Below are 72,089 nucleotides of genomic sequence, written 5' to 3' on the forward strand. Positions count from 1 at the left end.
CACCTGAATTATTTTTTATTCCACATAGAACGATTTGTAATTTAAGCCCCACATTGACTAATTTTGCAATTATCATTTTATATTATTTATAAAAATAGTTTAGTTTAGTTTATTTTTATTTTTATTAAATTTTTATTTTAGGTTTTAAGAGAATAAGGTTATTATTATAAAAATATAATAAAAAAAAATAACATTTTTGGCTCACTTTAGTATTTTAACGTATCACTTTATCACACTTGTCACTTTATGTGACTATTTAAAAAACAACCGTTAATCCAAGAAGCTTTTTTATATTTTTCCCCGAAAGTTTTCTAGTCTTAATCTGAATGACTTGCGTAAAAATGGTGAAAATGGATGATTTTCTAAAGAATAGAAATCATGGGTCAGTTGGCAGACACTAGTTCGAGTCAAAATCTGTGAATGGATGTGCAGAAAAATAGCAACTGGGAGAATTATTTTGTCGAATATAACTTCCTAGTTTTGTAATTTTACCTCATAATAATCAAAAATAAACAAATAAAATAACTACCATCTCAATCAACATCATAAGATGATGCCCAACATCATAATCAAGAAAATAACAATTACAATAATGGAAGGTAGGAAAGGGGTTACATATTTTACAGGGCCAAAAAGATGACTTCAAACAGAAATCTGAACTTTACTCCTCTTTGTGATAAGTAATTAGATATCTGAACTTAAACTCCTTTTGTGAAAAATTCAGTCTTAAGTAAAAATCTTGACAATCACTACAGCTACATGGGAAGAATTCACTTTACTTGGAAATTGATATCAGATACAAGGAGAATCTTCAGGCCCCACAAGGAATGGATCTCATCCACACAACTGGGATGATCATATCATCCATCTAATGGCCAGTCACATACAGCAGCATAATGAAATTAGAACTGCTTGATTTAGAGTATAATATAAAGATCGTCCCAAAGTCTCAAGTTCCATTAAGCCCATTCCACCATCTTGGGGAGCCTGCAACACAACCAATGTTTGAGAACTAGAGCCACAAAATCTAGTTGGTAATCAATGTAATTGAGATTAAAGGCACTGGCTCAGCATTAATTAATCAATGTAATGGAGACATAAGCTACAGTGATTTAAGGCGTTTCATAGCTTAATTACTATTAACGCAACTCACGCACAAGACTCACAGTCGAAACATGAGTCTTGTGCACTGCAATCTGTCTGGGAGTCCAACGATAAGAATACATCTCCTATCCGAAGTTCTAGTGCTGATAAGATAAGATAGTGTTCTTCAAGCGTTCAACTTCTATGTTCATAGTTAGATAAGGGATAAAGCTAGATAGAGTTCCAGTCGATTGTAAAGAGGGAGAAGTAGTGTTTATCTTGAGTCCTAGTAATCAGTCAATATATATCAATGAAAGCTCATGTTAACAAGCACGGTTTTGAAAACCCAATTATTCTATGTTCTATTAATTAGAAATAAATTTTCCATATCACAGGAAAAAATTAAAAAAATAAAAAGGAATATTTTGAAAACACAACTCTTTTCTCTCTCAATTTCATTCTAGTATGTATTAGAGATACTGTCAATAACATAAGCTACTGGTGATACTAGAGACAAGCCAAGACCCTGATTAAAGGATAATATAATATTATGTGTTTCATCCCATTGAATGGCACACACAACAACTCCTCCACCTTCTAGGGATGATCCACTCCTTTTTTTTTTATTCTTTTTTTTTTTTCTTCTTTTTGTTTTTTCTTTTCAGACAAGGCTCTTCCAACCGTCAAAACCGTGTATTAAGTAATCCATAATAACTCCTAGGACACGTTTGCGCTAGAGATAGTGCCCTAAACTCCAATTATTTTACAAGACATTTTTATTTAAATTGAATAAAATTGTTTATTCACTGATTTATTTAAATGAGCATTGGGCATATGATCTATTTACATGCGTTTCTTTTATGATTACTTTTTTTTTTTTTCTTTTCTCTTTTCATATATATAAGTAAGAAACCAATTTCATTAAAAAATTATATGGCCCCCCTTAGTACACTGGGAGTATACAATAAAACACCTAACTAAAGAGAGAAAAATGAGTGAGAAAGTCAGCAAAAGTAAAAGACAAAGGGTGGATATTAGCCGTAGTCCAAAAGTACAAAGGTAGAACAAGGATAGAATCTCTTCTAAGGTACTTTCCAAATTCTCAAAGCTTCTATTGTTTCTTTCCCTCCATAAGCACCAAAAGTGGCAAATAGACGCCATTTTCCAAACTGTAGCGCTCCTTGACCTTCCAAAAGACCACCAACAAGCAAGCAAGTCGATAACCTGTCTGGGCATAACCTAAGACATCCCAAAACGACTGAAGAGATAACTCCACAAAGCAGAAGCCACATCGCAGTGAAGAAGAAGATCCACAAACTCCCTAGTCTTCTTACACATAGCATATGTTTATCACGATAACATGCCGCTTCCTAATGTTGTCCAGGGTAAGGATCTTACCAAGAGCCACAAACCACACAAAAAATGCAGCCCTTGAGGGAGCTTGAGTGCACCAAACGCTTCTCCAGGGAAAGCGACTACTCCAAGAGCAAGCTAAGGAGTAAAAGGACTTGACCTTGAACAAACCTTTTTTAGAGGAGACCCACCACAACTTATCTTTACTGCCTCTGCTCACTTTGACTGAGTGCAACACCTAAAAGAAAGAAACAAAATCATCCACCTTCCAATCGTGAGCCTCCCTAGTAAAGCTCGCGTTCCACTGGTTGGAATCGCCCAAAAACTCCAAAATAATCCGCAACAAAGGCATCCTTTACATGGGCAATACCAAATAAAGCTGGAAAAGCTACTTTAAGAGTCGTGTCCCCACATCACAAATCATGCCAAAAACAGATCTCGAAACCATCCCCCACACTGTTTCTTTTATGATTACTATTTATCATGTGCACGTAAATGGTCCATAAATTGCATTGAATATAGTTTATGGTACGAGTAATAAGATTATGACATAGAAGATCTTGAACATAAACCTTGCAATTTATAATTTAATGTTTGCAATGAGTAATGAAATTAGACATTTCATTTGTGAAGACTGTAACATATCAAGCATGATGATCTATCTTGATCATGTGAAATAGTGACTTTAGATTGATGTATTGGTGCGGATACAATGCACTGAACGAACCAGAGTTGTCATTATTTTAAAACACAGTCAAAAGGATGATGTGAAACTCTATGACTTCTTGTGACATTGATTCTAAATCTTGAGGGTCGTAAAATCAAATGTGAAGTGGAGGTCACTTTGGTTCATTTAAAAGTGAAACTTTTACCACAGTCAAAATTCTCGGTGCGTTAGGTGATCACGTGTACCATTGTGTGAACCCCATTCTCAGGAAGGAATCCAAGTCTTTTATTTAAGAAGAGATAAGAAATACCCCCTGAAATAGATTTAATTGAATAATTATTCTCAATCTCTGTCCAATGCATTTTGGCAAGAGCTACTAAAATACTTATGTACATGATGAAATGAGATTTCACAAGTACGAGAATAATTATGTGATTAAATTGGGTACTCATGGATAAGATGTAATGAATTTAAAAGTGGCAATTCATGATGACTTTAATTCAACTATGGAATATTTCACGAAGGAATCAAATGTCCAAAATAAGAATTGTCTAAGGGATTAATTGATTAAATAAAAAATATAAACTATAGTGTAAATTACAATTGTCTAATTGACTTAGTTATAACAAATAGTAACTTATGATACGTCATGAGAACCCTAGCCCAATGCGTGTAGGCATGAGGCAAGGGTTTTAACCTTGGCACTCAGTTATTCACTCTCTTGAAAGCCCACTCTTGGTCATCTTCAATCATTGAAGAGAAGATATGAAGGCCTCACAAATCCCCAAGGCAACCATGTATTTGGAGGAGCAAGAAGGAAAAGATTTTGCACAATAACCAAGGAGTGGCCAAATTGCATGAAGGTGCCTCTCTCTTTCCATATTCTCTTAAAGTTGATCAATGAGATTATTCTGCTGTGCACATGATGTACAGGATCCCAACAGTTTGGTATAAGGAATAGGCTCATGGAATGAAATGACTATTCTTATATTTCTTTGTTTGGTTGAACACTATGCCTAGGAATAGCCTGAATAGAGGAATACCTATTCCACTAAAAAATGAGATGAATAATTATTATTAAGGAATAAAATGGGTTTTCCAAAGAAAAAAAAATGGTAAATACCTTATTGGTACCTGAGTTTTCAGCTTTTTTAAATTTAGCACCTAAATTTTCATTTGTTTCATAGGTGTTACCTGAGTTTAGGGGTAAAAACCACTTTGGTACTTCTGTTACATTTTCCGTCTAAATATTAACGGTCTACCACGTGTCAACCGCTAACACGTGGCCAAATATTTGGCCACCCCAATGGTGGCTCTTTTTTCTTTTTCTTTTCTTCTTTCTTTTTTTTTTTTTTTTTTTTTTTTTTTTTTTTTTTTTTTTATATAGTGTCCAGGTTGACACGTAACAGACCGTTAATATTTGGACAGAAAATGTAACAAAAGTACCAAAGTGGTTTTTACTCCTAAACTCAAGTACCACCTATGAAACAAATGAAAACTCAGGTATTAAATTTAAAAACACTAAAAACTCAGGTACCAATAAGGTATTTAACCAAAAAAAAAAAAAAAATGTCCAAAACATTGGTGGCCACCCACCACATTGCTCAGGTATCGGCTACAAGAATGACGAGGAACAACAGCATATTCTGTCTGCAAAACAGAACTTGCCCAATCCTTTGTGCCCATGACAATCAAACAAAATCAAAGCCTTTCGTTGAACCTGCGCAAGCATGAAGTACAAATTATATATCCAGAATTTACCGCAAGCTGAACTTATTAAGCCTGTCTGATTCTTCTGGCTATTTAAAATTGCACATAGCGAGCAAATCTAACGCTACCACGTCAGAATATACGTCCGCAGGTCCAATGATTCCGAACCAGATCAAATGTCAACAAAACAAATCAACAGATCAAGCGATATCACAATGCCTGGGTTACGCACCAAAGGAAAGTAACAGCAATTTCCCATGTCATGGCATGCTAAGAGCGGAAGTCCAGGATGACGATTTAAAACTTCTAGCCATAGAATGAACGATTTTGGTGTCCTAAACAAGATTTTTGAATAGCTTGGTACCCAACCCATTGCTCAGGGGTGGTCACAGCACCCCCAAAGCTCCTCAGGGGTCTACCACGAGAGGCTCCGGGTGGTGCGACCACCCCCGATGTTCTGTGGTCAACAACCAAAGAATGTTTTTAGGTTTTTTTTAAATATTATTTTTTTATAAATCTTTGATGTTTTAGGAATTTTGATTCAATTCTAGTGAGAGAATGTGTTGATACCAAACCAAAGAATAAGAATGCTCATTTCATTTCAACTCCTTGTATTCCCAATAATAGTCCCTCATATTCCTAAAGGAATGACAATACTGTGTACCAAACATGCCCCTAGTGCGGAATCAAACCCAGGAAGTCCGAATCTACGGCTCATCCCAAGCCCGCCCTTTGACCACTAGGTTGGACCCAAACGGGTAGGCATGATCCACCAAAAAGACGAAAGATCAAATCCCACAATTCTCTAGCCACTTCACAATGGAGAAGAATATGATCTATGGCCTCCCCACTCTTGCACATGCAGCACCAATCCACCACTATGACGTGCAGCTTCCTCAAGATGTCCAAAGTTAAAATCTTCTCTAGCGGCGCCGTCCATACAAGGAACACCTCTCGAAGAAGCCTTATTTCTCCAAATACTCTTATGAGGAAAAGGAGAGCCAACAGGAGTGCAAAGCGCATAATAAAAGGATTTGACCTCGAATATCCGCCTTTCCGAACGGATCCAATAGATTTTATCCCCACCACCTTGTCTCAACCTGAGAGAGTACAAGAGATCAAAGAATGAAATGACTAAGTCCATCTCCCAATCATGCACTGATCTAGTAAAAGAAATATTCCACTAAAGATTGTCACTAGAAAATTGCATATGATTCGCCACCAACGCCTCCTTCCAGCAAGCAATACCAAACAAATCTGAAAAAGTTGTCTTCAATGAATGATCCCCACACCACAAGTCATACCAAAACCTGATCTTAGACCCATCTCCCACCTCAAATCCAAAAAAAAAAAAACCACCCCCGCCCCACTAGAAAGGACCCTACAACCTTATTGGAACACCATCCTCCCCTCATGCTATCATATTTGGTTTCCACAACCTCCCTCTACATGGTCATAACGCCATAAACATTTCTCCAAAAAGAACTCAGTTAAATTCCTAACCCCCAAACCACGAGCAAATTGGAGAACAAATCTTAGACCAACTAACTAAATGAAATTTGGACTCATCACCAATTCCACCCCCACAAAAAATCCCTATGAAGTTTCTCAATCCGGTTAGCAACACCTACAAGGATGGGGAAGAGGGACGGATAATAAGTTGGTAGATTGGAAAGAGTGCTTTTAATCAAGTTAGCCTACCATCCTTAGAAAAATAAAGCCTCTTCCAACCAGGCAAATGATGTTCCATTTTCAACAATGTCATCCCCAAAGGAATACCCAAATACTTCAAAGGCAAAGTGGACACCCTACAACCAAGGATAGGAGCCAAGCACGGATATCTAAATTTGCCTCACAAAAGATCAAATATCATCCAGAAACAAGAGATGAGACACTAGTAGCTCGTCATTATTCCTCGACCCCACCGAAAAACCTAATAATAACCCATTGTCCATTGTGGCAAACAACATTCTACTCAGCTTCCATGACAACCACAAACAGCAGAGGTGATAAAGGATCCCATGTTGCAAGCCACGAGAGCTATTAAAGAAGACGGAAGGAGATACGCTAGTCATATATGCACTTATTCTAAGAGAACTATCAAAGTTACAATTGAAGAATCTTAAAATCACTTATAAAAAACAATCTCACCTAGTAAGGAACCAATGTAAGACTTGACATTCATGTAGTGCATTTTTTTTTATGAAGAATAATAATTTTAATTTAAAAAAAAAAAAAAAAGCAATTCCTCGTACGTGAAGAGTATACTAGAGAATCAAGAGAACCAAAGTTCTATCTGCTACTATAATCTAGAAAACAAATCAAATATACCAAATTCCCTAATGGAAAGTTAGGAACATGAAAAATAGCCAAATCCATAAGAAATCTCAGGAATGAGGATTTAAGAAGAAACACATTGGTCTCATTATCCTCAAAGAGCCGACGATTCCTTTCTCTCCAAAGGCTCTACAAGAAGAGAGCGAGAATAACTTTCCAGATAGCTTCTCTAGGATGTCATCGTCCAAGAAATTTTCAATGGAGAAATCGAAGAAGGTTACCAAGCATAGCCCAAGAGACCCCAAAGCTATTAAGAACTAAGTGCCCGATGTCAACGGTATACTCGCAATGAAGGAGAAGATGATTACGTCCATGTAATTCCTTTGCAATCAATCCACCTAATGTGGGGCTTTCTATGGTTTCACAATCTCCCCACTTAAATCCGCGTATCCTCATTAGGGCTCACGCCATACTACAATACTTCAACACCACATTGTGTTACTAGGTCGTGACTTAGAGAAAGCGCTAGCTAACCACATCTATACTATTACTTCAAGAGAATTAGTCAGAGTTACAATTGAAGTTTCCTGAAATCACTTATAAAAAACAATCTTAGTAAGGAACCAATATAGGACTGAACACTCATATAACACTTACAATCCACTCACACAATATGGAACTTTCTTGGGTGTCATAACCTCCCCTACTCAAATCCCTAACGTCAGAGCTCATGTCATGCCGCAATACTTCAGCACCATATGGTATAACTAGGTTGCTTTGATACCATTTATCGTGTCGTGACCCAAGAAAAGCGTTAACCACATCTATACTCTTACTCGAAGAAAACTGGTCAAAGTTACAATTGGAGCTTTTTGAAATCACTTATAAATCTTAGTTTTACCTAGTAAGGAATCAACTTACAACTTAGTACCCATGTAAGACCTTCTCCACCCACTCAATGTGAGACTAACTTTTTGAGATGTCCCACAATTCCTATATTGAGTTCATAATTGCTTTTTTTTTTTTTTTATAGGTAATATTGATTTCTCAAGTGCTGAAGTAGCAAAATTAGAACAACAGCAAAAATCACTATAAAATAGTCTTGGAATTAAATTTTCTTTCTTTTATTGGTTGGGGGGGGGGGGGGGCGGGTGTGATCGAATTGGATCCTTCAGTGGGACATTAATATACCCCTAATCATGATTCCAAACAACCTTTATAAAGGACAATCAAGGAATACATAATAATTTTTTGCATCTAGGAGAAATGTTAGAAACAAATAATGAGCTAAAGTATCCAATCTAATAAAAATATGATATTGGCAAAAAAAAAAAAAAACATACCTAGTCATTCTGAATGCAAAACAGTACCATTCTGAAAATCAACTTCCAATTTCCAGCCTCTAAAGAGAAGAAATAAAATAATAATAAGCCCCAGAACTAGTCAAACACAAATTAGAGAGTAGACAACCCCAAGAAAATGCCTATTACCTCTCTGTTGCTTCTTTCTTCAGTTCTTCTATTTGATTTTCAATTTTACTACATGCAGCTTGAATTTCCATATTTTTTTCACAAAGCTCCTTCCATTGTATGGACAAAGCACTAAGCTCATACGCAGTATTTTGCTGATAATTCAAAGAATGAAGCATATTTATCTCATCAAAATGCAGCATGGTACTGAAATACAACACATGATGGACACAAGAATTTTAAATCACCTGATGATATTTCCTATCACGGTTCACTGCTTCGATCTTTTCAGATTGTTCGTGAGCTAATTTTTGCATTCTGAAATATAATAATATAAGTGAAAAATAAGAACACGCAAAACATGAACAAGCATCAAGTGTTATCATATTCATCTCTCATAAAGCTAACAGTGCCTGGACTTTAACAGTACAGTTTAACTTGTTGATTGAAAGAAGGCAATATTGCCTTAAGCATATTCACATGCATTAAGAAAAAAAAAATGAATCAGTGGATCCCAAGTACAACTTTATGTATGTCAAAAACGATGGAATTAAAAAGCGTATCAACTTTTTTTTTTTGATAGGTAATAAACAAAATAGCAATAAAAAGTGTAAAAGGTGCCCCTAAGCATACAGGAAGTATACAAAAAGGACACCACCAGAAAAAAAAAAAAAAAAAAAAAAAAAAAAAAAAAAAAAAACACCCGAAAAACCCAAAAGAAGAAATTCTACATCAAACCCCCAACTTCTTGCCCCTAACCCAGCTAGAACCCACACTCCTAGCATCGAAAATAATAGTACATTCTAGATTCTTGACCTCTCTTTTCCCCTTTTTCCTTTTTATCTCCTTAACCTTCTTAGGAGGGGAATCAGAGTCATAGCGCTCATCCTCAATCAAAGTCAAAAAATCCAGAAATCCCTTCTGATCAAATCCCACAAACGAAACCCCCATTGTGCGAAAACACGACCTACCATCTTTCACTACCCTGGGGTAAACAACAACACTTTCCTTCGGATCAATCCCCTTTGAAGATTCCCCCACTTCAAAGACCCCAGATGACAAACCAGGTAACTGGGGGCACCCAAACACAGAGGAGAACGGCCTTGGCCACTGAGGAAACAAGACCCACTGAAAAGGGGGAATGGAAGCCGAAACCCCGGGAGGACCTCCAAACTTCCCAAAAAGAGGAACCCCACCAAAACTCCTGCCGAAGGAGAGATCCTGAAGGAGCACCAGAAGCAACGCTGATGGAAGCATGCCAAACACCACTTGACGAGGCACCAGGCTCACGAAACTGAAATTCCTCAACGCCCGACCTCACCAAGACAAAGCCAGCTGACGGAAGAACCACTGCCTGCCGATGGATGAGCCCTAAACCGGAAAAACTTGAAACCATAGAAGACCGCACCCCAGAAGGAAGATCACTCAAAAGCACCGGTGGACGCAACACCGGCGCCGGAAGGGGGCGAAGAACGGTAGCCTGATTGACGAACTCGACCACTGGAACGAGCTGCCGATCCCTAGAACCAGCCCCGGAATGTGACAGACCCAGATCCACCCCAGGATCTGCCGCCGAAGTCATGTCCGGCCGAAGAGCGCTCCCATGGACTTCCGCCGAACGCTGAAGACACCCCGGACCCGATCCCCGCCCCGAAATCGCACCAGAAACCGAAGATAGCTTATGGCCCGAAACAGTGTCTAACTTGGCATTGGGCTTAATCACTTTAGCCCCAGCCCGAAACCCTTTAAAAACAGACTTAACCCTCTTAAGCACCCGGCCCGCCACAAAACCCACCCTACGTTTAAACCCAAACAAAGACTTAGAGCCCAACTTTTTCAAAAAGCCACAGGCCCAAACCAACGCCTTGGAGAAGCGGCCCAGAATTTCAAAAACCTTCTCGAACACTCCAAACACGCCATCCCCTTGCAAAGAAACGTCACCCATAACAGCTGAATCCCTGGACACGCCAGCCGGTCTACAGACACAACCTCGAGACATGAAATGATCATCTACACTATGGTCCATACCCGAGGGGCCAACCGCTTGCTCCTCCAGAAAGGAGCAATCTCTCATCTGACGGACCGCCCCCATCTCCATTCCCCGTAGCTGCGTCTTCTCCACGTCGCATCTGACCAGCAAAGGCCAATCTCCATCAATCTTTGCCGCAACCCTATTTCCTGAGACGATTGCTGCTGAACTCACCACCTCCGCAAACGACGGACGCCCTGTTCCTTTCCCCAGCTTAACGCCCGACGGAAAACCACCAGAGGAAGGTAGACCGCTAGAAGTCGAAGACCCAACCGTGGTTCCCAGAAACTCCAGAATTTTGCTCAGCTCCTTGGAAACACGGCTCCACCCTCTCCCATCCCGACCTTCAGGAAAGAGAATACGTCCTCTCCGGCCTCCGTCGAAAACAACTACCTCCAAGAACCGCCCAGACCTGTTTTCACCTCTCCGAGTGATGGTTGCCTTAGACCCCTCCCTAAAGGATTTAACGAAATCCTCGATCCCAGGATTACCCAAAACTTCTTCCACCCTCGACAGCATCCACGCAGTGCAGCTCAACCTGAAAACAGCAGAGCCTGAAAACCCTTTCCTCTTTTCCTCCACCCGAAGCTCGGCAGACCCTGTTTCCACCAAGAATCGGAAGGACTTCGCCTCCACAAAGACTCGACTCTCCATCAGGCCAAAACCGACACCCCTACAGGCAAAGCATCCCTTCCAACAAAACGAAAAAAAATTAAACCCACCACCCAGGAAACTCCAAGAAAAGGCAAGAGAGTACGACGGAGAGACAGATAGCTAAGAGAGATAGAGCCCCAGGCGAGACGCGCCTGTACGCGCCACCGCTACGATGAAAAGAAGATTAAGTAGCCTGAGAGAGAGAGAGAGAGAGAGAGAGGATCCACTTTCAAAAGCAGAAAAAAAAAAAAAAAAAAAAAAAAAAAAAAAAAAGAAAAAAGAAAAGAAAAAGAAAGGCCGTATCAACTTAAGAGGCATCGCCACAAATGAGGCACCCTATTAGCTAAAGGTACAGAACCCAAGATGAAGTGGGGCACTATCATAAGCCATAAGCTTCAGTTCCCCAAAATGCATAGGTTAGATATCAAGCACAGTAGAGAACATTAGAAAATGCACCAAGGTGCTCATGATATGATCCAAAGGCACATGTATGGCCGTGTCAAAGTTCAGCTGAAGCATGCAGTTAACTAGAGGATCAATCTGTTAGATGAAGTTCGACACTACTACAAGCCTAACCTAACCAAAATGCCAAGGCGGGTGTGAAACACATTTAAAAACACTTCGCTCGCTCAATTATAGAATTTTAGTATCCTGGCTTAGAATAACAGGCGTATGAGCTACTATGATATTTCAAAATGTGAGTGAATCAGTAAACATAATTGATGAAACATAAATCACTGAAGCAGAGAATCAGTTTTATAATGAGCAAATAATTATAACACTGCATGTCGAATCTTACGAACAAACCTTGATAGGAATGCTTCAAATCGTTGGATGAACTGCTTCCAGAGATCTGGACCATATTTTACCATCAGGTCCAAATTTTCCAGACTGCAAAGCAACCATGGATTCATAATAAGTACAAAAACGTCAATTCTGCAAGCATGCATGTTAAAACAAGTATCAAATGCATACGACTGTTTGATGGTTGGGATCTTGCTGCTTGCTGTGATCTTAGTAAAGAAATCAATGATACATAGACTCAGGTGGGCCAGGAAGAAGACAAAAAACAACCTAAACTCCATAAGTTCCTTGACTTCAGAATATCATAGCTAGAAAATACAAGGAACCAAGTAATATTAATTATTTAGAAAATCCTACAACAAACCAGAGTTTAAACCCTATTTCAACTCTTTGAGCTTGGGCACACATGCAACTTCGCTGACAATGACCACTATAATTTTTTTTTTTTTTTTTTATATAAATAATCGAGATATCATTAAAAGCGTAAAGCGCCCCCAGTGTACAAGGAGTATACAAAAGAAACCAACTAGCTAGTAAGAGCAAAAAGAACAAAGAAATTATGATAACTAATTATCAAATGAGAAACAAAAGCAGTTGTCCAGAGATACAGTGGCTAACAACCAAGAGACATTGACATTGCCCAAGCCTAAGGAGTGGACACTACCCCTGCTCCTCTCAAAAATCCTACAAACTAAAGACTTACCCTCCACAACCAACTCAAACATTTGGACGCAATGCAACACCCCCTTAACAGCCCCATACAAGAAAAGAAGCTGCCAGCACGTGCCAACACACGCCAACAAGAGAGAGAGAGAGAGAGAAAATCTATTGTTGAATTGTACTAACGTCAAAGCATATTAGTTATCTTCAAGGGGTCATTTTACAGCTTATGTTTTTAAAAGTTCTTTATTTCATGCTATGTGCTTGCACCTTTCCTTGTCCACATGACAACATCACATCACACAATAACAATAAAATTGCAACTACTTCTGCACTCAACAGAAAATATATTCCATTAGCTGAATCTTAAAATTTTCAAGAATCATCATAGTTCATAACTACTACTACTACGTAACTACATCACCTGATCATTTGATACTGTAGTAAGCATTGAGCTCTCTGAAGTGTCTGCTTCCAAGCTGTTTCATCGTTCCTTTTATTCATTGGTGGTGGTTCTAAATTATATCGTGACCTGTCAAGAGCCACTGGAGGCTTCCCAGCTCTCACACGCTCATACTCTCTAGCAATCATTGGATGATTCTGAAATTCAGAACTTGAAAATCAGACATGCTACATCACATTCCTCACATCAAATTTTGCTTTAAAGGGGCCATGTGGACTCATCAACAAGAAAACAAAACTGGAAACAAATAACAAAAGCAAAACACTGACAAGATACCAAAATGTATTGAGCCCACGGCTTGCATAAAAAGTAATGAGAAATCAACACTACTGCCTCTTTTTGTACATCCTCACCAAATCCTCACATGTGGGCTAGTGCTATTTAGACTCTGATCAAATGAGGTTTGATAATGGCTCCAAACATAATACTACAATTTCTAGGAAACGTCAACACTTTTGGACACATGCTTTTCTATATTCAAAATTCACAAACCACATCCAAAAGCACCACTTAATGATTGGATTAGAAATCGAAGAATGAAAACCCAAAATGTTCCATCACGTTTTGATTACATACAGCCTCAATAAACAAAGATCTCTACTGAAGAAACCCTTATACAACAGAATAATCAAATTGTTAGCCTTTCTATATAGAATATAAACAGGCATTTTGGTCATCTGGTTTCCTCCACTCTCCTCTCTTTGCCTCAATTTTCTTATAAACCAAACAGTATATAACCTACTGAAAACCCCAAAGAACTTCTAAAAATCCAAATTTTATCATTACACTCGAAATATCTCTTCTTTCCTCTTTTTCCTCAGCACCCAAACAGTACGTACGAAAACAAAATGTCTCTCTCAATCACCCAGAACCAAAAAAAAAAAAAAAAAAAAGGAAAATTTATATTTTCAATAAATAGAAATATAAAATTAGCTTAGTTAAAATCACTCCTTCTCGTATATCACTCAACAATTTTCTCTCTGTTCATTCCTTTCTCTTCCTAAACTTTCTCAGCCCCACCCCCCCCCCCCCCCCCCCCCCCCCCAAAAAAAAAAAAAAAAAGAAAAAAAACACTCTCAAAACAAAGAAACAAAACACAAACCCTAGAATCAGAGAAGCCTAGGGTTACCTCGAAGTTGAACTTGGGCAGAGGAGGCAGGTCTTTAAGAAAGTCGGCGGGCTTCTTGGAGCTCCGGCGCATCTCGTCCTCGACCAAGCGGTCCACCTCTTCCTTGACTCTGGAATCGCTATAGTCGTCGTCGATGTACGGCAAGGCGTCGATGACTTCTGCGCTCGACAATCCGGGCCACGTCGGGCCCGAGGGCTGCGGCGGAGCCTCGAGCATTAGCAGTTCCCCGTTGGTGCTGTGGCTCGCCATTGTTGCTCACCCAAAGCTCTCCAACTACCAAATTACCAATTGATAAAAGGCTCGGAACATTCTTCAAAGATAGATAAAAGGCTTGGAATAAGAACGAACATGTGATAGTTTTGAGGGTATAGTGGTAATTCTGACCATTTCTGTTATTTTTTAGCTCTAATTTTTAACCCCACCCCCCATCCACCCTTTTTTTTAATTTATTTTATTGTAATATAAATATGAGTTTAATCTATATCGTACTTTTACTCCACTTTGTAGATTTGGCATTATCAATTAGCCTTTAATCATTTTCTAATGAGTAATATTATACTCTTGAAAAACATAATAATAATAATGAGTAATATTATACATGAAACCACTATCTCTTTCTCATTGAGTAGTGATAGGCAGGGGCCATCCTGCCGGCCCCTGCCCGGCCCTTTCCTACGTGGAAAGGGCCATTTTATTTTAGTTTTACACTTTTTTTTTTGAAATTAAAAAAATAATAATAATAAAATAAAATAAAATTCAAATTTCAAAAACAGCAAAATCAGTTCGGGTGCCCCATTTTTTTCATTTTTGTCTTCCCCCCAAATTTTCCCTCCCTCCCTCTCTCCATCTACCCCCAAAACCAGTGTCGTTCTTCCGGTTCCGGCAACCATTTTCGCACGAGCCAGCCACCGTTTCGAGCTCCGTCATTTTTCCGGTTCCGATGAGGTGTTTCGCACGAGCCCGCCACCGTTCCGAGCTCCGTCGTTCTTCCGGATCCGGCAACCAGTTTCGCACGAGCCCGCCACCGCTCCGAGCTCCGTCATTCTTCCGGTTCCAACGAGGTCCCCCACCGTCTACTTCCATCTCCATCTCTATCTCCGGCCACTAGGTACTGTCAGGCGCCATCACCGTCGTTCTCCATCTTCAGCCAAAGCCCACCCATCGGCCGTCTTCCAGTGGCTGCCCTCTTCCATCTCCGGCCGTATTTCAGTTCCGGCTTCCCCCCAAATCCGGGAACTGCTGGTCCCGCCATATCCGGTGATTCATGGGTGCTGCCGAGACCACGATTGGGCTTCCATTAAACAGCATCATCATCACCAAATTAGGGGTAGGTTAATTCTGGAATTTTCAAGGTTTCTCATTGGTTAATTGTAGATAGTAGTGGTTGAATCCGTTTCACGTGGGTTGTAATTCTTTGGGGTTTCTCTCTTTCGCTATAGCCTTATGTGTTTATATTTGCTGATTTTTAGTGTGGATTTCGAATTTGGTTGAAGTCTGTTATTGGGTTTTTTTTTTATAGGTTAGGGGTTCCTGTATCGACAAATTACATTATTTGTCATAATATAAAGCAATGCAGAATAAGTAATTTGTCGACCAAAGAACGGTGATGCAAATGCTGAAAGACCTGTGCCAGTTTTGTGCCAGACCAGTTACCAACAATTTATCGAACCCTTGGCGAGAATTATTTTGAAAGCTGTTGTTGCTCAGTATAACGCCAGCCAGCTTATCACTCAGAGAGAGGTAAACAACAAGGCTTATTCTTCTTGACAGTTCTAATCACAAATTGATCTAATGATTTGGGTTAGGGTGCACAATTTAGCTTTTGGTTTCACATCCTTCTTTTATAGTTAAGCTCATTGGGTTATGAGAACTGTTTGTCGGGATTTTCTGCTTTGCAGATTTTCATAATCTCCCATTTAACTAAATTTATTGTGGAAAAAGCTGAGCAAGACAAGAAAAGTGCTATTATCAGAGCACAGGTGAGGTGGAAGAGATTCCTCAGGTTTATAACTCTTAATCATCTGTTATAGGGAGAATTTCAGTCGGTAATCTACTAGATTGATCTCTTGCCTCCTTTATGTCATGCTAGTGAGAACTGATTTAGAAATTCAGCTGCATTAAATTTTGGAGAAAAATGGATTCTTGATCAAATGCTAGTCCCACTTAATGTTTATTGGCTCCTGTGGATTTAGTGGTTAGATATTGGTGATATCATTTTGCTTAAGAACATCTGGAAAGCTTTGTTCTTTTTATTTTCAGAGGGATTCAATCGTTATTCTAATAGGTGCTTGGTAGCCAGAAGTTGGTAGGAAGTTCTTAAAACCCCCCATGGAGAATCCTTGCTAAAATAACCTTAATTTTGTTTAAACTTAAGTGGTAATTGCATATATGGATCTGGGTTTTCTCTGCTCCTTGTAATTTTTTGAACTTAAGCAGATTTTCATCCCATTTGAAGGTCTATCTTATTTAATTTTGTTTCCCACCGGTCATGGGGTGAGGCCAAGAGTGCACAGCTTATTGGTTAAGCTATTGCCAACAATCCGGCATTTATCACTCTCAGAAAAATTGAAGCTTCAAGAGAAATTGCGCATACCCTCTCGAATGCATCCAACAAAGTTTTCCTGAATTCAAGTGATTTGTTGCTGAACCTTCAGGAGATGAATTTGGATCCTACTGGGAAGAAATGGGCACAACAGGTTGAAATTACCAAACTAGAAACTGTCTCAAACTTGAAACTGTTTCAATCAGTTTTGTTTTTTAACTGTTTAATTATGATGATATTATGTTACTGTATCAGTGGACAAATCACTTCATTTTTAACACTCACTATTTTCTGTTCTTATTTTTTAATCTTTGTTTTGAATTTGTGTGTGAATCATTAACTAGTTTGGATTAACTGATTTGCGTGCTATATCAGAAGAAGATTCTGAGAAGTTCTTGTATAGCACGCAAATCAGTAATATGTTTCTGAGAAGTTCTTGTTCTAGGCATCTCTGGCTAAAATGGTGACCCACATATTGCTAAATATGCTTAAAAGGTAAAACGGAACAAACTAGGAACATTGAGCATAGCATAGGCATGCATTTCTTACATAATTTTTGTTAATTAAATGTTTCTGAAAAGTTTCACCTATTCTCAAACTATCAAAGAAGAGAATAACAACAACAATTTCTTATGCTTGTGGTTTATTATTTATTTATTTTTTTTCTTTTAAAATTTTGTGTTTTGAAGTGAGTGGAAGTTGGGGTGTGTCAAAAAAATTATGCAAATGGAAGTCACTCCACTAGAATGTAGCCACTTGCCAGGAAAACAATTGAGTTAGAATATTTGGTGGGATTAATTTATAATTTGATATTTATTTAAAATTTTCGTTTGTTTATTGTTGGTCGTTCTTGTCTGCGTTAGGTGTGAAGCTGTCATCTTTTGAAACGACCAAGACAATCAACTGAAAAAGAAGAAAAACAAGGTCTTTGGGGAGGAGGGTTTCAAAATCAATATTTAAACAAATCATATTCAGGAGGAAGATTATGCTAAGTAATAAATAATTAAAACCATAAATCTACCTCTAGAAGCATGAAACCAAACTCTAAAACAAAATTATAACAGCTTCCCAAATACTAACTACCTCTATGTGGCTCTCAGTAAGCTACAATAAACACTTCACCACCTAAGTCCTAACGCATGGGCGAAGAACCGATTCAACTTTACAAGTCAAGCACAAAGGCAACCTTTTTTGAACCCATGGGATGCATAGTTTATGCATCACCAGAGGGATTTGCAACTGCCACTATTATCTATGACTAGAGGTGTTGCTCTCCATGGAGATTAAAGATGATCAAAAACCAAAAGACCGAAGACAACAATTCAGTTTAACATACATTTAGGAAATTTGTACAAACAGAAAAAAAGTCTCATACAGCTGAATTGTTCCATAATTTCATTTTAACATCAAGTTAGTATGTCTAGGTTCACTATAACTACAAAAATAAAGGACTAAAAGCAAAATGACAACTAACAATAAAACAGGAAACACAAAACATCTTCTCATTATGTTGCGCTAATTGCTCCTTACATTTTTTTTTCAATAAATTCTTCAACTTTCTCCTCCATTTCTTTCAAATGTTGCGCTAATTGTTTCTTGCATTTTTTTTCAATTAATTTCTCAACTTTGTCATTGTCAGCCTGTCTTCTCTCCTCCATCTCTTTCAGATGTTGCACTAATCTCTTCTCGTATGCAAACATCTCCTTATCAGCCCATTCAAAAAAATCACAATCACCGGCTTTCTGCATGAAAAAAAAGGGTCAACAAAAATGTCATAAACTACTAACGACTAAATATAACACAAAGCTAATTTCAGAATATAACAAAAATTACCTTGTAGTTATTACATCCATACCACTTTCTAGAGAGATTGGATGTGGTCCAAGAGTTCCTTAGACGTGCAGGAATTCCACATTTACATAACGGATGACCGCTTGACAAATCACTTGTTATAGACATTTACTTGTGCCTAAATTCAGAAGCACATGACATGAGAATCTTCTATATATTGAATTGGGGGGCTAAATATATGTTACTCAAACAAGAAAGATACAATCATAACCTTCAGATAAGTGCATCACCATGCACTATACATTGTAGTGAACCAAACAAGCTCAAATTTTACCAAAATTCATCTAACATAATAAAAAGAAAAAAAAATCCTCAAATTCTACCAAACAAAAGAAGTAGGTTTGCCAATAATTTTTGGGCAAAAAAAAGGAGCAATGTTAAAGCACCCAACTAAAACACCATAACAGTTTCAGCCGAGCAGCACCATATCAAAGAACCCATATTCAAGATCAAAGTATTTTCTCTCTTTTTGTCCTCTCTTTCCTTAGTGTTTCTCATCAATTAAGCAGAGCAAAAGTGTACACATTTTAAGCAATTCAAAACTTTTACATAAATTACGAAAACCTTTACTTTGAAGCTAAGTTCTTCAAGATTTTAGAATACATATTCAAGAATGATAATCTAACAACTTGCTAAAAGAACACAAAACTTCATTGTTTTTTCATATATTTATAAAAGAAATTATAACTTAAAAGGAAGATGTTTTTGTTTGTGGCACAGACCTGTTGGCCCCATACATTTAATCTGTTGTATGACACAAAGACTGTAAATGGGTTTAGTGCCTTGACAATGAGAAAATCAGCATGAAAAAAAAAAAAAAAAATTAATCACGAGAACAAAAAATCTGCACCCTTGGTTCAAGGATCAAGAAGCTCAAGCTTTTGGGTATTGGCTTTTCAAGAGTTTGGAACAAGGGAATAATGACCAAGAATCAGACATTACCCCCAAATAATCAAAAAACCACAAACAATTGCAAAAATCAATATCAACGGGATATTTCTCCAAATATTTTTTTTTTTTTGATTTCTAAGATTTGAACCTGAGCATCCAGCATACTAGATGGAAAATTTTTTTAAAAAAAAAAAAAAAAAAAAAAAAAAAAAAAAAAAAACAACAACAACAACAACAACAACAACAACAAGAAGAGAGCTCTATTCAAGAAATATATATATATAAAGACAAAAAAGAGTGCTTCTATTACCACATGTGTCTGGGGATCTTTGTCCTGCTTGTTGGGTATGTGATCTGAGAGTAGCATAAGTAATATATAGTGACAATGTTAACTTTAAATAAGTATTCTTGAACACAAATTGTTAGACAGATACATTATTTTGCTCTAGAGTAAAAGCAAGGAAAAGTTGGACCCTTTGACTGCTCACTTATATACATGTCTTATCAGATTTGAACATTGGATAACTCTTACAGTTAGACACATAACTGTAATCAACATGCATACTTGTCCCATGTAATAGTCCAAAAACCAGCATATTCAAAGTAGGGAGAAAAATACCATAAACAAGTAAATGAAGGATGTTGCAAGGACTTGGGTACCGTTGTTGGGCATGGATACATGTCCAAGTTTCAGATTGGTCTATTTTTCCAAAACTTTTCCACTATTCTGAAGCAATGCCCTTTTACACAAGTCATGTAGTATCAACACGGGTGGGATAACTCAAGGGTGTCAGTAAGACACATATTAAACAAAGCTTTATCCACTTGGTTGATAATATTCTTGTAACTGACTTTGCACAAGCTAATTATAATACTGTGGGTAAACCTAGGTTTTGTTGGTTTTGAAGGCTAGCTTTACACCCTAAAAATTCAATATGAGAGCAAATCGAAAACTTGTGGAGGGCTTAAAAAGAGAATGTATACTAAAATCATGTGGCGTAAATATGCATAGCTATAACAATTGGGCAGACATCAACAGCGCATCCATCACAAATACAAGAAAAAGAAAAAATAAAATAGTACGACAAATCAACAAAGCATAGAAGAACAACACAAATCACAGCAATGAACTAAAAAAAGCAAATCTGAAAACAACTGAAAAAACGCAAAAATGGGGGAGATCGGTACCAGAGCCAGAAATTGGGGAAATCTGGGCCAGAAATGGGTCGCCGGAATTGGGGGACCTCGTCGGCGGTCGTTCTGTCGGAGATGGAAGACGACCGGAATTGGAAGACGGCCAGAGATGGAAGACAGCCGGAACTGGAAGAACGACGGAGTTGGCCGAAGATGGAGCTCGAAACGATGGCGGGCTCGTGTGAAACACCTCGTCGGAACCGGAAGAATGACGGAGCTCGAAACGGTGGCTGGCTCGTGCGAAAGTGGTTGCCGGAACCGGAAGAACGACACTGGTTTTGGGGGTAGATGGAGAGAGGGAGGGAGGGAAAATTTGGGGGGAAGACAAAAATGAGAAAAATGGGGCACCCGAACTGGTTTTGCTGTTTTTGAAATTTGAATTTTATTTTATTTTATTATTATTTTTTTTAATTTCAAAAAAAAAAAAGTGTAAAACTAAAATGGCCCTTTCCACGTAGGAAAGGGCCGGGCAGGGGCCGGCAGGATGGCCCCTGCCTATCACTACTCCTTTCTCATTATGTTGACGTATTATTGTCGATCAATCTTTATATCAGTCTAAGTTAAAAGAAAAGAAAAGAAAAAAAAAAAATCTAATGGTGAATTAGTAATGCCTTGACATCATAGTGAGATAGTTGTGTAATATATAACATTACTCTTTTTCAATATCTAATTGGCAATGTCACATTAGCAAAGTGTGATAAAAGTGTTGGAGTAGTGTTATTTAGTAAGCTGTTATACAACTGCTGTTACAGTTCTACAACCCCGTGAAAAGATAGCCCAATTATAATTTGAATTTTGCTCATAAATCATAACTAGTTAGATAAGGTAAGAAACGTATTGTCCCATGTAGGAAAATAATAGATTTATTATTCCTATTAGGAAAATAAGGAGACTTGCTCATAAAGCAGTATCGAAAAATAAGAGATTTGTTTTCCTTTAGAATTAGATTTGTTAATTACGTTATTTCTATTCTGATTATGTAATCTTCTATTTAAACATAAGAATCGATCAATAAAAATATGAGAAGTTTATGATTCCTCTAGTAATTGTTTTAGGAGGTTTAGGGTTCTTCGAATTGCCCTAAAATTTGGAAGCCCAGGATTCCTCGAATTATCCTACCAAAATTTATCATTCTCGTTTATTTTTCATCCCTTGTTACGAAGGCCCGTAACAACTGCTGTACAGTGAAAATTATCATTTTTTTTTTTACAATTGCTAATCTAAGGACTGATTCTTATTGTCACATCATTAAATTATATATCAGTCCTATAATAATAAACTAAATAGTATTCCTCAAAGTGCGATATATAGGAGGATGAGGAGAAGAGAAAAGATTCTCAGCTTTATTTATAAGAATAACATGACAAAAAATTTGATAATTAAATTCATGGTTTGGCTCAGATTATATTATGAGCAATTTGGTATCCTTTTTGAGGTGTTGGGCATGGTGGTGGCGGTTCACTCTCAGATTAAGGACAGATTATTGATTTGGAATGGGTATGATGGAGATACAATTTCAGTGGTATTTACTTTAAGCTAATGGAATGGCGGCTGTTAACTTTTGTTGGCTCAATAACCTTTCCCTTCTATGGAGGACTGTTTATCTGATTTGCTTCTGGTCTTGTTTACACCCCAATCTCATTTTACTACTTTTTATCTAAATAGTAATAAGAATTAATTGATGTGATATGAAAGTAAAAAAAATTAAATTAAATTAAATTTTGTGACAAAAATATGAAGAAAAAAAAAATGTTTAACAATAATTATAATATGAAAAAATAAGTTTGACCTTTTTTCTTTTTTTTAAAGAAAAATATGAATTTATTAATGTGATATAAAAGTGAAACTAGTTTTGAATTTTTTGTGAGAAAAAATGTGAAAGAAAATTGTTTAGTAATGTGAAGAAAGGAATTTAACCTTCTTTTTTTTTTTTTTAAGGAAATGTGTGAAAATACCAAAATATCCTTAATTTGTCAAATGCCACTTTCGCAAGTCACCAAACATAAATTTTGGAAATGTTGAGTGGAGCATAAACATCATCAAACACAAAACGTTGGCAAAATCAAAATCAAGACTGCCAACCGACCAAGAAAAACCCCAAAAAAATCTGGAAAAGTCGAACTCAGGACTCTGGTGAGAAATCAAGAGGTCAAAGAACCCTTGAAAGTTTTGCAGTTAATTATTACAGAGAAGATCCTTTATGGAACAAACTATATCATTCACCATGAAAATGAAGCTTAATGCAATCATAAATACAGGGAGTATGGAGGACATAAGAGGAAGACCTAATAGTAGCAACAATATACCAAAAAGAAAGAATAACAAACAAATGTGATCAACCTTATCTTTCTCTTTCATTCCCCTCTCAAATTGTAGAAAATATTGAATACCCAAACTCAGCCTCATTCAAATTTTTTACATTGATGTAATGAAATCTAGATGTCCATAAAGATGCAATTATGCTCAAGCACTAGTCTATGAGGTAGGCATATTTGTATAGATAAGAGTGAAAAAGAGTTCAACTTCTGGAATGCTTTGAATAATTTGGATGTAACGGTTTTTACTAGGCTCGTTTAGGAGTATGGGGCCCATCTGTGCAACTCTTGGCAGAATTTTGGCCAGTAGCATCCCTGATGTTAGACTGCCTCCAGATTGAGCCGCCAGATCCTCCACTAGTGCATCCAGCACTTCCTTCAATGATTTCTCAACAACACTCCCAAATTCAGCACTGAGGAAAAAAAAAAACATAGCAAAAAATTAGTACAATGACCACATTTTGTTTTGTCACCCTTCAGTTCAGTCCTTTACTGCAGAAATAAAAACCAAAATATAATTTTAAGTTTTTGACTGAATGTTCAGAAGATTCTTCAAGGACTAAAAACATCAAGATAAACTTAAAGAGGGTAATGAAAAGATGTCAGCCAGAGGTTATTACCAACTCTTCCAATATGGTTTTTCCCAAATACATGATTAAGAGCAATATCAGAAGAGATCATCCCATCTAATGACAAATGTATCGTTTAAAACTTGTTTATATGGTGCCTAGTCCAGAGTTTTTTCAAGCACATACTCTCAGGAACGAAGTTAAGAATTTAATCTTGCGGGGGGAAGGGGGGCGATGATCTCCCCATAGAAACGGACATGTACTATGTCAACTAGTGCACTAAAGCCATACTTGATTTGCAACTCCATGCAATGGAATCATGCAAATCATTGTCACCCTTTCAATAAGTTCCATAACAGTATGCAAACAATGTCAGACATAATAAAAATACCTTGCCAAGACTGAGCGTGTCTCCACCATAAGTTTGTCGAATTTGGTCACATCAGAAGGAATTTTGTTGTCACTGCTGGGGTAGAATATAGCATCCTCAGGCATAATGTAGTTTACCCAGTGATGAGGGCTTCTGATGCTCTTGAACCTTTCAAGTATCTGCATGGTAGTTTCATGAAGTGCTGTAGTGTTGAAGAAATCCAACGCAACCTGCTTTCTGCAAATAAAGTTTCCAAATTATTAAAGACCTCATCCATGTGATTCTATAAGGTTCCTTGACAATAAGATATTAAATGATATCCACACATTGTTTTCTACTACATTTTTTAGACTTTTTTGGGAGAATGAAGTCAACATATCACCTTTCTGATATGAGTTGCTAAGAGCTTATGAAGCTCAATTTGAAGTAACTTCTTCGGTTAGCAAGTAACATTTTCAAGGGAGCTTACTTGAAGGTCAGTCCAACATGCCTTAGCTATAGGAGGTCCAGGGGTCCAATGGTTGATAAAGTTTTAAAGACTTAAAAGGAAGCCCAGAATAAGCCTAGACTGTCTGACGCTGGCACATTGATAACCAAATGGAGTTCTGAATTCAGAAAACCAGTTGACAAGATTGAAGGTCAGCAAATACACAATGTATACAAATTATGCTTGAGCACATCCACAAAGAATAGACATGCATGTATACAGACACATTCATCCCTTTTTTCTCTCAGAAAGCCTGCCTAATTACTTTGTCTCGTCTCAGTTTATCTATTTCACTTCTTTGTTCTTCTTTACTAAAGAAGGAAAGAAGTTTATCACGTAAATTTTCCATCAACCAAATGACTGAATTGACGGATAAATTCTCGCCAATTGTCAGATTGGCATGTTCAAAACTTGATAATTTTAAGATGGTAAATGGTACCTTACCCCTTGAGAACTTCTATTGCCGCTGTTTGCATGTCAGAAATCAAGGTGGGCATACCACGATTTGAGAGAAAATCAGCACTAGCCAGAAACTTCTGCTCGTCATCCCTGTCAATGATATCATCATTCTCCTATATAAAAGGACAAAGATGAACACTTTCAGGGAAGGGAACAAAAAAATACTTCAGGTCACAGAAGTATTTACAAGAATGAAAATGTAACACATCCAAAGTTAATGTCTATAATCCTAGCGTATTATTAGTTAGCCATAATACCAATTAAATATCCATGGTGAGAGATAATTACTAGGAACGGCAATAGGGAACATGAAAAATCATAAAATAATTCCAGAGCAGTGAATGCTCAATGGAGAAACAAAGTTTAACACCATGAATGAAGAATTTTAAAAGCAAATTTGCACACTTGTTGATAGAAATGTGCTGCTTCGTCCGTTTCCACTGTATGTCTAATACCGTTTACAGGCATCTCTTCAACCTAAGTAAATTATTACTCAGCAAGGAAGGAAGTCAAATCAGCCACTAACCACATGCAGAATCATTACTGTAAAAGGGCCCTCTGCCCAGGTCCAAAGTCTTGCAACCAAGTCAACACTCTGCAAAAATGGGGTTCCTGATACTAGTACCCACGTGTATACCTGATTAGATGCCCCAAAAACTATCAATAGGCATGTCATTATTTCAACTCTAATTTTAAATGTCTCTGGTTTGTTGCTCATTTCTCAGGTTTAAATGCCCTTAGATGAGGCACATAACGATGATACATCTAGGCAATGTGTTTATCCTGTCTACAGCATTGCAGACTCCAATATTCATCAAAAAAGCACTAGAGACTCCAAGCTTCAGAAAAGCAATACCATGAGCATATGGATGCATTCAGCAGGATCCGCTGATGTCCATCCTTCACTCAGAATCACTTACCAAGAATCAGAACGAAGGTTACTGATTCTGCAAATGCTGCGTAATAGGCCTATTAAGGCAAATGTAAAAATGCCATTGATACGCAGAATCACAAGGGAACCAAGTGACTTACCCAAAAAAAAAAAAAAAAAACAAACCAAGGAACCAAGTGACAATCGGCAGCAACCGGTAACAACATGCCACTGCAGACCCACAGGTTTGTGGCCACAAAGAAAAAGCAGCTTAATCAGAACCATAAAAAGCCGAGGGAATGGCTTATAGATAGACTGCAATTTTGTGGAAGCCGTGGAACATCCCATGACCCCCTCCAAACTGCAAACAAGAACTTAATCTAGGTGATATAAAACAAAACCCAAATTTTTCACCCAAAATTATATTTAGGAATTTTGGGGGATATTTTAGATTAAGATTTTATTTTAGCATATCTTTTATGATTTTTATTTGATTTATTTTTTCAAGTTTTGCTATTTTTTTTAATGGAAATTCATGTTAAATTTTCCGCAAATGTTAAGAAAAAATTGAAGAGCCTGTTTGCTTTATTTTCCAGCCCCTTTTTCTTTTTCTCTTTCCTTTCTCCCTCTCTTCCTTAGCCTTAGTTGTTGGGCTGTTATCTTCCCTCTTCAAGCTTCCCTTTAATCTTCTCCTCTAATTTCCTTCCCTTAGAAAAATGTACCCTTGCAAGGTTCCATCACATGGATACCTCAGTGATAACAACCGTAGGGGGACTGAGCAAGTACATATATGCCATGAGGACAAATTTATTCTCCACGAAAAAGGAGTCTAAATTAGTCATGATCCCAAATTTTTTTATTTTTTTAATAAGTAATCGAAACATCATTAAAAGCGCAAGGCGGCTCCAAGTACACAGGGTGTAGACAGACATTCTAGGTAAACTCTTAAAGATTATGCTGAACACTAAAGGTTTTCCCTGTATATTTTCTTTCTTCTCCTTTTATTTTTTTCTACTTCTGTGCACATTCTTAACCAACAACAGCCCCTCTTGAACCCAATTTCAGCCCTAAAACCTGCTCCTTTGAACATAAACCTAATAACACTTTTACATACTACCCTATCTTTGAGAGATCAAAATAACAGCACATATACTCTTTCCACCTTCCACTCCATAAGTTCTTAAAATCAAACCCCTGAGCTAGTTACACTTGATTCTAATCAGCCCTAGTTTGGGGGTTGCTCTATATATTTCAATCTAGTCACCAGATGTTTCGCTTAAAAGCCTCCTATTCCTTTTCAAACATCAGAAAATCCAGAGAAGAAGTTTCCTATCAAAGACCTTGAAAAAAAAATTAAAATTAGAAGAAAAAAATAAAAACACCCCAATAGAAGGCCCATGAGAAAAGTAGGCAAGGCCAAACACAACAAAGAGAAAAGGGGCCTGCTAACACTTTTTGGTAAAAATCTGACAAATAGGAAGGTGGTCAATTAATAAACCCCCCCCCACCCCCCCCGCCCCAAAAAAAAAAAAAAGAAACCAAATACAAATCGAGGACACATGGAACATCAGGTTACATATTACTCAAACCACACCTCAATCACAGGGAAATCCTATCGCTCCCACTGCTGCCACTCCAGCCCAGTCCCTTTTTTTCCCCTTTTCAGTTTCATGGGGTCCAATTAGTCAAGGGAGACAATGACAAATTTCTTTGTAGGATTAAACTCCAAGTCTGCCTTGACATGGCTACACTTTTTCTTTTTGTCTTTTTTTTTTTTTTCCAGTTAGTAAGAAAAATAATAATAGAAAGCACTATAAAGGGCTAATAACCCATGTAAACAGGAACTATGTAAAATGGAAATGGGATACATTGGCAAAACTGCCCTCATCATGAAGGCACACCAGTACTTCACCAAAAAGTATTTCCAAAATTCTATCACTTTCTTCAAATCAAGCACAATCCCACCCAATACAAATTTTCTAAAAACTGTAAAATTCACTTAATTGCCCAACCGAAGTAAGATTTAACAATGAAAAGACTCCAATAAGGGGTGATTAGGACAAATCAAAGGTAGGCCTTTCGTTTCTTCACAGGTTTTGGAGATCAAAATGGGTGGTTTTGGATTTCTACGATTTGGATTTTTACAGAAAGATGGGGAACACACTTCTCAGGGGTTGTGCTCTTGGGTCTGCAGTGTACTGCTTGGGTTGTCGCAATGGTAAAGAGGCTTTGTGGTCTCAGGGGGTCGAGGATTTTGTCAAACCCTTTCGGGAAGATTCGAAGGCTTGAATTGTTAGGAAAGGCTGTAATAAGGCTGGTCGCTTCTTGGAGCTGGCGGTCTAAGTTGTGGGTGGCCGGAGAGGGTTCATCTTGTTCCCAAAGGGACGAGGAAGGAGGGGATGGAATAGAGTGGCTGACAAGTTGTGCAAGGTGATGGTTTTCCCGGAAACCACGTTTGGGTCTTCTCCTGATGGTCTGTTGTCTCCAGTGGAGAAGGAGGATGGGAAGAAGGATTTGGGTTTGAAGGTTTCCTCCTCAGGGTGCTCGGGTGGGGCTTGGCTCATTGTGGGTGGTGATCTACCGTCATTCGCAGAGGTGGTGAGGTTAGAGGCTAGTCGTTCTGTCAAGCTGTGGGTTCCGCTGGTTGAGATGTGTGAACTTGATCTTCTCCCCACAGTGAGACCAGGAGACTTAGAGGAGGCGAGAATAGCATTGGACTGCTTTGTGATGGAGAAGAAACCACTGGTTAAGGACGTGCTGCTGAATCCGCTAGGTAAGGAATATCCAGGATCAACAAGGAAGATATTGCCTCGTTTGAATCTGCGTACGTGGAGGAATCTTCTAGTGAGGATACTTGGTCGGTTCGTTAGGTCTTTGTTGGGTCGTTCGTTTGCTTCCGGGCTAGGTCTAAAACCCACTTTCGGTTTTATAGGTTTCTGTCTAGGTCGGGTTATGACGAAGCCCAAATCCAAGGAGCAGACTGAAGTTACAGGTCCAGGGCTCCCTTCGGATCCTAAAGCGAGTAATGAGTTCTCTTGGAGTTTTGGGTCTTCATCAAGTCTTCAACGGCAAGAGGTGTCAGCAGCGGTTGCCCAGGGTGGCGGTATGACTACTCCGACTAGTTCTGAGATGTCTAAAGGCGCCGAAGATACTCCTGCGAGGACATTATTCTTTCCTCCTGAAGGTGCCAGCTCTTCCTTAATCTCTGTCTTTGCTTATTTTTTAGGGATCTGCAGGACTGGCAATCGAAGTTGCGCCTTCTCTACTGTTGCCGGCTGGGACTTGGCCGGATTCTTCTATTTTGAAGTCTCCTATGCACGCCTCTACGTTTTCAAGTATTTTGTTGCTGGCGACCTCTAGTCCTCTTCCGGCACTTTCTAGGCCAGATTTTCATGTCTCGACGTCTTCTTTCCCTTCTGTGATAGCCTCAGCTACTTCTTCTTTCTGCTCTTCTTTCTCCATCGCCAAAAGCAATGACTGTCCCCTTCAACTGCTCGTCAGGAGCTGGTCAGAATGTGGTTGTGGCTGATAAGGTAGACTTGGATACTGAGGGGCTTTCTTCGGTGATCGATTCCTCTAAAGTTGGGTCAGATTCTTTCTTTCGGTGCCTCTTCTTTGGGGGCAGCTACGTTGGGTGAAAGGCTCCACTTTTCTCCTCCGGTAATGTCGGAGTGTGGGGCTCCCATCTACCCGTCGGAGTCCACATTGGTGTTGAAATATCATCGGAGATCGAAGGTAGGCAGAGGCGCTCAGATGGATGCTTCTCTATTTGACAAGGCTGTGACGGTGATTCGTGCTCCGACGGCACCGTCTTTGGGTGCTTTTTCTCAGGCCTTGGTCGGAACCATGGTCCAGTCCTCGCCGAAGCCAAGTGGGAGAGTGGTCGAAAAGTCTCCTCTGTCTAGCCTTCTTCAGCAAGGCTTTCTTCTCCCAAGCGTTCCTGGGGTAGCTCCTCATTTATCGCCTAAAGGTGGGCTGAAAGGGGTTCCCTCCCTTTTGGGTGGTTGCGTTACTCCAATCGCAGAAAATGGTGTGGATTTCAGGTTGGATGGTTTGATCCAATATCAGAAGTGGTCGGCAGGTATTGGCCCGTCTAGGGAGCTTGTTGTGTGGGATCAAGGCGACAAGGTTTAGGTTAGGGAGGATGGAGACTCCCCTCACCCTTTGGGTGTTTGTCCTTTCGACATGCCCTTGGATTGGGTGTTGGATGGTGATGGGGATGAGGATCCATCCTTTGCGATTTTAGATGCCATTGAAGAGGATTTTCATCAAGTAGCAAAGGCTGCGCGTCTAAAGACCAAAGGTAGGAGGGAGATCATGAATCTGAAAAACTCCATTAACTACGGCGATGCAAGCGCGTCCTCTCGGCAAAGGAAAGACAAGGCTCAGGTGTTGTAGCGTTGAGTGCTCCTTGTGGGTTTCGATTTTGTGGGCTAGTTTGGTTGTTCTTGTGTGCTTAGGGGTACCTTACATTTTTTTAATAAAAGCTTTCTTACTTATAAAATAAATAAATAATAAATGAAAAAAGAAGAAGAAGAAGAAGAAGATGGATCTAGGTATCGCACCTAGTTTTTGGGGGCTTTTGAAGTATTTGGGATTTGGGTTTCTACTGTGGGTTTTGGAGGGGTTGTTTGGGTTAGTATGTGGGCAGGTTTGGGTATTGTTTTGGGGACTTCTAATGTATTTGGGTTTTGGGTGTTGTTGGGGGTTGAGATCCTTGTGGGTCTTTTGGGTTCTATTTTGTGGGCTGACTGGGTTGTTCCTTTGTATACTCTTTGTCTACTTAGGAACGCCTTACGCTTTTTAATAAAAATTCTCTTACTTATCAAGAAAAAGGTATCGCACCTAGTTTTCCCTAACCATCTCAACTAAGATTTTCTCTTGGAGAAGGACATTACACAACTTTAAGAGCATAGTTACTATAAAATTCTCATCAAAATTATTTTCTATTGAGTTAAAAGCATTACATCATTATTTATTAAAAGCATAACTCTAATAAAACTCTAACTTCACGAGCTTTGACCACTAAACCCACACTAGTTACTATTAAAAACCTCAGATAAGGCCTACTAACATAACAAGACCCAATAGACCAGAACTAAAACCCATTTAGAAATCTAAAAATTACAAAATTCCCTTGACTCCTTAAAGTAAATCAACAATTTCTTACTTATAAAAAAAAAGAGTAAATCAACAATTTTCTCATGCAAAGAAACATGAAGATAAAACTGAAGAGTTACTAATGTAGCCTACAGAGGATGCCCATTGGGCCACACCACAAAATTAGATCATATTCTTGAAGAATTTCAATCATTTATCTTATTCCTTCATGAGCTTTTTGCAGCCAGTATCAAGGCGCCTCCACACATTGTATTAATATCTTTTCAAAGCAACACCCATTTCCCATTAACCACCACCTCTTTAATAATCCATTTTAAGGCACCCTTATTTCCATGTAAAATGTTCTCTTCATTGCCTCTTTTTCCAAGGAAAATATCAAAAGCTTAGTTATGAGGCACAGTGACAGAATCCTAAAACACTTATTCCTTGAGGAAAACAATTTGGCTACTATCCATCAGGTGATAATGTAACTCCTTCACCTGGCAAAAGAATTGCCTCAATGTTGATCTGCATTTCAAATCGTCAACCAGACAGATTCAACAACGTTACCTTTCTAAAGAAAAGCAAAAACTTGAACTATATTTAACTTCTTCTTTTTTCGGGATAAGTTGTACTGCATTCAACATATAGTGAATAATCTAGCATATTCCATATGTCCAGCACTTCTGCCAACTTTACCAATTTAAGTTATTCCTCGTAGGTTTATACTTAATAGAAAAGTCATTTAAGTATATGATGGATGGGTATCAAGATAAGTTTACCTACCAGCCTGCAAGAAGTGACACTATTTTCAGTACATATATGCAGCCTCCATGGACCCTGCTAATGAAAGTAGTTTATTTGTGAAAGTTGAAGTCCATGATCCACCTATGAATTGAATTTTTATAGACTGCTGACCAACATGATAATCTAAACACATTTTCCTTCTTACTTAATAACAAGTAGAAAGGATGATATAATACAATAGGAGAAAACTCAACTTCTCCACAAGCAAAAAAATCAGCTGCACTAGTCTACTTAAGATGAGAATAATGCTGTCAGCAATTGTAAAATGTGTATGGCTGGAATCATGGTACACATAATTATTAATCAAAGAAGCTCTGATGAACAAAATATGAGTTTAGACAATATTTTAACATAAAAAGGGAAAAGACAGCAGGCTCTTACAAGTGAATAAGAGCTTCCAAGAATACGTGCAGTATCAATATATAAATATCTCCCCAATATGTTGACCTGAACTCTAATGTATAAGCTCAGCATTGTCATTGCCCATAGGGACAACACCATTCTTGTGAAACCTAAGAAAACATAAGTCCCGTACAAGCTAGGTCAATTTTAATATCTTTAATACAGAGATAATAAAACCTACTATAAGCTAGTATATTGCAATAACAATAAAAGCATTAACTCAAAAAGATAATAGATTCATACTTAGAATTTTGAGTCTATCCCATAATTCAAGTTTCTCTGAAGGTGTCAAACTGTTTGGTTGACCCTTCGCTTTCTGGAGCCTCTCTATAAGCTGAGAATGGTCCAATTCTTCTGCAATTTGACTACTTAAATAATTCATCACATGAGGCAACGTTGTCGTATCAGCTATTTTTTGAATATTTTCAAAATGGGCTTGCATTCTGTTATATTGACAAAGGACAACTCAATATTAGAACCCAAAAGATACATACTTCCAAAAAAAAAAAACATTCATGATACTCAAGAAACAAAAACATGAGATTCGGATTTCTATTAACTGGGCCTTAATGAATTTTTCCCGCTCAGCGAATACTCTCTCCAGATCAGCGTCCCTACGCCTGTTAGCATCATAAAGCTTATATAGAAGATACCCACTTCCTAAAACTCCAACTGTAACAAAAATCTTCCTCCTGTGCCTTCTCCAAAAATCCCTATTTTCACAAGCACATACCAAAATCAGTGACAAGCAATTGGAGCACAGATACAGTTATTTCTGACAAACCAAATCATAACACAGACACGTACGATTAACCCAAAAAGAAGCAAGCATAGAAGCACACAAACATTCACATTTCTTACAGAACCCGTATATAAAATTAACAAATGCAAAAAAACTTGATGAATAAACAACTGATTGAAACAAAAAGAAAGTGAACTCATATTCCTAATTCAACCATTAAAATGACAAATACAGAACCTAGAAAAATAAAAGAAACTATTAAAGCAATAATAGAGCAATTTGACAGATACCCAGAAGAAAAATGCAACAAAAGAGTGAAAACTAACCTTAAAGAAAGCATTTTTGCTGCTATGGAACCCAAATATCCATTGCTATGCCTTGGCCTTTTGGGAACCCATTTGGATTCTATACAACAGAAGGAAACAAATAGAATACAATCCTCCTTGTGGAGATGGGAAAGATGGTTACTAGGGAAAAAGAGGAGAAGATAAAGAATTTTTGGTTCAAAGGAAAAGATGATAGAATGAACAAAGCGGTTTCTCGTTTGGAGTGATAGGCAGTCTTGGGAAAACCCGCCTCCACCTATAATACAACTAAATACACCAGAGACTCTGAGAGAGATAGAGAGAGTACGAGCCTACAAGTAGCTTCTTCTCTCGAGGGTTTAGACTCCGGAGAGAGGTAACTTGAGAAGGAGAAGTGGTTGGGTGCGCTAAAGCCTAGAGATTTCGGGACCGAACCTAACCCTTTTCTTAAAGATAAAAATGAGCAGACGAAGTTGTTCCTGGTTACCCAGAAAAAAACTACAGTTCCATCGTTTATTCGACCAGTCACGTTCGCCTAGCAAATTTTACCCGAACAATCATTTTTTTCTATTTCAATTAAGAAAAATAATTGTAAAATCAGTCCTCACGGTTAGGGGGTGTGCAAAACTCGCAATCCCCGCAGCACCCGCCCTATCCCGCCCCGCAGAGGATCGGGTTTTCAAGTTTTTTTGCGGGTTAGGGTCTTAATTTGAGAAATTTATGCGGGGCGGGACGGAGCGGGTTGCAGGTTTAGCCTTTTAAAAAATGCGAGTCCCCGCCCCGCCCCGCCCCGCACCGCACAAAGGAAAAAGAAAAAAAATAATAAAAAAATCATGTTTCTTAAAATTTTATCTATAATTAATAGGATTTTTAGTTTAGTTTACAAGGCTAATTCCATGGAAAATGTTCTTGTATGGAAATAGGAACGATTGAAAGATATGTGTCAACATGTCGAAAGACTAAATTTAAGGAGCTTTGAAATTATAATTTTTTTCTTTAATGAAACAGAGTTGATTTCCTAAAAATTTGACTTTGCATTCATAAGATTCTGTGAAAAATTAATATGAATTTAATTTTTTTATTAAAAAAACCAGTATTTTTTCAAATTTTTATTTTTTACAAAATAAAATCAAAATTACATAAAATGCCACTTAAAATACTCGCCCCACCCCGCAATCCCTGCCCCGCGCGAACCCACCCTGCAGTGATCCGCCCCGCACGGTTAGTCTTTATCAAGTGCGGTTTGCGGGTTGGAAATTTCCAACCCACAAATGTGCGGGGCGGGGCCAAAAAAGGCGGAAACTCGCACCGCCCCACCCCATGCACACCCCTACTCACAGTCATGGTGGAGCCAAAAAAAAAATTTTGTACCCCTCTCTCTCTATATAATCTCTATATGTGCACACGTGTAAAATAAAAGCAGACAATTCTTAAATTTAACTTCATACATGCTCTGTTTATTTCGGCATAAAATAGTTTTCTGGAAAATGATTTCGATATTTTCTGGTGTTTGGTAGGGACGAAAATAATAGTCAACCGAAAAATGATTTCTGTTTGACCAAAAATACTTAGTTAATTTCGAAAAATGATTTATACTTTTTAAAAATGTTAATTATTTTCTCCAGACAGCAAACGCAGTCGACCATGGCCGGAATCCGACAACCGTTTGGTGCCGGAATCTGGAAATTTCTACCAAAAATCAGCTACGTCCGGCCACCATCGCCGGAATCTAGCCAAATTGGCCATATTCCGGCCGGATCTGACCGGGATCTGTCCAATATAGCTAGAGACCGGCCGAATCTGGCCAGATTTCGGCCATACAGCGGTAGTCCGACCGTATTAGGCCAGATTCCGGCCGGATCTGGCCAAAGTCTAGCCAATCTGGTTGGATTTTGACCAGTACGACCGGAATCCTGCCGTATTAGGCAAGATGCCAGCGAATTTGTCCAAAATATGGCTAGCTAAAATCTGGGGACGACAATCGGACATTGTCGAATTCCGTTTTTCGTTGTTGGTGATTTTTTCGTGCAAGCCAAAAGCCGAAAAATATTTTCGGAGAAATCATTTTTCCTTGATTTCGTCGAAAATATTTCACAACGAAAATCATTTTACGTCGAAACAAACGGAGCATAAAGTCATAAGTCATAAGTACTGTATACAAAAGTTACATGTCTATAAAATCATCTTTAAAAATAAATTTTGTTACGAATACAAAAGTGTTCTAGTTTGCTATAGACATGTACAAAAAAAAAAAAAAAAATCCAAAAAAAACACGTTGTATGATTTTTTCTCTTTCGAATTGTGCCCAACGACGGTCTTTTATGGAATAAAATTCATCCATTATCATTTCTGTAGTAAAATTCTTAGATATTTCTTTTTCAATATAAACTAGCAAATAATCTACAAGAAACTCATCTTCTATGCTACTACATAATCTAATTTTTACTAGTAGAGTAAATTTTTTGAGGGGGTTGAATTTCATTTGCTGGGGACCATCATATGATTAACCTTTAAAAAATAATTTTTTTTAAGGGTTTTGAAATTTTTTGGAGGGCCAAGGACCCCCACCCTTTAAGTGCATTCACCCCTGGTCACGATTTCATTAATTTGCAATAAACTCATAGTTTTAAAATGTTTTGAGACTTACTTGTGATATGCAAAAATAATAAATTAATTTTTATTATTAAATTTCATCATAAAACTTGTAGTATGTCACGTCAAATCTAAGAACATCTCTAACAAGCTGCTATTTCAAAATTTTCTCCACAATTTAGAGAATATTTTTTAAAAACATGGTTCAACAAGCTCTCTATTATTTTTCTTTTTCTTTTTTTTTTGTCTCATGTCAAAGCCTCACCACAAATCTAGCATACAAGTCGAATACGCTATTGATTTTTTTTTTTTTTTTTATCATTTCTACTTTCTATTCGCACCTTCGGCACTTTCCTTTCGAGCTTCACTTTTCCTCCCCTCTCTCTCATGCTTCATCACTTTTCCTCTTCACAATTCACTCTTAATCTCTTCACTTTCTATTTCTCTCTCACACTCTTTGGTGGTAAGGCACGTAGCACGCTCCAGCTCTCTTCGTAGGTACGAATCTCTCCCTCCCTTTGATTTCTCCTTTTCCCATAGATAGCTCTTTGATTTTCTCCTCTTTCACGCTTTGATCTTCTCCTCTTCGATTTTCTCCTTTAAATTCTTGTAAATCGATATCCCCCTCTAAATTTACATACCCCATGTCTCTTAAATTGTTTGATGTGGCTTCTTGGGTGTACTCTGATTTGAGACATTTTTTGCTATAGATATTGGGTTGAAAATTGATTTTGATATTGGTTGAGTTTTTTGGAAGGGTGTAGCCGATTGGGTGTTATTTGGGTTATTTTAATGATCAAAATGATTCTTGACCTAACACAGTCTCCATACGAACATAATTAGCTCGACACGTGCACTTTGTTGGGTGTTATCTAGTGTTGTATCTTGGTTGGATATACGTTCTTGAAGAAGTTTTGTAGTTCTTTTAGACTAAACACCAAAAGTATTTTGAAGAGTTCATTTTTTTTAGGTTGTTTCCAGTCTTTTAGATGTCAATATGCACTTTTGAATGAATGAGGGATAGATATCTCAAAGTTTTGTTGACCCTTTTAGTTTCAACAAGGCCACCCGAGTGATAATTTCAACGCATTGATTTATTTTCTCTTCTTGTATTTTCTCAACTAGTAAAGAGAGGATAATGAAACGGTTTAGTTTTTCAATTTTATGATTTGTTATTGTCTAGATTTTGTTTGCTGCATAATTTGATAAAAATAAAAGGAAACTAAAAGGAATTTAATGTGTTGATATTATAGTTTAGAGATCAAATTGAGTTATATTGGTGTATAATGGTTCAGCAGGATAAGGGTCATTGTTTTGTTCTAATTAGTTATGGGAATAGTATAAGGGATCCTTCATGCGCTCAAGCTAGGGAAGAGTGACAAAACCACAGTATTCTAACTAGCTTCAAATTATGTCTTCAATTTCAATAATACTTCTCAATTCCAAGGTCAATTCTTGAACCTTGCTTTTTTGTATCTTTATGCTACTATTTGATTTTGTTTGGGTTCATTTTTTTTCCTTGAACAAGAGAAAATAGGCCATCAATTATGATGATTATAAACAATCTCTTTTGTTTGCTTTTTTTTGGACTAGGTTAATCATGTGTTGTACTAGTTTAAATTTTGATTGATTTAGGCTTAGTGATGGATTCACTAACTCCCCAAAGCAATTACTACACTAATCTTATAAATGAAGATATTTTTATAGAATCCCCAAATGAAATTAATGAACACCAAGAGGCTTCATCTCAAGTTGAGGTTTAACCTATTGTTAAAAAATCATGTCAAGGTAGCAACTTCACTATGGCCAATGACAATATGGTTGTAAAGGTGTGGCTTTATGTTACCATAGATGTCATTCAAGGAAATCAACAAAAATACAAGGTTTATTGGCAAAAAAATTGTGACTACTTTCACGAACATAAGACCTTTGAAGCTAGCCATAATCAAACTTCTCTAATGAATCGGTGGTCAACGATTCAACTTGCGGTAAATAAGTTTTGTGGTTTTTTAGCCCAAGTTGAGAAACTGTGGTTTGACTGAGCAAAACAAGGTATGTTCTAATTATGACTTTCCGTCAATTTATTTGGACCATGTTGCATTTATTTCAACGATTCTAGTTATGTTGTATTTGCTAATGAATTTCAGATTGACCAGGCAAGATTAATGTTTTAGATATTCAAAAATCACCCTTTCACTTTGAATATTCTTGACTTATTTTAAGGTTTCATAAAGAGTAATACTAGAAGTCCATATTGTGTAACTCCAAAAATGAGGTGAATTGTAAAATCTCCATTGGACTTGTGATTGATCACTATTAAATTTTGATCAAATGGTGATTTTAAAATGCACTTCATTTTTAGACGAACACAAGAGTAACACATGAAGGACTTCTAGAATTACTCTTTCATAAAAAATGGGTGGATCATATGGACAACGAAAAATTGAAGAAAAAACCAGTTGTGATAAATCTAGTGGACGAGGAGGCATCTCACAAAGCTTTTGACGACATGGAATAAAATTTGTATCTCCTTCAAATTATGCTCAATGACAGTCTTTCATGGAATAAAATTCATCCATTATCATATCTGTAGTGAAATATTTATATATTTCTTTCTCAATATAAACTAGCAAATATTCTGCTAGAAACTCATATTCTATTCTACTACGTAATCTAGTTTTTACTAGTAGAGTAAATTTTTTTTTTTTTGGGGGGGGGGGGGGGGGGGGGGTTAAATTTCACTTGCTGGGGGCCATCATATGATTAACCCTTAAAAAATAATTTTTTTTCAAGGGTTTTGAAATTTTTTCGAGGGCTATGGAACCCCCACCCTTTAAGTGCATTCGCCCCTACTCACGATTTCATTAATTTGCAATAAACTCATGGTTTTAAAATGTTTTGAGAGTTGCTTGTGATATGCAAAAATAATAAATTAATTTTTATTATTAAATTTAGTCATAAAACTAATAGTATGTCACGTCAAATCTAAGAGCATCCCTAACAAGATGCTATTTCAAATTTTTCTCCCAAGTTTAGAGAATATTTTTAAAAAACATGGTTCAACAAGTTCTCTATTATTTCTCCTTTTGTGTCTCTTGTCAGAGCCTCATGACAAATCTAGCACACAAGTCTAATATGCTATTGATTTTTTTTTTTTTTATCATTACTACTTTATATTCGCGCCTTCTGCACTTTCCTTTTGCGCTTCACTTTTCCTCTCCTCTCTCTCTCATACTTCATCACTTTTCCTCTTCGCAGTTCACTCTCAGTCTCTTCACTTTCTATTTCTCTCTCACACTCTTTGATGGTAAGGCACGCAGCACGCTCTAGCTCTCTTTGTAGGTATGAATCTCTCTCCCTTCGATTTCTCCTCTTCCCATAGATAGCTCTTTGATTTTCTCCGCTTTCACGCTTTGATCTTCTCCTCTTCGATTTTCTCTTTTAAATTCCTGTAAATCGATACCCCTCTCTCTGCATGTACATACCCCATGTCTCTTAAATTGTTTGATGTGGGCTTCTTGGGTGTGTTTTGTTTTGAGACATTTTTTGCTATAGATATTGGGTTGAAAATTGGGCTTGATATTGGTTGAGTGTTTTGGAAGGGTGTAGCCGATTAGGTGTTATTTTGGTTGTTGTTAATGATCAAAATGATTCTTGACCCAACGTAGTCTCCATACAAAGGTAATTAGTTGGACGCGTGCATTTTGTTAGGTGTTATCTTAGTGTTGTATCTTGGTTGGATATGCGTTCTTGAAGAAGTTTTGTAGTTCTTTCAGACTAACCGCCATAAGTATTTTGAAGAGTTCATCTTTTTTAGGTTGTTTCCAGTCTTCTAGATGTCAATATGCACTTTTGAATGAATGAGGGATAGATATCTCAAAGTTTTGTTGACCCTTTTAGTTTCAACAAGGCCACCCGAGTAATAATTTCAACGCATTTTTTCTCTTCTTATATTTTCTCAACTAGTAAAGAGAGCATAATAAAACAGTTTGGTTTTTCAATTTTATGATTTGTTATTGTCTAGATTTTGTTTGCTGCATAATTTGATAAAAATAAAAAGAAACTAAAAGGAATTCAATGTGCTAATATTATTGTTTAGAGATCATATTTAGTTATATTGGTGTATAGTGGTTCAACAACATAAGGGTCATTGTTTTGTTCTAATTAGTTATGGGAATAGGATAAGGGATCCTTCATGCGCTCAAGCCAGGGAAGACTAACAAAACCATAGTATTCTAATTAGCTTCAAATTATGTCTTCAATTTCAATAATACTACTCAATTCCAAGGTCAATTTGTGAATCTTGCTTTTTTGTATCTTTATGCTACTATTTGATTTTGTTTGGGTTCATTTTTTTCCTTGAACAAGAGAAAATAGGCCAGTAATTATGATGATTATAAACAATCTCTTTTGTTTGCTTTTTTTTTGGATTAGGTTAATCATGTGTTGTACTAGTTTAAATATTGATTGATTTAGGCTTAGTGATGGATTCACAAACTCCTCAAAGCAATTACTACACCAATCTTATAAATGAAGATATTTTTATAGAATTCCCAAATGAAATTAATGAACACCAAGAGGCTTCATCCCAAGTTGAAGTTCAACTTACTGTTAAAAAATCATGTTAGGGTAGCAACTTCACTATGGCCGATGGCAATATGCTTGTGATGGCGTGGCTTTATATTATCATAGATGTCGTTCAAGGAAATCAACAAAAATACAAAGTTTATTGGCAAAAAATTTGTGACTACTTTTACGAACATAAGACCTTTGAAGCTAGCCATAATCAAACTTCTCTAATGAATCGGTAGTCAACGATTCAACTTGCGATAAATAAGTTTTGTGGTTTTTTAGCCCAAGTTGAGAAACTGCCACAAAGTGGTTTGACTGAGCAAAACAAGGTATGTTCTAATTATGACTTTCCGTCAATTTATTTGGACCGTGTGCCATTTATTTCAATGATTCTAATTATGTTGTATTTGCTAATGAATTTTAGATTGACCATGCAAGACTAATGTTTTAGATATTCAAAAATCACCATTTCACTTTGAACATTCTTGGCTTATTTTAAGGTTTCATACAGAGTAATGCTAGAAATTTCTCTTGTGTCCCTCCAAAAATGAGATGACTTGTAAAATCATTATTGGACTTGTGATTTATCACTATTAAATTTTAATCAAATGATTATTTTAAAAGTGCTCATTTTTAGAGGGACACAAGAGTAACACATGAAGAACTTATAGAATTACTATTTCATAAAAGATGGGTGGTTCATATAGACAACGTAAAATTAAAGAAAAAGGCAGTTGTGATAAACGTAGGGGACAAGGAGGCGTCTCACAAAGCTTTTGAAGACATGTAGCGACCAATAGGCCGGAAAGCCAAAAAGGAGAAACGAAAAAAGCAAGGAAAAAACGAATACGGGTGTTATTGCGATACTAAATGACATGAATGAAGACAAAAAGAAGAAAATAAAACTGTTTGAGGAAGTACGGGAGCAAGACCAAGATAAGTTTCTTCTTAAATAAGAGAAAGTACACCTTAAAGAGGGGGAATTGTACCTTAGAGAAAAAAAAAAAATGCTTCAATTGGAATAAGAGAGAGATAAAATAATTTTTGTTGATGGATATAAGTCAATTGGATGAAGATGGGCAAGAATATGGTCGCCGTTGCAAGAAAGCAATAATTGAAGGTCGCATTGACACTCTTTGTTTGTTAGTTCTTTTACTTTTGTAGCCCATGCTTTTAGTGTAATTTATGTCCTATTTTGTTAGTGCAAAAACTTGTATAGAATGAACTCCATGCTCTTTTCAAGTTTTTGAATACTGTTTGTGGTATTTGCACCACATGAAGTTATTTCCTATTTTGCTAGGCCAGGACTTGTACCACATAAAGTTATTTTTGCTACTATAAGATTTTATGCTTTATGATTTAACTATGACTTTGAATGAAAATGCATGTATTTTGGTGTCAAAACTGTGTCTTAGATGTTGTTCTCATTTTGGTGACAAATTAGTTATAGTACGTTAGGTATTAGTCTGGATCATTCAATGCATCCAATTGATTAAGTGTTGGATGATTGAATTGAATATTTGATCTTTGAATATTAGTCTGGATCATTCATTGCATCAGATTGAGTGTTGGATCATTCATTGTATATTTAGTGTCGGATCATTCATCATTTGATTGAAAATCAACCATGACAACACAAATATTTGATTTTACAACACATATATGTTTAAGCTAAATCCATATACTACATAAAGGAAGAGAGAAGTAATTGAAATATCATACTAAAAATAAGTAGTTAAAAATATCCATGTGAATGTTGTGCTTGGCTAACGAAAAATACTACAAGCATTGAAGAAAAATGACTCACCAATAGTTCCTATGGCTCGTTGTGACTAAATTCATTTGTTGCCCAGGGTGTCACTAGTTCAAGTGGTTCATTGAGTTATTCATATTTGAATTCTTCTGTGCTATTGTTAGTCCGCTCATCTTCAATGATCACGTTATGTAGAATTATGCGTGTCATCATAATGTCTTTAAGCGTTTCAAGTTTTTAAAATCATGCAAGTCCAAGTACTATTGCAAATAGTGCTTGAAGTACTCTAAACGCTTGCTTCACATATTTCCTTGCTGACTCTTGGGTTGCAGCAACGTGTTTTCTCCTATTCCCTTGCAGAGATGAAATTGTTTTCATAAATGTCACCCACTGTGGATATATGCCATCAGAGATGTAGTATGATCATTTGTTAATAGGAGAAGCACACCTTTGAGCAAGGTCAGAAGATATAAATGACATTTCCAGCACGTTTATATAATTATGAGACCCAAACAAACCAAAAAAAGCATGTCATATCCAAAAGATCATATGAAGCCATTGCTTCCAAAATAATAGTTGGTTCGTGAATATGACCATAATACATACCTTGCCACGAAGTCGGGCAGTTTTTCAATTTCCAATGCATGCAATCAATGTTTCCCAACATGCCTAGAAGTCCACGGTTTTTGCCTTCTGTTAACAATCTAGCAACATCTTTGTTATTGGGTGACCTTAAGTATTATACTGAAAAAAAACTAAAATCATCGTTTGAACGAACCTTTTAAGACTCTATTACGGTGGCTTCTCCAATCTTCAAGTATTCATCCATAAAATTAGTTGTAACACCATATGCAAGCATCCTAATTGTGGCAATGATGACTCTGATGAGTATTGAATGTTGCACATTCAAGCCCCTTAACTTGCATATATTAGCCTTTTAGTTTCATTGTGATATGATGTTTTGCATTGTTTTTATATTAACAGCACTCTCAGGAACCAAGGGAAAAACATGACAAGACAAGTGAGCTCGAGCACAGTTCAGGTACGCTCGAATGCATCAGGCACACTTGAGGCTCAAGTGCAGCAGGAAGAGTCGCACGCAGGGCACCATCACAATGGGCTTGAGTGCACATCAACTAGGCTTAAGCGCAACCTGAGCTTGAGCGCAATAATACCTGGGATCAAGTGCAGTTGTGCAGTAGAGTTGATAGCAAGATACCAAATTCACTTGAGAGTTGTTTTACGATTTCTTGTTGGATTATATTCTTATATGTAAAAACCCATGAAGGATTTCACTTGTCATCTCTATAAATACCCTAGACTCGTCCAGATTAAAAGAGATCAGATTAGTATACATTAAAGAATATAAATCAATAAAATTAGAGGCTAGGGTTTTGGAGAAAAAGTGAAGAATTTTTAGCAGCAATTTGGGATGGATTGCTTTTCGACAAAAATGATTTTCAGTGTTTCCATGGGAGGCTAAACCTTCCGTAGTGTACTGATGTAGCCATTTCCAAGTCGTAATGGTGTAATTGTGTTTTATCTTGGAAATTTTATTAACATGAGTATTGCTTGTTTAATCTTGAGATTATTTCTAATGTTTATATTCGATTTTGATAAATCCTTTATCTTGTTTTAGAAAATTATTTATCTTAATTGAACTCAACGTTCATATTTTCTGTCATTATGTGAAAGATGATTTTACAATGGTTTTAATGGACACAAAATCAAAAGTGTTTGATAAGCCATGCCTAGGAAGAACAAATTGCTTTACACCCTAGTTAGTTTAATTTAGGTAAATTGATTTATGCTCGCAGAAAAATGAGTTATACTTATACCTTGATTATGTGTAAGCTAATTACGATATTTGATATCACATGCCTAGGAATAATGAATTGTTCTACACCCTAGTTTAGGTATAACTTTCATACATTGCCGAAAGATGAACTATGCTTATTTCTTAAAAATAATTTTCTTGATGACATCGTTGACAAACACATGAGTCATAATATTCATGTATGTGAAATTCTCGTGTTAAATGCAGTTTACCATTATGATGAGGTTAGATGTGAGATCAATTCCATATATTTCTCCTGATTATTTTACACTTTCATTTACGTTTTACTTTAGTAATAATTGTTATAAACTAAACAATTCTTTCTCTCGATGATATTACAATTAATCTTGATAAACTTAACAATACAAACCCAACAATTCTTGAGGTTTGACACCCCCACATAGACCATTTCTTACAAGGATTCGTTCTATTGTAAGTGGTTTTTATTATTGGTACACTCCACACCACTTTGGGCAGTAATCTTCTGAAGGGAAGAAAAATCAAGCTTTTTTAAACCATCTCTTCTTTGGATAAAATACGGATCATGAACTTCAATCGTATATTGAATACGGCAAAAAAGGTCATAACTCATTCAAAATCACCTTCGAAAAAATTTGTGATGATATATTGGTGGTTTAGCAAAATAGTCGTGAAAAAGTTCTTTCCCGGCTTGCAAGCGATTATGCCGAATGAACGTGCAACGTTTTTTAGAACAAACATGTAATGTTGATCTTTCTTCTTCCATAGCAAGATTTGCAATTATCTTCAACTCTTCATCAGAGTCTGACTCCATAAGAAGCATTTTGTAAAACGAAGAATGAGCCATAACGAGAAAACAAAAATTGAAAGTGAATATGAGTTTTGTAATTATCTGCTTAGAACTTTGATCAACGTGAGTTGTTCATGAAATATCTAAAAGTTCGTGAACAAACAAGCAATCGTTGGTTCATTGAATTTAAAAGTGAGAGCAAATTGGGTTGAATTCAACCTGTTGGAAATAGTTATTTGTCTTGTCTTCTTTATTATCCATTAAGTTATGCATTCAATTCTGCATGTATTATGTGTCTACTAACACCAATTCAACGTGTTTGTTTGTTCAAGACATGGGTGTAGTTGCTGTTGACGTGAAAGGATTAAAATATGGGTGTAGACGTGTAGCTGTTGTTGATGTTGTAGTTTTTGCTGAAATTTCAATGTAAAAGCTTGTTTCTTGATTAGGTAGTTGCAACATTTTAGTTTTAGTACAATACTCCATGTTTTTTGTTTTTTACATGGGTGTAGACGTGTTGAAGTAATTGATGTTGTAGCTGCCACAGAAAATTTAATGCAAAAACTTGCTTAAGCTTCTTGATTAGGTAGTTGCAATGTTTTAGTTTTGGTACAATACTCCATTTTTATTTTTTATTTTTTACATGGGTATAAATGTGTTGAAGTAATTGATGTTGTAGTTGCTGTAGAAAATTTAATGCAGAAAATTTAATTCTATAATTTGTTCATTTTTCAAACTCCATGCAACGTTTTAGCCATTTGGTGCAACTTTTCATGGTAGTTGAAGTTGTTAAGAAATGGTTACTTAAAATCAATAAAAAAAAAATATATTTAGTTAAAATAGAGAAATATTTAGAGAGTTTGATATATGAAGTTTCTTAAAAATAATAGTTAAAATAACAAAAGAAGAATTTTAAGCTAAAATTTGGAGAGCTTGTTGGGATGCTCTAATGAAATTACAATACATGTCTTCAACATAAAAAAAAATAGATAAAAATTACAAATATATAAAATTATTATTATTATTTTAAAAAAAGAAAAGTAGAAGAGGTGTGGTTGGAATTGTCAATATTTGATTGCCTAAAGCATGTCAAAATTAGCAAGATTTTTGTCCCAAAAAAAGTGTGGAGTATCAACTTTATGTTTGTAAATGTGATATTCTTGGAGTTTTTTTTTTCGAAATTTGTAATTACCATTTCTTGTTTGCGCTGCTCTCACCATGCTTACAATTGTGATGTGTTTGTCGTCAATAATATGGAAAACATGAGAGCGAGAGAGAGAGAGAGATTCATATGTACCATTTACGTGAGGTTGAAGCTGCCAAAGCTTTAACATATCCATAATTTCCCTTCAAGTAAATCCTTAATAAAATCGATGGGATGGGTTCAAATATAAATGAGGGGCTAAATAACATAGAGCCAGAAGAATCTTAATGCTTATATATAATGCCCGGAGTTCAGGGGCGGAGCTAGCATTTGCAACTTGGGGGGGCCAAATTGAAAAAAAAAAATTGGGAGGGGGGGGAGGGAAATTAGAAAAAATAAAAATTAGGAGTAAAATCTAATTTTTTATTTTTTAGATTTTTTTGTTTGGAGAACCCTGGAGCTTGGGGGAGCCAAGCTCCTCAGTGGCTCCGCCCTGCTAGAGTTGGAGCTTTAATTCCAAAGCTTCCACAAAGCTTGAAGCCTAGACCCTTTTGTCTGCCTACTCTTTGAAGATAAACTTAAACGTGGTTGTTGAGCGCAAGTCATCTGTCGAGATTCGAATAGAAAGATTCAAAACCGTTCTCTCTATAATTTTTTTTTTTTTTTTAAAGAGGGAGAAGCTCTCAGCGTCGAGTAATTCTATAAGTCACTCTTGTGTCCCTCCAATAATGGTGTGGCTTTTAAAATCACAACTTGATCAAAATTCAATAGTGATCAATCACAAGCTTAATGATGGTTTTAAAAGTCACATCATTCTTAGAGTGACAAAAGAATGACTTCTAACATTACTCTTCAGCTTTATTTAGAAGTGTGAGGTTTTCTTCCCTTTGTTTTTTGTTTTTATTTTTTGGTTGTTTCGTTTGTTTTCCTTCCAAAGCGACAATCCCACCGCTTTAAGATCGGCTCCTCTCTACCCTCGTTAGCCTATGCTCCTCATCGTCATTTGTTTTCCACTAAGAGTGTGCCTTACGCGCTATCATTCAAAAGTAGATTTGAATTTTTTCAACTATATATGGTTTCCTCTGTCGTCCACCTCCTTAGACATGCCACTCCCACATCACCACCGACCTCATTGCTACACCGTTCAAGCCTTGTTACGGGTCTAAGCAATACCAACCAATCCTTGTTAGGAAAAAAGAAAAAAGAAAAAAAATCTAAAGGTTGATTGGTATTGACACATCAATATTGTGGGATGGTTGTATGATTAAAATGTAGTTTCAAATATTACTCCTTGTTATATATACTAAAAGAAATGTAGTTTCTAACATTACTCATATTTGATTCGCATGAAATTCATAAAATTCTCTCCATTAATTCTCAAAGAAATATCATTTACAAGGCACAAAGGCTTTAAATTTTGAGTACTTTGGCTTGGGAAGCACTATATAGGTAGACGTTTTATTCAGTTGTACTCACAAGTAACAAGTTTGGATGCATTTACATAAGTAAATGCTGACATTTCTAGTCTTTAAAGCCAATAATGTTCCAAGTAAAAGGAATATATGGCTAATATTTTGAAAAGGCAACAAACTAAAGAAAATACAAGAGAGGTTAGATTTTATGATAATTTAGAGATAATATCTTATCACATTAGAAGTGCTAAAGTCACTATCCACATACCATGAAACCATTATCCAAATATGCGAATAGTAATTTTTTACTAACCGCATCTGCATTCGCATGTGCGGATAGCAGATAGCAGACTTGAACAATTAATATCTGCTCGCATGTACACCCCTACAACCAACCGTCTGTTCCCGTGAGTGTAGAGTTTTTGACATAGTTCTGCCGGTGGACATATTTGTTTTGCAAGCAGTGGAGGGATGACATTGCAGCATGTCGCCAGCAAGTAATATCACTCGTCTTCACCAAATACCCTCAACGAGCACAACCACTCCATCCAACCTTATGACCCACACAAAGACAATCCAACACCGCCTGCAAGCCAAATACCCAAGCCCCACCAAACTTTCACAAATTCGTCAAAAACCCAAACAACAACAATATTTCGGCCAAAACCCACCATCCCCACCACATACGCACATAAGGTTGTAAACGAGCCAAGTTCGGGCAAGTAGTGCCTGTGTGAGCTCGGCTCAAGCTTGTGACAAGCTTAGGAATCTTGGCTTGGCTTGACTCGCCAAAGGAAAAACTTTGTGCGAGCTCGACCTCGAGCTCATCCATTTACTGAGTTGAGTGCCTTATCGAGCACTTGACTCGGCTAATGAGAGTGTGTGTGTGTGTGTGTGAGAGAGAGAGAGAGAGAGAGAGAGAGAGAGAGAGAAAATGACAGTTAATTTTGTGATTTCAACATCGTTGCTTCTCATCCGCACTTCTTTGTATAAATGAATGAATTAGGGAAGGATGAAGAGAAAACAAAGCAGCAAAAATAAAAGTAAATGATTTCTTCTAAAAGCTGGAGCAATCTCAGATGGTATTCATGTGGCCAGAATCTTTTGAGTCTACTTTTTGAATGCAAAGTAATAACTTTGAAATATAGAATTATTTCATCTCCCGAAGTGATCTCCTTCATGTCACCTTTTGTCCACATGGTGCACTAAGAGTGACCTTCTAGATTTCCTTAGCATAAGATAGAAGATAAGGAAGGGTTAGCTGTGAGAAAGTAGGAAGCTTGGTGAAGGTGCATAAATACTACATACCAGTTATTTAATGGTTGAGATGATTGATAGTTGTAGCTTGGTATAATATGACCGTTTGATGAGTGATTGCCAACAAGGATACCACTTAAAATTAAAAGTGAACAACTCATGTACTACTATACAATATGCATTGTTTGTATTAAAAATATTTTTATGTATATAATTCATATATATTTATATAACATATATTGTTGCTTAATATATATATTTGTTTATATTGATTATGGGCATAGAAACTATTTTTATTAATTAATAGATATACATATATTTATTAATTAATATGTACATATATAAATATATGCAAGTCGCGCTAATAAGCGAGTCGAGCCCTTATACGAGTATGTTCATAAACTTTAAACGGGCGAGCCAAATTTTATACGGATATGTATCTTTAATAATCGAGTCTAGTTTTATGTTGACGAACAACTCATTTACTAACCGAGTCGCGCACAAGCGGAGCTTTATTGAGCCGAGTCCAGGCGAGCTCATGGGTAGCTTTGTTTGTTTACAGTCCTAGACCTGTCGTACTTCACCAATACGGCGAAAACCAGTCCACCCCACCTTACTTAATCTCTCAGGCCGCGTGTCCAACGCCGTCAGACCACTCATAACTTGTGATGCTCCAAGAAAAATTAACCAGTTATTAATTCAACAAAGCGTCACCCTATTCCCATTTGGACGAAATGAAAACATAGTTGGGGCATTGTACTCTCAATAGAGATGGTATACAATAGAAGACTTCACTTATAATAACAAGATAGGCACTACGGTGGACACTTCCACTAGTTGAGGAGAAGGTGACGAATCATACCACCATAGATAATCATCAGAACAAAACTAAAAAGACATAACATAGATATACACCAAGTCAAAGGAAACTATTACAAACCAAGTCTAAAAGTACTAAAACATTAAACAAGTTTAACTAGAGCAAAGGTTAAGCTCATCAAGGTCTTCATTAGTCATATCACAATCTTGAATAATTTCAACAATAAGTTCATAGTCAATTTGATGACCCTTACTCCAGACACACTGAATTAAATAAGCACCATACAAGTAATCTAAGAATCAATCAATCTCCTAAACTCGCTCCGTTATCAAAAGGTCAGACAATCTAGGATCCAACTCCTGAAAAACAAGTCGGGCAAAGTACTAAAAAACAAGCATAGAAGGAAGAAGAAATTTATGGAAAAAAAAGGGTTTGAAGGGCGATAGGGACTAAGGTTAGGTGAGCCGCGATTAGGGTTTCAGAGAGAAAATGTTGTATTTATATGACTTGCTGAATTCAACGTGGGGTGGATCAGAATCTAAAATTTTTAAAACTTGGTATTGAATTCTAACTTAGCTCGGTTGGAATTTCAAAAGCATTATATATACTTTATGCAAAGAATATGAGATGAAGCATCATCGCTTCCATGTCCTCAATCACAACAGATTTAAGTATACAAAAAATGAAAAATTATTAAATTAGTCTATGAGGTTTAGACTTTGTCTTAAATTGATATTATGATCTTAAACATTCTTGTTGGAAGTTATTGTATCAAATTAATCCATTCATATAAGTTTTACCTATTTTTTAATGTAGTCCTTATAATATTATAATTTTATTATTAAATAAAAAAAAGGTGGTTTGGGAGTGACCAAACGACCACCAAATGGTCCAAAGCAAATGTTTTTGTTTTTATATATATATATATATATATATATATATATATATATATATATATATATTATAATTTTTAATTTGAAGCAAAAATTATAATTTTATAAAGGCTCTATAAAAAAAAAAAAGATCATAATTTGTATGAAATGATCAATTTGATCCAATAGCTTACCACAATGAGTTTTTAAGATAATTTATATTCTTCATTAATCAATTTGATACAAGGTAAAACTTTGAGGACTGATTTAATAAATTTTCTTATAAAAAGTAGAGTAATTCTACACGTATATTAAGTGTTTATAAAAAAATGAGGTTGCTTTTAAAATCATTATTTGATCAATCACACATCCAATAGTGATTTTAAAAGACACATTTTTTTTTTATGAACACTTAATATACATGTAAAATTACTCTAAAAATTATCTACATTGACAATCTTTGCCACATAACATCGTCAATTATCATAACTATTTTAAGTAGCAATTTTATCCTCATGCAAGATATTTTGGTAAAATTTTGAAAAGTGTTTTTTACATTTTAGAGTTTGAATATGGTCAAATTAGAAGTGTCTTTTTAGGTATTTATTAAAAAAAAAAAAAAAAAGAAGAGAAAAAAAGAAGTGTTTTTTAGGGTTACATTATGAAAAAGTGTTGTATATAGGATCCATAAAAGAAAATTCGTTTGGAAAATGGAAAATTTCTTTATATATATATATATATATAAACAGAACAGGGGACAGGTTAATCCCAATCCAGAACGAGATTGTACCTGCCCACAAACGCTCCTAGGGTTGGGTTAACGAAAACCCTAGCACCCTGCAAAAGGAAAGATAAATACCCCATTACGCCCCCATTTGCCTCCCCACTCCACTCTCGCACCCCCCAAGAACCCTAAAGAGAAGAGAGGAAGAGAAGCGCAACCATGGCTGAAGGACTAGTACCACGCGGCACCATGAGAGCCCACACCGACATGGTGACGGCCATCGCTACACCCATCGACAACTCCGACATGATCGTCACCGCGTCGCGCGACAAGTCCATCATCGTCTGGCATCTCACCAAGGAGGAGAAGGCCTACGGTGTGCCGCGCCGCAGGCTAACAGGCCACTCCCACTTCGTCCAGGACGTGGTCCTCTCATCCGACGGCCAGTTCGCGCTGTCAGGCTCCTGGGACGGCGAGCTCCGCCTCTGGGATCTCCAGGCCGGGGTCTCCGCTCGCCGGTTTGTGGGTCACACCAAGGACGTGCTCTCCGTGGCTTTCTCCATCGACAACCGTCAGATCGTGTCCGCCTCCCGCGACCGCACGATCAAGCTTTGGAATACCCTTGGCGAGTGCAAGTACACAATCCAGGAGCAGGACGGGCACACGGACTGGGTCTCTTGCGTGCGCTTCAGCCCCAACAATCTCCAACCCACCATCGTCTCGGCCTCCTGGGACCGGACTGTGAAGGTGTGGAACCTCACAAACTGCAAGATCCGAAACACGCTGGCTGGGCACAATGGCTACGTGAGCACGGTGGCGGTCTCGCCGGACGGATCTCTGTGCGCGAGCGGAGGCAAAGATGGCGTGATACTGCTATGGGACTTGGCGGAGGGGAAGAAGCTCTACTCGCTCGATGCTGGGGCGATCATCCACGCGCTCTGCTTCAGCCCCAATAGGTACTGGCTCTGCGCTGCTACAGAGCAGAGCATCAAGATCTGGGACTTGGAGAGCAAGAGCATTGTGGAGGATCTCAAGGTGGATCTCAAGACTGAGGCTGAGAAGGCCGATGACACCACCAGCAGTACTAAAAAGAAGGTATATTCAATTCGTGATTTTCTTATTTGATTTGATATGGGTTTTGCTGTTAGCTGAGTGGTTTCATCGTAGGGTTGCTGTATTAATTCAACTGGACACATTGGGTATCTGAAATCCAATCCTGTTTTAGTTGATAAATCATAATAGTTTGTATAATTCTGTAAAAAAATTTCCATGTCCTTTTTCATTTTTGTAGTCCTCGCTTAGACTCTGTTATTTAAAGATATTTAAATGGACAAGTTTTTTGTTTATAGGTGTACATTGATTTAATCTTTAGACCTTCGTATAGCATGTTAGTTTAGTTTGTCATGTAAAAATTTACTGGTAAAACATTGTGTCAATACTAATACTGCTGGTGTATAATAATTTGACGTGGTTATAGTTGGTGTAACTTGTTATCCTAAAACGTAGTGAAATGTAATAACGTGTTGAACTTCTATATCTATCATTTCTGTTCTAAAAATGTCTTGATTCTCTTGAATTATGTGGCCATTTATTTATGTTCTGACTGGTGAGTTGAATCATAAATCTTTTTTCCGATAATATTTGTGTGATTTCCCCGGATTGACTGCATTTTTCCCTGATTTTGGTATGGTAGATGTCAGATGATTCTGAGAAGTAAGTGATTTGATATGTGATAACTTTTTCTTTACTTGCATAAGATTTGGGTCTTTTAGTGGCACATTATTTTCTCTGTTCTTGGAATTAAATAATAAAAAAAGTTTTTGTTTTTGTTGATGGATTTTATTTTAGGAGTGTTAATGTTTTAATCTTCTTCTTTTTTTCAACTATTGAATTTAATGTTATTTTCTGGATTGATTTGCAGGTTATCTACTGCACAAGCTTGAACTGGAGTGCCGATGGAAGCACACTGTTTAGTGGTTATACCGATGGTGTCGTAAGAGTGTGGGGGATTGGGCGTTACTAGTAAAGCTTTGAGAAATTTCACATGCATTTCTGTTTTGAGAACAAACAAGTTACTCTTAATTGTAGCAGATCTTAAAGTTTTAGGATTTTGTTGGTTTATATTTATGTTGGACATGGCTTTGAGGCCAACGATGTTTTGGTTTTGTTTTCTATAACTAGATATTACTTTGTTTTTTTTTTTTTCCGAGCATGGATATGAAGTTGGTTTGCCTTCTTGCCTTGGTTTTGTTGCAGATAGACAGGCTGAACCCTTTTTTTGGTTCCTAATGGTATGGATCCTATTAGTTCAACATGATCAAAAGGGCTTGAATTCATTTGTTAGTACTATTAGTTCAGCATGATCAAAAGGGCTTGAATTCATCTGGTAAATATGTAACAGTTACTGTTGGTAGTGTTTCAAATTTGAGTATTCGATTCATATCATTCAAAGTTGGAAGATAAATGAATTTAGGGCATACCAAGGAAAGGGATGAGGGGAGGATGTGGCTCTGTTGGCCACTTTGTTGAATATGGATCCTCTCCATTTCTCTTCATTTGGTTATAAAGGAAGAATATAATTGTCTTTTCACATTCTCATAGTTATAAAGGAGGGGTATAGTTGTTTTTTTACTTTCTATAAAAATGTGAAAAGACAATTATGCTCTTCCTTTATAAGCAAAGGAAATGGATAGAGAAATTTAGAGAATCCTGTCCCACTTTGTTCATTCTGTATGTAGTCCTCTTCAGTAGGGGTGAAAAGACAGTAATGGTTAGCGGTTTGGGGGTGAGGGCCGCTAACTGTAACGCCGCCTCTGTGCCATTTTAAGGGGTTAGTGGTTATTAAACTTATAATCAATCTGAAAAAATGTTGACACCATGAATGGTGTACCTCAAGCTAGCTGATGGTGGGTTATTTGGGATGGAGGGGAATGGGGAAGAGAGGGCATCCCAGAACGCTGAGGAGGATCCGGAGGTCGAATTTCTTGTTGAAGACGAGGGAGGAGAGGTGGGTCTTGATCCAGTTCAGCCATGTCAAGCCTCGTCTTTTCTTCTGAAAGTGGCGCAAGCCGATCCATCTCAGCTTTTGAGAGAATGAGAAGAAACATGAAGAATGGGATCAAAGCTCAAAAGCAGCTACGAGGATTATTCTCTCATTATTACTTTTTAAAAATTTGTTGTTACCAATGTGCGGCAACCTGCTGAGCAATCAGATATTGAATTGATTTTTGAAAATATTGCAGAGATTATGAAGAGACGTTTCTAAGCAGCTGAAGACAGATATCTGCTTTGGAAAAAGAAGATTTTAGCAGAAAATCTAACTATTCAGTATTCATAGTTAACTAGGGTCGGAAATTACGCCTTATAAAGAATAAGTCACTAATTTAAATTCCCTCTTCTCTTTTTGTGTAGACATGTTAAGAAAAGAAAGAAGATTAAACGCCTGGTGCCATTTCAACGGTTAGAATAGCACGCCTGATGCGGTTTTTTATAGAAATCTCGGTAATGTCAATGATTTGTTATTCAAAGTACCTAGGGGTAGCAGTGGATTTTGGATTGACGATTCTGTGGTAGGGGTTTTTGTTTTTGTTTTTTTTTTTACAAGGAAGAAGTGTTATCACAAGTAGAATTGGTGGGATTTTTTAGTTTATGTGGGATGGAAAGTATTAATGATTTGTGCTTGGAAATGACAATGGCAGACGAGGAATGGGTTTGTATATATTTTAATATTTAAAATATATAATATACCAACTGCCTTGTTATAGGTGGTTAGCGGTTTTTCCAATCATTTTTAAAAGCGGTTAAGCGATTTACGAATTTAGGCGGTTAACGATTAACAGAGGGTTAATAACCGGCTGCCTTTTCAGCCCTACATAGTTTTTAAACATGATCAGAGAAATGTATAGGAAGCCTGAATTTGAGTGTTCCAAGCTTTAGAAACTACCGTGCAAAAGATTTAAATGCCAATACTTTTTTTGTTTTTTTTTTTTTTTTTTTAAATATTTAACTGGGTTTTTTGAATTCTTCAATCATAGCTTGTGTTTGGTTTCAATTTCTGCATGGAGCTCCCATAATTCCTCTTGATTGGGTTCAATTTTTGCTTTTACTTTTTATGTTCATCTTTCCAAAGATAACAAACGCCCTTCTAAATGACAAAAATTAGGGGTGTAAATTCGGAGTCGGTTTTTGGTTATTGGGCAAAACCGGAAACCGGCTCTGGGGTCCTCGGTTATTAAAAAATACTAGCCGGCTCCGAAACTAGGTAGGCGGTTAACCACTCGGTTAGTACGATTATCCATACCAGAGCACAAAATATAAATTTTCACATTTTTATTCACTTTCCCAAAAGACAAACCAGAGATTAATCATGGTCTTCATGGAATATTGCAAAATTCTGTTAAAGAGGCAATAACTGTTACTATCTAGGAGATGCTACGTGAATTATCTCCAATGTGGAGACGAAATATGAGGCGATCGATGTTTGAGATACCTTATTAACATACATTCAACGGAGACCAAGACCACCTACGTACATCCTTTAGAGTGCAGATAGTTTAAGTTTTTATTATTTTTGTATCCTACCAAAACTTGAGGAGCATGGAGTGCAAAGGTGAGGGTAGCAGGGGTAAATTCCTATTTTTTATATATTTTTTAATATATATATATATATATATATAAAACTCGGAGCCGGTTACCCGATTATAACCGTATTTTTAAGAATGTAATAACCGGTAGCCGACTCCGAGTACCCGGCTTAAAGTTATAAATAACAGGATACCAAACCGGTTTTTTAGTTTCCCGTTTACCCGAAGCTGGTTGGTACCCGGTTGGCGGTTACGGGTTCCCAACCGGTTATAACTGACCAGACTTACACTCTTAGAAAAAATGCTACATATCTTTTTTTTTTTCTTTTTTTTTTTTTAAAAAAAAGGGAGGAACCAATAAAACCCAACCCATTAAAAAAATTGGCATTTCTTATTTCTCTTTGAATATCGTGTTATTTGTAATTAATCGTATTTGCTAGACCAAAAAAGAAATGAGAGAATATACATAATATAAAAGGCTTTCATGTGCTGCCATTTGTACCTTCTAAAGGGGAAATAAAAACATGGAGTTGAATTACATCCTGCAATAAAAATAAATAAGATTTTATTGGTATTAATGTAGCTTTTGATTATAACAAGCCCAATGAAGGGTTTATATAGGTATTATTGAAAATTTCAAATAGAGAGAATAATAATATATCATGACAAATTTTTTTTTTTTTTTTTTTTTAAGTGTATCGAACTTATTTTTATTTTTATTTTTTATATTAAATATATAATATAAAAATGTATATTATTTATATATATAAAGGTAGGCGGTTAGCCGTTATTTTTAATTGCCTTTAAAAGTGGTTATAAGCATTTAGCGGTTATGAGATGGTTTTAACTGCAGGCCTAGTTAGAATTTAGTGAAGTGACATCAGTTTTTGCTTAAGACACTAACAAAAAAAACCGTATATATATAAAGGAAATTTTATAAAATCCTCTTTTTATTAATGTTATTATTATTATGTATGTTAAATGCATTTTCTTACTTTATTTATGTCTGTACAACTATATATATTAAGCATGTGGTTGTCCATTCTCATTATTAGACTGAACCTACCATTTCCTAGTCTTAATTATCAATTAACATTACTATTCTTGATCTCCCTAAAGAAAATCAGGATTATTACATTAAAGCCTTAGAAGCTCTATTTTTTGCTCTTTTTCTTGATTATGTTTACAATACCAATGATATTTATTTATAGAGAAAATGCAATAGGTGAATACAAGTGTTTGATTATCAATCACAAGGATATGATTTAATCATAATTATATGGAAATATATTCTAATTATATTCGATCGGGCATGCAATCAACTTCATAACCTTCATATTTTTTCTTTTAATAAATTTTAGCGAGTAAAGACTAAAGAGAGACAAAGAAGATTAAGATGGAATTGAAGATGCCTCTTTTTGGCTTCTATAGATCAGCTCAAAGTGGATGCCTTGTGACTTGTGAGTCGATCCACCGTTGATTCTGGAAGAGATTCCTGTACGTAGTTGTTGACGATATATGTATGGGTGTCAAATGGCTTGGATATGCTAAAGAGTACTATCATGGTTGATTAATTACAGAGATTTCCATGGTTATTGAATACAACAGAGGTTAACAATTAGTCTATGTAGTTGTTGGCGATTTATGTAGGTGTTCAAAAACATGTACTCCACTAAATTTTTACCATTAAAAACCAAATTCCAAGGAAAATGTGTCTAAAACTTTATATACACATTCACATGATTAAGTAACTTACGTAAGACACTTCAAGATTCTTACAGTCGGACTTCATATGAATAATGTTATTCAAAGAGAACACACCACACGTAGACGTGCCTGCTAAACTAGAGGATAAATGCTAGAGGTACCAAATCTTTTACACACCACACATAAAAGAAAATGCATTGCATTTCTATATCAGTCCAGCTGATCCTGTTACCATAATTGATCATACAGCCAAACAAGAGAACATCTCCCCAGAGGAAAGCCAACCCACTGCAGTTACTCATTACCATACACAGTGTAGCTACCAACTCACCACAATTATTCTTTTCCATATGTAATCCCAAGGATTATGGGAAATTCTTCTTGCTGTAAATTGTACAAAACGCCATACCTTGCTGTACATGAAGCATGAATGAAATAAAATTACAATTTTTTCATACAGTATAAAATATTATTGCTCAGAAAAAAAATACAAAATTTAGGTAGCATCCAGGGGAATAACATAGGACATGTGTGTTTGTATTGTAAACAAATCAAAGGTTTGGGCAAATCGCGACCAATTAAAAGCAGATTCGATGAATACACTATATGGTGCTCATTCAGGAGAAGAATATCAGAGTATAAAATGTTGCTATAGGTATGTAACTCGGCAAAATTGCTCATTTCAGCTAAAAAAGATATGCAACTAATGTTTAACTGCATATTGCAAGATGGACAAATGGAATTCTAGGCAATATAGTATTGAAGTTGATCAATCCTTTCGAATGGCTACTCACATATTTGCTCCATAGGGGTGTGAGAGCACATCTGAATACCACTTCCGCTGGCTTGAAGTCACCTCTTCTTCAATTTGTTTCGCCAAAAGTAAATATGACTAATATCACAAACCTCAGTGCACCCTCCAGGTTCACAGATTCTCTAACTGGTTCACGTCAAGCATCAATCCGCCCTAGGACCAGATCTAGCTTAGTTAGCCATGATGGTTAGCATATACTCATAATGACCAGACTGCAGGTTGCAAGGTGACAAATATTCGCCGCTACAGCATGTCCGAGATTCCAATCTTGCATGATGGATAGATTCCATCATGATGTTTATTTACTCTGGTAAGTGATTTGGATCTTTTAAAACCAAAGGAAGAACGAGCTTGAATAGCCATTTTGGCAACTTGATATCACCTCTTCTTCAATTTCTTTCGCAGAAAGCAAGAAAGTGTAATATCGTAACTCTCTTCAGGATCAGCATTCTCCCCTTGGACAAGATCTTGTCTACCAGGCCCACTGTCATTATCTATGATAGTTGGCATATCCTCCAATTGACTAGACTGCAGCTTGCGAGGCAACAAATTATCAGGATCTTCAACATGACAGCATGTCCGAGGTTCCACACCTTGTGTGAATAGGATTTGATTTCCATCACAAAGTTTATCTACTTCATTGGGAACCAAATCAGCACCCATTTTCAGACTAGATGGAGAGCAAGCCTGATTAGCATTTTCAGCAAATTCGAGCCTTCTCTTCTTTGATTTATTGCTAAGAAAGCAAGCAAGCGTAATATCATTTCCATCTCCAGTTCCTAAAATCTGCTTAGAAGAAATGTTCCCACATGTTGAGATTTCAAGGCCATCTTGTTGGCAAGGAACAGATACATTGTGGCCTTCCCCCGATGGTTTTTTTCCTCTTTTCCTTCTTTTTTGCATCTTTAAAACTCTATTTTCCTTATCCAGAAAGCCGCTTCCAACATCTTCACCATCAGTTTTCCTGAGCTTCAAACTTTCAGGATGCGGTGAGAAACTGTGGCTATCCTCGGCTAACTCTATACATTTTTTCCTTTTCGACTGTAGTTTAGCTCTCTTCTCCCCTGTACAAACATGTCCATTTGGTGAATCAACCACTTCACCATTGGTTATACATAACAATGTCGAATCCAGACAAGACATATGATCAACAGGATGTTCAGTATCATTAGTAATTCCTGACAACATTAACTTTCCAGAAGACCATGTTGAATTCTGGTTTCTCCCCATATATGAAGCATTATCAATAGCAGCCTCTATACAATCACCATTAGTTGTCCCTGATTCAAAACTTTCTGGGGGCAACAGAAGACTCGGGTTGTTCGCAACTGGTTCGGTACATTTCTTTCTCCTTGAATGTGGTTTAGGATACTTTTTCTTCTTTATAGTACCAGAAGAAGCTTGAGATTGTTGTTCACACTCCTTCGATCTGATCTTCCTTGGAACATTGCTGCATCCAATAAGAGAAAATGTCAAGAATGAGTAAAGCAAAGTCAGCTATAGATAGCAAAAAGGACACTAAATAAAAAGCTGGAGAAACTTCACAAAACCCCAATAAATTTCCACGCAATTTGAACCAACCCCCTCAAAGTACAAAAATTCTCAATTAAGGTTATCGAACTCCTATTTTTTTGCAATTTCCCCCTTAGTTAGGATTTGGCGTTAAATCCTAACGAAGGCCTTACAAATTACCAAAATACCCTAAATTTTTTGTTTTGTTTTTGTTTTTTGTTTATATATATATATCAAGGGCTGACCCACGTTGGGCCAGAATGAGACCTAGCCGTGGGTCACCCCTTTTTTTGAATTTCTTTTAATAAAAAAAGTAATAAAATTTTCAGGAGTATAAAGGTCATTTCACCCCTTTTGGCGTCTGATTTAACGCCCTAAAGGAGGAGGTCATTGTAAAAAATTGAAAGTTCGAAAGCCTAAATTGAGAGTTTTGGAACTTTGTGGGGGTCATTTTAAAATGCGTGGAAGTTCAGGGAAGGTTTTGTGAAGTTTCTCCTAAAGATATTAGAAATCCACCAACAAAATACAAAGAAAAGAAAACTCTTAGAAAGCTTATGACAATTGTAAATGAAGAAACAGGAAAAATAGTCAACTTACCAAGAAGCTGCATTCGACTCTTTCTTGGATGCTGCCCTTTCTCTGTGCATAGTGGGCGCATCAAGACAAAATCAATAGTGTATGCAGTAAAAAAGAAAGAAAAGAAATAAAGAAAAGAAAAAACAAAAAACAAGAGAAGTGTTTGAACAATATACCTTAATCCTCCCTTCCTTTTACTGCAAGGATTTACATTTTCTGTTTCGGATACTGAACTAATAAGTGGTAATGGAAGAAAGTCACTCTGACAAAGGGAAGGACGTTCTGACTCCCGATCTACAAAGTTGGATATAAGAGCAGCTTTCTGTATTCTTCTGGCCTCTTGAAGCAAGGGCACTTCATGTGGAAGCAACTTCTTCCATCTCCTAGTTATACAGAGAGATGTGATTGAAGAAGGTTCAAACTATGTAGGCAATAAGAGTAGTTGTAATTTGTAAAACATTTAACATAATGAGACTGGTTTGACCATACATAAAAATTCAAAAGCTTCATACCTTCGGCACTGATTATCTGTACGTGGAGGCACACAAGCAGCAACTTTAGCCCAGCAATGACCATGTTCCGCTATAGCTGCTTTCAACCTGGAATCCTCTTCTTCAGTCCACTCATCCCAATTCAACGAAGGATCTAAACTATTGACCCACCTGTTACCAGAATCAGAAGAATTAACAATTTTATCAAATCAATAGCATCTACGTCGAATTAACAATATTCCAGGGTACCTTTCTCTACATTGCGCTTGAGTTCGACCAGGCACGAATTGAGCTATCTTATTCCAATTTTTCGGCCCAAAAAGCATCACAGCTACTTTGAGGCGTTTGTCTTCATCTGCAACCCACTTCCCCACTCTTTCCCTGGTTGGGTGAAGTGATTTTTTCCACCTGCAAATCAAAAAAAGGTCATGATGGAATTGATTCATTCACACTGAGCAGCCGAAAACCAAGAACTAAGTGGTTACTAGAAGGAAAGCAGATAAATGTGCCAAAAGGCCAATTTGGTAATAAAAGAATTGGTTGATTCAACTCAAGGGAGGCAGTTGAGGGCCTTCAAAGGCCACATAGGGAAATATCATAAAGGTTAACAAAGGCCCAAGTTTTGAGTTTAAGCAAGGAATGAAAGAGGTATATGTTTTTAGAACTTGCAATGGCATATGGCAGCAAAATGCTTTTATTACAATATGACATTGTAATAAAAAAACTGATTGATTCAACTCAAGGAAGACAATTTTGAGGAGGGCCTTGAAAGGCCACATAGGGAAAGATCGTAAAGGTTAACAAAGACACAAGTTATGAGGAGTTAAACAAGTAATGAACGAGTATATGTTTTTGGAACTTGCAATGGCATATGAAATTCTAACAGCAGCAAACTGCTTTACGAAAAGGAATCAGATACTACTCTGTAATCTTGAAATCAAGTCAAATTTTGGCAGTTTGACTCCAAGGGAAGAGAGAGCCATAAGTTTACTTCCCCAATCAAATAAAATACACTGCACTATTTCATTTGTGTAATACATACGTGAGACGAGGGAAAATAAAATATATTTCCCACAATCAGGTTACTAACCTTGAATGGGAAGTAGAAAGCACCATTTTAGTATAGACTCCAGAAAAAGAAATAAACTACAAAAGATGAATTGACTTATTGTATTACACAAGTTGAAAAGAGGATATCCCCTAACAACATGACATCTAATGATGAAAGAGTGCCGCATGAATAGAGTTCGACCAGTCCTCAAAAGATTTACAGGAAACGACAACTGCAAAAATTGTGGTGGAATAATAGGGCTCAAAGAACTGCAAGCAAAACCAACTTTGGGAAGCACAAAAGAAACCACTTTAGGTTGTTGACAGGTCATTAAAAGACAAGGAAAGGACATGCACCCCAATTCTCATTAAAAGATTAAAGGAGGACAAGAATGGCATGAAGCTTTTCACACATTTTAGGTTCTCAATCCTCCAGTGCACATGGGTGTTTTTCTTTTTGGTTGATATTTAAGTGCTTTAGCTTCTCTGTGGTCCTTAATGTACACATGTTACATTCCATGTCAAAAGATGTAGATAATCATTAAAATCGAATAGGATAATCTTACCATCAGACAGATGATGACACCCATAAAAAAATCTATATGACAGAACATAATATTGAATCAAGTCGGAAAGTACTAGTTAAAAAAAAAAAAACACTATTTCAAGATAATCAACACACATTCAATAGTAACCAGTAGTTCTCCTCAAATGGATGTTGTCACCAACTATGATAGTAGTTTTTCTAATTCCTTGTTCTTGCCCTATAAATAAAATAAAGAGAAATGCTAGGTTTACACCCACTCCCCACACCCATTTACCTACACCCTGACAAGGCATTATCACATCAGTTTTTTTTTTTTCCTTTTTCTTTGAAAATAAAGATCAGTGTTGGGGTCATTTTCCCCAACGCTCTTTCTCTCTCTCCTTGAAACTAGTTGGCCGGCCGTTCCTCTCTCCCACCGGCGTCTATCTCTCTCTACTACAGGCCATCTCTCTCTCTCTCTCTACTACAGGCCCCCTCTCTCTCTCTCTCTCTCTCTCTCTCTCTCTCTCTCTCTCTCTCTCTCTCTCTTGTGTGTGCGCACCCAGCTATTCACAACCCTATCCAATCGCTTCTCCTCCCTCCAAGACTCCCTCTCTCAGAAATCCCAGTCCCTAGAGTCCAAAATCTAAGCACTGGAATCCAATTCCCAGAAAACCCTCGAATCCCTCTCCAATCACAAGAATTCAATTCCTGAGTGCGAGTTGGCTGTCGTGGCACACATCAAGGAGCATAAAGAGGCCGCGCTGTCGGAAGGAATTCGAGAATCTCATTTCTGTGACAGTCGAGATGTCCGAAACCTTGAAATCCCTGTCCTAGAAAATGGACTCCTCAGGGCTGTTGAGGTTCATTGTTGATGTAGAGGAGATGTAAAACAAGTGTAGAAATAACATATTTCAATGGTGATAATGCCATGCCATTGATGCCACAACAGGGTGTAAGTAAATGGGTGTGGGCGTAAGCCTAGCATTTCTCTAAAATAAAATATCATTCGTATTCACACCCCTTGTATCCTTGATTGTGAAATATCAATTGCTTGTTGAACCCCGTGAATTAAGGCCCTTCCCCTTTTGGCTGGTTGTGGGCAAGGAGGGATCTAAAGGTGTGTTTGCCATTGGTTACTTGATAACAGTCAAGTATATGAAGTCAAAGAAACAAACCCCTTCCCTTTTTTCCTAAAGGGAATAATTGTGAGCCGGATCTCATAGATACATTGGCTCTGGTTTGTTTAGAAAATATGATCAGAAGGGTAATGAATCTGTTAAGGATGAGATCAGTAAATGGGAATTGATTAAAAAAAAAAAACAATTGTTTTTAATTAAATGGGGCTAGAATCCCACTGCTATTTCTTCGATAGGAGAAGTACAGAATAAAAAGAAAGCTTTTCCAAGAAAGCTGACTAACCTGTTAGAGCATTGGTTACCAGTCCGTCTTTCCAAAGCAGAAGCTACAGACTGCCAATCGTTCTCACCAAAAACCTCTACAGCCGCGCGAAGTTGAGCATCCTCATCCTTAGTCCACTCAGTTTTTAGCATAGAAGCATTTAAACTCCTCTGATAACGTGCCAAGCACTGAAATGGGGTCCTGTTTGTCCCCAGTGATACAGCAATATCAAACCAGTTATTGATTCCTTTCTCTTGGACAAGTAACAAAAGATTCTTGTCCTCTTTAGCCATCCAAGGATTGTGGTTGATTAAGGGATCTTCACAGTTCAACCACCTGCAGAGATTAACCAAATATGTTTAGCTAAAAGAAAACAAAAAAAGGCAATCCATGTCTACATGGTGGTAGTCGTTCCAACGGCATAAGAAATGAGCGCCACAGACGTCTGTGATGACAATAATCACAGACGCATTTAGCACCACTGTACGAGTAAAGTACACACATCATGTATGGATCCCACCTATACAACCTATGACGACCCCGCACCGTTTTCAAAGCCAACAATGCTATATGTGTCTGTGATGATGATTGTCATAGATGTCTGCAAAGCTCGCTTCATTGGATACATATTCTTCACAGAAAATCAATAAACATGAAAACAATAATCAAGAACTGATTGATACCAGAAAAATCTAACTGTTAAGAGCACAACATAGACACTTTAAATATAATATAGTCTGCTTGTTAAGAAAGTACATACCTTGCTTGACATTCAGCACCAGAGCGACCAACAAAATACATGGAAGCCAATTGCTCCCAATTAACCTTGGGTAGAAACTCCCCAATCATTTCTGGGGGAACTTCAAGATCTTTAGTTGATGCGAGGATCTTATCCAAATCATTTGAATCTTCAGAAGAATTCTCTGAACCACTATCGAAAAGACATTTGTCAGGGAAAGTATGCCTAATAAACAACGTTATCCAAGAAAGAGAGACAAATACTGAGGTTATCTGTAGCAATGTCTTGAAAAAATGAGTGAGAAAGGAGGTTCAATAACACAGTCTTAGTGGCCTCATACTATTATTATTACAACTTTCATTCCTTTATGAGCACCTTATACAAGTGTACAGAATCTATGCATGACATCATTTTATAGTGAGGTAACTTATTCAATTCTTTATTGACTCAACTATACATGGGTAATAATTTAGTAAAGTGTGAGGCCTGACAAACATAGGTTTTACAGTCTCATTCTGTTCTAAAGCCATATGATACATTGCTTTTTTCTCAAACTTATGCTTCTGGCAACACCTAGTAAAAAATTAGATAACCTTTTTTTTTTTCTTTCTCAAAGGGACCATTCTGATTCTTTCTCTATTTCCCATTAATTTCATACATTTTATAAAGTAACTGAAGTATAAATTGCCTTCCAATTATAATTTAAGATTAGACATTAACCTTTAAAATATAATAAAAACTAAAAAGGACATTGGCCATGTTCTGCTAGTGACATATTCTTTATCAAATATCCAATACCACATACTTTGGGGAAAAAAAATGGAGTTTCACATGGTAAAGTTCAAAATCTGCTGCAAGTGGCTAAAACTTGAATGATCAAACCAAAGCATTCCAAAGATCTCTTGGGATATGCTGTCTTAAACGCTAGTTGCTAATTCAGAAAACTAAAATGCATGCCACACGGTCGTAAACACACAACACTTACAAGTTCATATTAAAGGGGTTAACTCCTACCATGAAACATAAACAAAAGATAAGAAAAATTAAAAGATCAGGGAAAAATATGTGGAGCTTTTTCTGTAAATGTTGAAAGTAGTTTTTATCCTTTATAAGTGAGAATAAAATTGTTATGAGCATTGTGATCATAGCCCCTCAGACAAACTGATGTACAAAGTGCATATATAAGTTGTAAGAATGAGACCCAAGGCCTGATGAGGTGCACCTTAAGATTGCTGTACATTTCAAGGCACGATTTCTTGAAATTTGAAGCACCATTGCTTGAAATTGTTGCATTATTCCCTTTTCAAGATTTTCCGTTTCTACCTTTGACCATTTCTTCCTTTCTAAGGAAAGCGGAAAGTTAGTAATTGACATTCTATAATTAGCAACACGAGAGTTCTCTGCTGGACCATAACACATGGGAGAAAGCCTTTTATCATTAGCCTGTAGAAAAAAGAAAAGAGACATCAACATAAGCATAATGAAGGCACTGAATGTCATGGATAAAAATAATAATTACATTATAAAAAAACCAAGCCGAAAGCTTCTGCAATTCTCTAAGAAACCTTGTAAATAATTGATCATAGCCAAACCAACTGGTCTGTGCTCGGCCTTTGAATCGCACAGACACCGCCGACGGTCAATCAGGTGTCGGGAGGCTGGTTGGTTCAAGAAAAAGAAAGAAAATAATGTGTTCTTTTTGTATTTGTTTTCACCAATCTGGTCATTGAAGGCTATGAGGGATGTCGATATGGTTGTTGGGGGCTGTGAGGGATGCCGTTCTGGTCATTGAGGGCCATGAGAGGTGCTGATCTGATGGTTAGGCAATCCAAATGTTAGGAGCTTGAGGCTGTGAAGGAAGAGAGATGAGAGAGGCAGAGATGCAAGATAGGCATGAAGATAGACCAGAGGAATGAGGGGCCAAGGAGACCCTAAAAAAATGTGTGTAGACTCGTTACCCCCACCCCCAGCTCTTCTTCCAATTTTCTGAGCCTTAAGAACTACTCCTAAATGATAATACTATTCCCAGTTGAATAAATTGCTGAAAAATAGTGCTGCAGCTAGTACATTTCTTTCCATGAATTTCTTCTTTATTTTTTGTTTTCCTTCTCTTGTCATATATTTTCTTCTTGCTCTCATAATGCTCTTGAAGGACACCCTGCCCTTTCTTCTGTCTAGCTCCTTAAAAGTTTCACTTTCTATTTTCATTCCTCAATCAATAGCAGATGACAATATGGACCTCCGGAATCACAAAGTTCGAAGTTATTCTTGGAAGACTGCAACAAGTTTCTAGTCTATCTATTTTAGTGTTCAGATCTTCTTTGATAAGTAATCGAGATATCATTAAAAGCGTAAGGCGCTTCCATGTACACAAGAAGTAAACAAGAGAAGTCATCTAGCTAGTAGGGGAAAAAAAAAACAAGAAATCATGATAACTAATCACCAAATGAGAAACATAAGCAGATTATGGTTTTAGTGTTCGGACCTCAAAGCACATATACACATGGATGGGGGGCGGGGAGGATTGGATGTTTTCTATTCATAGAGAGATTAAGCCTTTGTAACATCACACGTACATGTGAACAAGTTCTTTTTAAAAAACAAAAAAACAAAATAAGCATAGACTTGGGGCTATGAAGAGGCACTGAAGTGCTTGAAGGAGAAACAAAGAAAAGCTTTATCTTTGAATCATCTGGGTTTTCCGAAACACTATAGACAAGTAGAAGATGGCAGCACCTGGACCAAGAACGGGTTCAGTTGTTGAGTTTACTTCTTTGTTTTTAGTTGTCTGTTTATGAAGTGCAATCTAGTTTCATATCACCAGGTACTAACTCTTTACTGTACACATAGATCAGATGCTCAAATAATTGATGTCTTAGCATGCTTTTTTTTTTTTTTTTGGGGGGGGGGGGGGGATACTTATTACAAAAAGTTACAAGCTAATTCAGATATACTTAAGCTGCAACTACCAAAAATCATTTAGAAGTGGTCTCAGGAAAAGGAAATGAATAAAACATTTTAGAAAGCTAAACGGATTGATATTTATCAACTAACCTTTGAATCCTTAGAAGCCAACGTTTCTTTTGCTGAAATTAACTGGACACGAGGATCCTTTTTCTGGGATAATGCTCGCCCAGTTATTTTTCTGCAAGAAGTCCGGAAGTCTTTTAGGATTTTAGCATGCTCCTTCAGCTTTTTGTTTTCCTCAATTCTCGCTTCTAACTGAATCAACTTGCTTCGGAAGAACTTCTGACTGGACCTATTCTTCTTAATGGCATCAAGTAGCAAAAGTGCAGACTTTGGGAAGCAAGACTTCTTACGTGGCAACATAGATGACTTACAAGAATCTGACTGATGGCTCTCAAAGAAACCAGAAGGCTGAATCCCCCCATTGTCACCCAATGAACGGGTGTTACAAAAATCTTCAGCATCTGTAAACCCTTCACAAGAATTGGCTCTATTTACAAACAAAGTACTGCTAGTTTCCTTCTCCAAGGATAGACGAGAGGCATGAACCTGCTCAGGTTTCTTTAACGAACCCCCAATTGCATGTTTCAATGTATCTGCAAATGTAACCATACACCAGTTCTTTGAGGGTGCTCAAAAAGACATATAGAAAGACTCAAACATTTAATCAGTGCAGAACAAACCACACAACAATAAAACAAAACAGATATGCATAAAATAAAAAAACAAAAAAAAAAAACATGTCATGTTTGCACGTACATGAATCAGTTAAAAACAATACTGCAAAACCATTCCTACAAATGAACAAGAAAAAAGAGCTTATGCTTAGCCAACTCTCAAAAAAGGACAGGCTAAGACTTCACCTCTATAAATTTATCCATTCCATAACTACAAAATAAGGAATTATCACATCTATGACGAAACTTTGCATAAATTCTGCACAAATGCTTAAATTAAACATGACCAGCAAGGCGTATCGATTCCATCAACAATGTTGTTATTACACAACTCCAAGTTGCGTAAATTATAGCACTGTCATGCTCTAGACATTTTTTATGCGGAAAACACCTGAATTTGTGAATACGAAAGCAGCAATGAGAAGTGGACAATGACGCATAGTAAAAAAGGCAACGAGCATGCCAGCTTGTGTTGGTTGTATAAATTTCAGAAGCCCAAAACCACAATCCAACATCAACTACGCTATGCAATTCAGGTCCAGCACTCAGTTTATTCAAAATTCTCCACCACAAAATGCACACACAAACATACAGGTATAGCACTTACCGGTAGCGGGTGCCGAAAACCGTCGCTGAATTGCGAGGAGCGTTTCGAAATCGTCGTCCTCGTCCGAGGCAGCGGGCGGGAGAGAAGACAGAGGCTCCAAGGACATGGTCTCGCATAGAGCGGACGAGGTCGAGAACCGGTTCTGAATATTTCGGACCAATTCGAGGTCGTCATCGGAGTCGGAATCGGCGGCTACGGCGGAGTAGTATCCGTTGGCGGCGGAGGTGGAGGGATTGTCGAGGTCGTTAGGGTTTCTTCCGGTGAGCATGCAGGCTCGCCTCAGGGCTTCCATGTCCTCGTCCAAATCGTTGTCGTCTTCGCTCCCGGAGAGGTCATCTTTTTCTTGTTCTTCTTCTTCTTCTTTGTGTTCGGTGCGATGAGACATTGCGTGAGGTATCTGTGGAGAGGGTCGTTAGGGTTTAGAGGGAGGTTCTCACGTCTCACCGGCGGGTTGACGAGAACAGAGGGCTTAGAAGAGCGGCTTGGAGCCCCCGTAATTGCGTTGGAAAAAGAGTTTTTGAAGAAATTGTAGATAAAAATAGAGGTAATTATACCACTGGACTATATGATTGGCTAAATTACAAATTATTTATTTTGGTATTAAAATGAAGGGAAAATTACATCGTTGGTCCTTGTGATATTCCATAATTATTTTTGACTCCCTATGGTTTAAAAAGTTACTGGGAGGTCATCGTGGTATGCAATAATTACAAATCGATCCCTGGTGTCAAATTCTGTTAAATTTTTTAACAGATTCCGTCAAATGCCACGTCAGCGACACGTGTCGCCATCTTACGGCAATACGTGTCCATCTTAATAAAAAAATATAAATTTATTAAAAAATAAATAAAAATAATTATTTTTTTAAAAAAAAAATAATAATTCAAAAAAAAAAAAAAAACTAAACGGGTGGCTTGGCCACCCCTTTGGGGGTGGCCTGGCCGCCCCCAGCCACTGGAGGTGGCCGCACGGCCACCCCCAAGCCACAGGGCCACCCCAGGCAACTGGGGGTGGCGCGCGGCCACCCCCAGTGGCCTGGGGTGGCCATCGGGCCACCCCCTGTGGCTTGGGGGTGGCCGCGCGCCACCCCCTGCGGCCTCTGGGGGTGGCCCGATGGCCACCCCTTCACCCCCAAAGGGGTGGCCAAGCCACCTGTTCAGTTTATTTTTTTTTTGAATTTTTTTTTTATTTTTATTTTTTTAAAAATAAGTATTTTTATTTATTTTTTAATAAATTTATTTTTTTTTATTAAGATGGACACGTGTCGCCATAAGATGGCGACACGTATCGCTGACGCGGCATTTCACGGAATCTGTTAAAAAATTTAACAGAATTTGTCGCCAGGGATCGATTTGTAATTATTGCATACCACGAAGACCTCCCAATAACTTTTTAAACCATATGGAGTAAAAAATAATTATGGCATACCTCAGGGACCAACGGTGCAATTTTTCCTAAAATGAATTTAAAGGTCCTTGTAGTTGGCTTAATTTACAAATAGTTCATTGGAGTCAAATTCTATTAAAATTTTTGACAAATTTCATTAAATGTCACGTCAACGTCACATCAACACTAATAAGATAACAATACTTGTCTGTGTTAATAAAAAACTATAAATCTATTAAAAATATAAAATAATAAAACTTATTCTTTCAAAAAAAAAAAATAGCAAAGGCGTGACTGCCAACTGGCAACCTCTTGCAGGCCACCCCCATTGGCTGGGGGTAGCCGGCAGCCTCCCTTTGCTTTTTTATTTTTTTATTTTTTTTTATTAAAAAAAAATAAGTTAAGAGGTGGGTGATTTGCGGCCACCTCCATTGGCTGGGGTAACCGGCAGCCACCGTTCGCTAATTTTTTTTTAATTTTCTTTTTAAAAAATAAGTTTTATTATTTTATATTTTTAATAGATTTATATTTTTTTATTAAGATCGACATGTGTCGCTATTTTATTGGCACTAACGTAGCATTTAACAGAATTTGTCAAAATTTTTAACGGAATTTGATTATAGGGAGTTATTTGTAAATTAAGCCAACCATATGGACCTTTGACTTCATTTTAATACCAGAATGAGAGATTTGTTATTTAAGCCAACTACAGGGACCAACGATGCAATTATGCAAGAAAAAATATAAAAAAGTCTGCTCAATTAACCGTCATTTTAAAATAGCTTATATATATAACGAAATATCTGAGTATTTTATTGATCAAAGATCATGAATATAAATATCTTACATAACAAAGCATAAAACTCTGCAAAATCATAGCCATATGCTATGAGGTTACACAGTTATAGATATAAACAAAATTCTTACAATAAAGTGTTATTTATAACTTTCATATTCCGTTAACCCATGTACAAAAATAGTTAAAGAGCAAATTTGCTCCAAATAGACTAGATCTAAGACAATGATAGCCAAATATCATAGAAAAATTTATTTAAACCGATCGTAAGAGATAATCCTTCACACCTAACTATCTAAGCCGTGAGAGATAACCCATCACACTTGACTATCCTTCATACCATAGATCGTCCATGAGAACAAATCTATGAAAAAAAAAAAAACTCTTATTTAAACCAAAAACACGGAGGAGATCAACGGCATAACACGGAGATAGATGAACGGATGCATAGCGGAGAGACCAAAATTACTGATTTGGTTAGATAACACCTATAAATAAAAGAAAAAACTAGAATGGGAGGGGGAGGGTAGGAGCAGGGAGTAAAAAGGGAAAGGGATATGAGGAGGAAGCAGTTCTACTCACTCCTCTCAAATCTGTTTTCTGAGAGTTTTTTCTTTAGGGCCAAGTGAGAGAGAATAAGTGTTACTTCACTTTTTTTTTTTTCTAAGTAGAGCTTTATGAATTTCTAAGTATGTTAAAGTGACCCATCAAATTACTAAAGTGTGCTAAAAAGTTACTTTTTCAATGATACCCTTGTTCTCTTAAAAAATAAAATAAAAAACTACTTTTTTTTAAAAAATAAATCTAAAAAGTTAAAGAAATTAATAAATAAAAACAGAAGAAGTTAATGTAATTTTCCGTTTTGTTAATACAACAGAGTATCACATGAATCAATATTGTAATTTTTATTTTTTTTTTAATTTTTTACTAAAAGTAACATATGTTATCATTTTATTGGTGCTGACATTAACAGAATATGTCAAGTGTTTTGACTATAAAGACTAAATTTTTATTTTGGCTTACCATGATGATCTCTGAATTATTTTTATACTGCATAGAATGATTTATGATTTAGGCTAATTACATGGATTGATTTTTGCATTTATCTGAAGAAAAAATAGATTTTTTTTTTTAAAATATATATATACCTCCTTGGTTTTTTTTTTTTTTTTTTTTAAATAGTTTTTTTTAATTTTTTTTTAAGAGAATAAGTACATTCTTAGAAAAAATAGCATTTTTGACATACTTTGGTAGTTTGATTGGTCACTTTAACACACTTGAAAATTCATTTGGCTATTTCAA

General features: G+C 36.9%; 4 protein-coding genes, 1 long non-coding RNA gene and 1 pseudogene across 6 annotated transcripts; 2 read left to right on the forward strand and 4 right to left on the reverse strand.

The window, feature by feature from the left end:
• Positions 1–533: 533 nt before the first annotated feature.
• Positions 534–14,617, reverse strand: LOC133866388 (pre-mRNA-splicing factor SPF27 homolog). The gene is made up of 7 exons (XM_062302895.1): positions 14,299–14,617; positions 13,131–13,306; positions 12,050–12,133; positions 8,808–8,877; positions 8,581–8,714; positions 8,434–8,492; positions 534–987 (listed from the first exon to the last, which is right to left on the reverse strand). The coding sequence occupies exons 1-6, from the start codon at positions 14,545–14,547 to the stop codon at positions 8,438–8,440; spliced, it is 768 nt and encodes a 255-aa protein (XP_062158879.1). The 5' UTR covers positions 14,548–14,617; the 3' UTR covers positions 534–987; positions 8,434–8,437.
• Positions 14,618–15,868: 1,251 nt separating this feature from the next.
• On the forward strand, positions 15,869–17,307 carry LOC133866248 (prohibitin-1, mitochondrial-like; annotated as a pseudogene).
• Positions 17,308–18,316: 1,009 nt separating this feature from the next.
• Positions 18,317–21,198, reverse strand: LOC133867276 (uncharacterized). Of its 2 annotated transcripts, XR_009900019.1 has the most exons (4): positions 20,771–21,198; positions 19,893–19,936; positions 18,674–18,809; positions 18,317–18,582 (listed from the first exon to the last, which is right to left on the reverse strand). It is a non-coding gene; the product is annotated as an uncharacterized LOC133867276 (long non-coding RNA). The 2 variants fall into 2 exon arrangements; XR_009900020.1 differs by lacking the exon at positions 19,893–19,936 and having other exon boundaries at positions 20,771–21,196.
• A 1,910-nt stretch (positions 21,199–23,108) lies between these two features.
• On the reverse strand, positions 23,109–33,687 carry LOC133866765 (peroxisome biogenesis protein 3-2-like). Its single transcript, XM_062303395.1, has 7 exons — positions 33,225–33,687; positions 32,717–32,869; positions 32,400–32,599; positions 32,136–32,266; positions 24,962–25,089; positions 24,052–24,267; positions 23,109–23,504 (listed from the first exon to the last, which is right to left on the reverse strand). Exons 1-7 carry the CDS (start codon positions 33,236–33,238, stop codon positions 23,252–23,254), a joined length of 1,095 nt encoding a protein of 364 aa, XP_062159379.1. The 5' UTR covers positions 33,239–33,687; the 3' UTR covers positions 23,109–23,251.
• A 17,408-nt stretch (positions 33,688–51,095) lies between these two features.
• LOC133865868 (small ribosomal subunit protein RACK1) lies at positions 51,096–53,192 on the forward strand. The gene is made up of 2 exons (XM_062302376.1): positions 51,096–52,050; positions 52,877–53,192. The coding sequence occupies exons 1-2, from the start codon at positions 51,175–51,177 to the stop codon at positions 52,976–52,978; spliced, it is 978 nt and encodes a 325-aa protein (XP_062158360.1). The 5' UTR covers positions 51,096–51,174; the 3' UTR covers positions 52,979–53,192.
• Positions 53,193–57,307: 4,115 nt separating this feature from the next.
• On the reverse strand, positions 57,308–69,101 carry LOC133866416 (uncharacterized). Its single transcript, XM_062302934.1, has 11 exons — positions 68,606–69,101; positions 67,409–67,917; positions 65,577–65,797; positions 64,376–64,546; positions 63,637–63,951; positions 60,888–61,046; positions 60,660–60,809; positions 60,324–60,530; positions 60,169–60,210; positions 58,040–59,509; positions 57,308–57,658 (listed from the first exon to the last, which is right to left on the reverse strand). The coding sequence occupies exons 1-10, from the start codon at positions 68,988–68,990 to the stop codon at positions 58,438–58,440; spliced, it is 3,231 nt and encodes a 1,076-aa protein (XP_062158918.1). The 5' UTR covers positions 68,991–69,101; the 3' UTR covers positions 57,308–57,658; positions 58,040–58,437.
• Positions 69,102–72,089: the final 2,988 nt, after the last annotated feature.

The sequence above is a fragment of the Alnus glutinosa genome, chromosome 4 (assembly GCF_958979055.1).
Source record: "Alnus glutinosa chromosome 4, dhAlnGlut1.1, whole genome shotgun sequence".
Taxonomy (NCBI): domain Eukaryota; kingdom Viridiplantae; phylum Streptophyta; class Magnoliopsida; order Fagales; family Betulaceae; genus Alnus; species Alnus glutinosa.

Coding starts and splice junctions, on each gene's coding strand:
- LOC133866416 (XM_062302934.1), bottom strand. CDS start 68,990: ATGTCTCATCGCACCGAACACAAAGAAGAAGAAGAAGAACAAGAAAAA. Junction 64,547..65,576: donor AAATGTACAGCAATCTTAAG/GTGCACCTCATC, acceptor TCTTTTCGATAG/TGGTTCAGAGAATTCTTCTG. Junction 60,810..60,887: donor CAAGCGCAATGTAGAGAAAG/GTACCCTGGAAT, acceptor TTCTGGTAACAG/GTGGGTCAATAGTTTAGATC.
- LOC133866765 (XM_062303395.1), bottom strand. Junction 32,600..32,716: donor GAAAAATTCATTAAGGCCCA/GTTAATAGAAAT, acceptor TCAATATAACAG/AATGCAAGCCCATTTTGAAA. Junction 24,268..24,961: donor GCAATAGAAGTTCTCAAGGG/GTAAGGTACCAT, acceptor CTTTATTTGCAG/AAAGCAGGTTGCGTTGGATT.
- LOC133865868 (XM_062302376.1), top strand. CDS start 51,175: ATGGCTGAAGGACTAGTACCACGCGGCACCATGAGAGCCCACACCGAC. Junction 52,051..52,876: donor CCAGCAGTACTAAAAAGAAG/GTATATTCAATT, acceptor ATTGATTTGCAG/GTTATCTACTGCACAAGCTT.
- LOC133866388 (XM_062302895.1), bottom strand. CDS start 14,547: ATGGCGAGCCACAGCACCAACGGGGAACTGCTAATGCTCGAGGCTCCG. Junction 13,307..14,298: donor TGCCCAAGTTCAACTTCGAG/GTAACCCTAGGC, acceptor TCTGAATTTCAG/AATCATCCAATGATTGCTAG. Junction 8,878..12,049: donor TTTGAAGCATTCCTATCAAG/GTTTGTTCGTAA, acceptor ATTATATTTCAG/AATGCAAAAATTAGCTCACG.